Raw genomic sequence first — 71,023 nt, forward strand, 5'->3', positions numbered from 1 at the left:
TAGCTTGATGTAAGAATATATGAGAAATGTGAAACTAAAACTTCAACCCAGAAACAAAATTTTACCAAGTTATACAATTATTAAAATATAATTTTGTAAAACTGTAAAACGTGGTTAAACTAGGTTCAAAGTATTACAAAGTTGTACTTCGACAATAATACAACTTAACAAAACTTTGAATTAGTTTTATCAATTCGTACAATTATTGGTAAAACTGTATAACTAATTTATAGTTTTATCAAGTGGTACCTAGACAAATGTATAACTTAAGCTAAAACTAGTTATACTGTACTTCTACGTATAACTTGGTAAAAGTCACGTTCCACCATTTGATCGAATTAAAGAGTCGGTGTTTGTTGTTCGGAAAAGATATTCTGTAAAATTTGCATTTATAGAGCAGCCAATTTCGCCACGTAACACAGTCTCATTCATTCTCACGACTCTCTGTCTCTGGTGAACTGCGATGATCAAATCTCTAACTTTGGAAATTGCGAAATAATAATCTGAGTGTGACCCTTTTATCCATGGCAATCTCTCTTCTTCCCAGACCCTTCATATCGCTCCGTACAAGCCAAAGCTTCAACCTTTCACCGAGGGTTTTCTCCCTTAGGCTATCATGCTCCTCTTCTTCTGATGGGTCTGCCGGAAACCAGCAGGTTTCTTCGAATCCAGAGAAGAGATCCTTCTCTGCTGCCACCGGTGATATGTTCATCGGAGTCGCGTCGAGGCTTTTGAAAAGGTCGAATCAACGGACGCCTCCGAGTGATGAGGGAGATAGAATAGGAACAGTAATTGAAGATGAGGTTGATCCAGAGATGATATGGGAACAAAGGGTTAAAGACGTGGAGGCTGAGAAAGAGAGGAGGGTCATTACAAGCCCCGGTTTTAGCTTCTCTGCCGCTGGTCTTTTGTTCCCTTATCATCTTGGTGTTGCTCAGCTTCTCATCGAGAAGGGTTACATCAAGGTGCTTCTTGAATTCTCTCTGTCTGAATTCAAGAAAAGGTTGTTGATGGTAACTTATGTTGTTTGATTCAGGACACTACTCCTTTGGCAGGAGCTTCTGCTGGTGCTGTAGTCTGTGCTGTGATAACCTCAGGATCCTCTATGTGGGAAGCCCTTGAAGCTACCAAGGTTCTTGCTGATGATTGTCGACGCAATGGCACTGCTTTTCGTCTTGGGGTAATTAGTTTTCTTCTCGTTCTCTGTTTCAGACAGATGACTTTATGTTTGTTCTGTCATTTCTTTTATAGCATGATTTTGTATGCAATATAAGAGTGAAACGCAAGGTGATGATATTGTTGATCCAAGTCAAATGTGATTTTAGGCTGTGCTCAGAGAGTCTATGGAGAAATTACTACCGGATGATATTCATATTAGGTCCAATGGCAGAGTTCGTGGTAAAAGAAGCAGCTTTTCCCTTCAATCCTCTTTCGATTTGACTTCTCTGATCATCATTCTACTGGCATTTTAGTTGCTGTCACACAGGTGCTCTGGAAACCTAGAGGTTTACTGGTGGATCAATTCGACTCCAAAAGTGACCTTATAAATGCAGTTCATACATCTTCATTTATTCCAGGGTAAATACCTTGAGGTTTACTGGTGCTTGCTTTTGAATTTTACACCAACTTTCAACTTACATTATGTAAGAACAAATGCAGATACCTTGCACCAAGGCCTGTAACGATGTTCCGTAATCGAGTTTGTGTTGATGGAGGTTTGACATTGTTTATGCCACCAACTGCTGCTGCTAAAACAGTAAGACGCTTCTTGTTTTGTTTCTCTATTCTTTATCTTGAGTAGTTGTTGCTTCTGTTGTTGTCTGTTGATTCCATTTCTTTGAGATCAACTAAAAGCGTGGATGGCCTTGTCACTATTTTGGAAGCCCTTTCATATGTTAAACTATCATAAGACAATTCTGAAAAATAGAGTAAATGAGTGAAACAAGACCGACCATTGCTTTGTGATTTTCGCTTTAGGTCACATGTTATAGCAGCTGTTCCTTGGAGCTCAATGAACTTTCTGTTTCAAATCTTTCTCACAGGTTCGAGTTTGTGCGTTTTCCGCTAGTAGCTTCAAACTAAAGGGTATTGGGATCAGCCCAGACTGCAACCCTCTAAACAGGGCAACCGCAAGACAGGTTAAATGATCAGTTCCTTCTAGTGGATATCATTGTCCTTTGAGAGTAAGTGTGTTAATCTTTCGTTTTTTTTTTCTTTCTGATACATAGCTATTGAAATGGGCACTGGAGCCAGCAGAAGACGAGGTGTTGGATAGGCTGTTTGAGCTAGGATATGCCGATGCAGCTACGTGGTCTGAGATGAATCCAGTGGATGAACTGGTCTATGATGATACTCCTGCAGCTCAAGCGATTCAAGCTAGTTAGAAATTACAAGAATTCAGTAGTTAATTTATTTTAACTAAAAATAGTCTGTTTATTGCGCTATAATAATAGATTAATACTTTTCCCACAAGGAGACTTTTGTAATCAAAACAAAATCCAGTGGTAGATAAGAGTTCAACGCCTCTTTTATTCATCAAAAAACTACAAACTTTCATGTGTTTGATTTATAGCAACAACCAACAAACAAACATTAGTCACTCCACAAAGCTTTGGTACTTGGAGATTTGTCGCCACAACATTGTTTGTAAAAGTGAAAGAGAGCAATCGGTTCCTGGTAGGGATTTGGAAAAGCATGAAGAGGGAGGATGGGATGCAATCATTGGCCGAGGTAATAGTTTTGTTTTGTTTTGATTTGAGCTGCAGGAGTATCAACAACATACTCGACCATCGATCGACAATGAAGACTCAACATCAATCGATAGACATCCCGAATTTGAAAAAAGAGCCTATGTCTGTGATGGAAGTAGGAAATTCCACAAAGATGATCATGGACATGTCCGAGATGTAGATGGACACATCATCCGTGTATCCAAAGATGATATCAGAAATCTTCTGAAAAGGGTTTCAATGGACGAGTCCAGCTACCTATGTCTTCTTGAACATGCTAGGTCATTCACACTGACCAAGCTGGTACCAGAAATCTACACCAAAGATGAGATAAATGAAATGCTTTATGGAATATGTGGAGCCCAAGAAAAAAATGAAGATGACTTTCAGATGAAGCTTGATGGTGTCTACTACCCACTGAATGATAGCATCAATTGGTTGACTACATGCATGGAGGAGATGAGGCAAGACATAGCCAGAATGCAGACACAGCGTGCGGCCGAAACAACTACACCAGCATCGATTGACAGAGACCTTACAACATCGATCGACGCTGACCCGTCACAATCAAATCTGATGAAGTCTCAACCAGATTCTTACACCAGAGCAGAGATTGATCAGATGGTAGAAGAGATCTACAGAACTCTGGGAGCAGCAGAAGAGAGGCTTGATAAGAGATGTGATGGCATCTATTTCCCATGGGACATCACCATCAGTTCTTTGACTTCTCAGACAGAAGCAATGCAGAGGGAGATAGTGGAGATTCAGAGATACATCGCTCGTCGACCAGAGGCATCGACATCGATCGACGGACGCATCAACATATCGACCGACAGTCCCAGAAGGACATCGATCACGAAGTTACAAACCGACGAGGGCTAGTACCAAAGGTGAAATCAGATGTCTGATATAAACAACCATGGAGAGGATATCTCAATTGACACATATGCCACACTTGTGATACATCAGTTCAAACTTGAATGTCTTGGAGACAGAATGCAAAAGATAGAGCATACAACTGCAACAATGAAAGACAAATGGTGCAGAGGAGACAAGGCAATAAGAGACTTCACTGGTACATGGTTCAACAAGAGCAGATAAAAGATGGAAACTTGCTTTCCAGCAAGTACCAGCTTTCCACATTACTAGCCAAATCACCTCCAAAGTCAAGCTAAATGATTATAACAAACCGCTGAGTGTGAAGCAACCCACTATTAGGTAATTTTTAATTGGTTTTTATTAGTTTAGTACTTATGTTAGTTTTAAAAAAAATTGCAGGTCATAAAAAAAAACAAAAAAAGAGATCCCGATTGCCCATAATATCGACCGACGAGACTCTGCGGACATCGATCAACAGATCATCACCTGTCACGACCGATGACAACATCTTTACATCGATCGACATCTATTCCGGTCTGGTGTATCGTTCTTACTTGTTAAATTGTGTTCTTATGCTTTAGTTTTCACCATAAGTCCGACTGAATTTACACTGGGGATATTGTAGTTTAAGTCTGGGGGGAGGTTTATAGATATTAGTTTATTTCATGAATCTTATTAAAATATTTTCAAAAATAAGTTTTTATTGAGTCAAGAAGGGGACAATGAACTTATTGTTTTTTCTTATTATCTAACCACACCATTCTAGACTTACTAGTTGGAGATAACAATAAAGATACCAAAGTGGATCAACCTGTCAACTATATTACACTTGCTGAGAATGTTTGAAGGAACCAAAGCTGACCTCCAACCTAATTGAGCTCAACTCTGCTTGTCTTGGGGCTTCGTATACATGAGATTTGATTCTTCAAGCAAGTCTAGAAAGTAAAGCCTTGTGTAGATTTATCACCCTCTCTCTCTATTTCGAAATATAGATAAAAATATACATATGTAATAATTATAGATGATAATTTAAGAAAAGAATTCGAACATGACTTGGTGGCTACAACCATTAAGGCTTGATTCATAAGAATGATATAGGTAAAGGATTATAACAGGACTTGGTGGTTACAACCATTAAGGCTTGATTCACAAATAATCCTAGGATATAGGTCAAAAAGAAGTAAACAAGATTTGGTGGCTAAAACCATTAAAGTTTGATTCATCGAAGCATGTCCAATCTTGGTCAATGTTCTTACAATAAAGCAGACTTTGACTGAGAGAGAAATTAGTAGAGACAGAGGAAAGGAACTTTTATTTACATGCAGATCCAAATACTTGTTCTTGTATCATGTGATCGATACCCCCCAAGGTAAAACCTACACTTTTATTTATGCAAGAATTGAGGTTGGTAGAGGGGATTGTCAGACATGATTTGCTAAGTTATTGACAAATATAATTTGGTTGCTAGACTAGGATATGGTATAGTGTGCTTCAAAGACTAGGATTTCCTAAGATGATGATTATAAGTTTTAAATCTGTGAGTCCCTGTTATTTTCAAACATCTTTCAGAGATAATGCATGTATGTTTTTCTTGAGTACAAACAAAAGGATAAGTCTGGGGGAGTTGATAGGCCATGGATTTTACCCACTTTTAGCCATGTTTTATAAGTGTTTTAATAACTAATTATTATGTTGTAGAGTCTATTTAGTTTATTTATAGGATCATGAGTGATTTGAAAGAAAGTGATGATTTTGGAGCATTTTGGAGATAATTGGAGAAAACATCCGAGCTGACCATTAAGCAAGACCAATGGCAGACATTCAGAGACAATAATCGATCGATGCACATCTTGTAACATCGATCGACGGCGAAGTGCGCAGAAGCCCGTTTGGTTCCAGCCGACTTAGAGTCCAAGACTTCACCAATTTACAAGATTATCCCTTATGAATTTAAACCTAATATTTATAGCTTGCAAACATGTTAGAGGCAAATGATGCGTTTTGTTTTCTTATTTTCACAGTAAACGTTTTCTAAGATTTTAGTAGAGTTGGAGAGAAGATCCAAAGAGATTTGTGATTGAAACTCCATTAATATCTATTTATTTATCTATGTAGTTTTTATACCTAATTGATGTTATAAATTATTTAGCCATGTCTGAGTAATTCTATTGTTTGGTTTAGGGTTTAAATAGGTTACGAAGGATTAGCCCCAACTATAGATTGCTAAGTTGTGTATTCATCATTAGAATTGTCATTAATTCATGTTTCTAGTTTAGCTAGCTAGAACTTGCCTAGGAGTTGTTGACTCAAGTCATCACTTGCATTTCACCCTGAATCCGTCCTAATTGAGCTAGGATTTCTAGAGTAAGGTGAAAGCTGATCTAGGAAGCCTAGTGAGCCTAATTCAACCCGCGCGTAAAGCTTGACTAAGAACGTGTCGATCGATATTCCTATATAATAATCGATCGACGGTACAACAAGTGTATCGATCGATATTCCTCTAGAATCATCGATCGACACTTATATCTGGTCACTAGACAAACCTAGAAAGCGAACGCCGATTGGTTTGTTTATAAGTGTTTGAGCTTTATAATATCATGCATACAACTTGTTAGGAATCTGTAGGATTATAATCCTGATTACCTGAATAGAAACCCTAAAGCTAGCTATTTCATCTAAAACATCAAAAATCCAATCAAATCAATCGAGCAACTGCCTTGCTCACAAACCTGCTTTTTACATTTAATCATAATCAACCTAGCTTAATCACTCTGATTATATTTATTAGGTTCCCTAGCTTCTCGTGGATTTGATCCTTAAGTACTACAACTGAACCTCTTATTTGAGAGAGTAATTCACTCTCTAGGGTAATTTGAGTGGAGATCAAATTCATCGATCTTGTTTTTAAAAAACACATAAGTTATATTCATGTTGAAGGCTCGGTTAAACTTATCTACCATATACTCTCTAACACTGACACTTGGATTTTTAAGAGTATAATTATCTTTCGAAAGTGCTTCGTCGAACAATTGAATTAAAGATTAGTTAATGAATATAATTTAAAATATATAACTATTAAAATTTTGTATATAGATTGTATATGTGTATGTGGTTGTGGGATCCATTATTTTGGGAAAAACCCCTCCTAAAGTCTCTTAAGGAGGGGTTCTTCCCAAAATAATGGACCCCACAACTACATATACATATACAATATATACATATATGGCAAGTTTAAACCATCTCCAATGGGGAGAAACCCCATTGGAGTTCTTAATATATGTATTATGTGTATATATATGTATGTATATATTATATATGTGTAAATAATTGTGGAATCCACAATTATTGTGAAACTCCATAAATAAGGATTCTTAAAACCCTCTTTTAAGAACTCTTACCTATGGGGTTCCACAAAAATTGTGGACCCTACAATTACTTATACATATATAATGTATACATACATATATATATATATACATAACACATATATTAAGAACCCCAATGGAAAGAACCCCCATTGAAAGTGCTCTAATGGGTAGAACCTCATTGGATGTGCTTTAAGAAGGGAGGTGAGTTTAAAGGTTGAACCTAAGTTTTGTTCAATATGAATATGTTTGTTTCCGTGTTACTCAATGGAAACTTTCCTTTTTTTCTTTTTTTTTCTGAATAAAATTGTGTGCCTATATATACTCTTAATTATAGAACTCACATGAGTAGTTTCTGTAGAACCGAAGTAGAATGTTGCTGAAAACTGAAAAGACATAACTCATCTAGAGCGGAATTGCTACCCCACGATCTGGTAGAGCTCATCCTCGTGCCCGCAGAGCCTCTGCTGAGATTCTGATCTGTATCCAAGAAGTGGAAATTCACAATCGACTCCCAACGTTTCAAGGAACGACACTTGATCCGCCGCAAGCAATTACGTGGTCCCGATGTCCTTATCTTGAATCTCTGCTATGAAGACCATGAGGACCTAGATTATGATCGAACATTTGTGTTTGGGTCATCAATAGATTGGACTTTCAAGTTCCCTATTACGTGTAGCATGTTCTGCTATAGTAGTTGTGACGGTCTAATATGCGTCTTATGTATGTTCGAACTGAGTGTTGTTGCCAATCCCGCCATTGGATGGCATCGGATTCTTCCTCTTTCCAACTACAACACCTCATCATTCAGGGGGACGAGAATGGATTTATGGAATGCACAATCCCTGATAGACTATGGATTTGACCCATTTTTATCCATAGTTTATAGGTGTTTTTATTAATAATTATTATATTATAAAGTCTATTTATTATATTTATAAGATCATGAGTGTTTTGGAGATAAGTGATGATTTTGGAGAATTTTGGAGATATTTGGAGCAAACACCCGAGATGACCATCGAGCTCGACCATCGGTCGATATTGGAGATGAATAATCGGTCGATACTCACATCTGTGTATCGATCGACAGCGAAGCGTGCAGAAAGCCCGTTTGGTCACAGCCGACTTGAAGCCCAAGTCTTCACCATTTTACAAAATTACCCCTCACGAGTTTTACCCTAATTATATAAGCTTTGCCGCCATGTTAGAGGCAAAGTGTGCTTTTCTAGTTTTATTATTTTCACAGCATTATTTTTAGGATTTTGATAGATTAGAGAGAAGATCCAAAGTTATAATTTATGATTGGAACTCCATTAATATCTATTTAATATTCTAATGAAGTTATCATACTTAATTGATGTTATGAATGGCTTAGCCATGTCTGAGTAGTTCCATTGTTAGATTTTAGAGTTTAAATAGGTTATGATTGATTAGCCCCAACTATAGATTGTTGAGTTGTGATAATCATTATTAGGATTGTTCATTAATGCTTGTGTCTAGATTAGCTACCTAGAACTTGCCATAGGATTGATTGATAAAAGCGAGAGATTCATTCTCATCTTGAAAACATTCTAATTGAACTATGTTTCTTGCTATGAGCAAGGCGAGAGCTGGTCTAGTGAGCTTAGTAAGCAATTAGTCAACCCGCACATAAAGCTTGACTAGAGCGCGTGGATCTATACCATACTTGAATAATCGATCGACGGAGCAAATGGTGTATCGATCGATATCCCTATAGGATTATCGATCGACACTTTCTATTGATCAAAATAACGAGAGTTGAGATCACTAGATCTAGTTAATAGACAAGTCAAAACATGCGAGAGCTGATTGACTTGTTGATCAAGTAGTTGAGCTTTACATTATCATGCATGCAACTAATTAGACATCTGTAGGATTATAATCCCAATTTTCCTGTAAAAAGCTTAAGTCTAACTATTTCCTTTTTAAGCACCAAAACCTCAACCAATCATATTGAACAAACACTTGTTCAATATTAAACTGCAATTTACATTTAAATCTCTAAAACCATCTTGCTTAACAAATCATATTAGATTTCTTAGGTTTTCTAGCTCCCTGTGAATTCGATCCCTAAGTACTACAACTCGACCTCTTATTTGAGAGAGTATAAATCAATCCTTAGGGTAATTTGAGTGGTATCAATCCCTAGGCTTGGATTTGGTAAAGATAAACTAAGAGGCACTTACAAGCCGGTTTGGTTGTATAATTAATCCGGGTTTGTACCAAAGTTTGTTCCTCACTGCGAAGTTTTTGATTTTAGCACCAACACTTGGAGGTACGTTATCCCTGCTTCTCCTTATCCGATCAATTGTTACCATAAACCCGTCCATTTAGATGGGTCTCTTTATTGGTTCACCGCGTGTGAAGAACCCATGGTACTATCTTTTGATCTTCACACCGTGACATTCCAACTCATCTGTAAAGCTCCCATTGCCCACCCTTGTGATCCTCACCTGCTCACCATGTGCATCCTCGATAACCGTTTGTGCGTGTCTGAGAGAAAGAGAAAAGAGAACACCCAAGTAATATGGTCGTTTGATTCTTCAGGCAAGACATGGAAGACAATGTGTTCACTTGACCTCAACCCAATTTCTTCTTGGTGGAGTACTGACTTCACGCTTTTACCAATAGCAAATCTGGACAAGGGTCGGATTTTGCTTCAAAGCGGTGCTTGCATTGACCCACTGGTGATACATGATCCCCATACCCAATCGTATGAGTTACTCTTCCAACCTAACAGACTCACTGGTTCTGTTTATTATTTCGAGAGTTTATTCTCTACTTTATGTAACTAGTCAGCTCTCTTTGTACCATTGTTATTTGATCAGTCTATCTTTATTTTTAAACGATGGTTTTCTTCTCCTCATCTTATTTCTTTCTTGCATCTTTTTGCTATTACATCTCTTGTAGCTAGTTGGTGCACATAGTATTTTGAAACAATTACACCCAAGGTCACTTTTTGACTTTTTATAACACTATAAGACACTTATAACTACTAGAGCAGTTTTTCACTCTTTTCCATGAGAAACCACATATGTGGAGCATACAAAATTCCAAAACTAACCTTTTTTTTTTTTCAAATAGTAAACCATAGTTCTATTATAACAAAATCTAAAAGACTTCGTTAATTGAAAAAATATAGTAGGTCTCACTCTCTCTTCTTCATCCAGATTTGCTTTTTCATATTTCTTTTCCAACATAATTCACTTCAAATGATTATCTATGTTGTTCGATCTATTTTTTGAGATGTACCAAGATGCTGGTCTGATGATGGTGATGATGGTTAAATGGTGACATAGACGACAGTGGGAGAACATAGATGACGGCGGAGACGTTGGCAGTAGGTGACATCGACGACGACGTAGATGACATAGCAAAATTGTTGGTTTTTCAATTGTTAGAAGGTTTGTTAATGATGGTCATGGACTCGTGGGACAAAGGTTTGTTCAGTTCTCTAATTACATCCACCCATTTCCTCATATGTACTCCCATCGTCAACACCATAACCGTCACAACACCGCCGTAACCGACGCGAGCTCTCCTTCACCCCTTTCTTGATACTTATGCATGAATCATCATCTCCGTATGGTGGAGAATTTGGACACTCCGACACCATGAATAAAAGCTTTGACGCTTTTGTAAGTTCTTTTTTTTTTCTTATGTTGAGGGATTGAGTGAAAGCATGCTTGAAAATATTATTTTAGTCATGACATTGATGTACACATGGATATCGTAAGCTGTGGATATTACCAACCGGTGTACATGTGGATACGTACACGTGGATAATGAGGTCTATGTGTACACATGGACATTAATGTTGGCCATACATATGTTGCAATATGCAAATACAAGAACAAGATCTAAAAAAAGAAATATCAAATGCCGATAAAAACATTCCCAAACACATTTTTTACACAGTCATAGCACAAAATAGTAGCATAGACAAATTTCTGAAATAATGCAATCAATACATTTGTCTAAAACAAGTTTTTTCTCTCTGATTGCACTAACCTAATAGAGAAGGAGGAAAGTTAGTTGCTTAATCCTATTTAGAATGGAAAGGTTTGTAAAGCATATGTACGGTCAGTAGGAGGGTTTGTGAAACATATGTACATTTGTTTAGTGTACATATGAGTGTTTAATTGTGGTTGTACATATTTTTGTAGTTTTTCTTTGTATCAGCTTGGCTTGTACACTCATTTTCTATATATATATACAAAATAAAAGTAAAGAGAAGATGAAACCAGACATATTGATCAATCTTCTAACTTCAGTACAATAGAATGATCAAGCCTTCTCGTTACAATGGTTGCTCTAGACTTCTCATTAGGATGATCAAGCATTCTCATTATGGTCAAAGATAATCATATACTAGTTAACCAAAAGAAATCACATCATTCAGGTTATTAAACAAGATTTATATGTACAATAAAATTACTATCCATATGTACACTATTTATTTACTGTCAGAGTGTACATATTTATAACCTGAAACAAGTTTTTTTCTCTGATTGCACTAACCTAATAGAGAAAGAGGAATATTAGTTGCTTAAATCCTATTTAGAATGGAAATGTTTATAAAGCATATATACGGTCAGTGGGAGGGTTTGTGAAACATATGTACATTTGTTTAGTGTACATATGTACATGTGTTTAATTGTGATTGTACATATTTTTGTAGTTTTGCTTTGTATCAGCTTGGCTTATACGCTCATTTTCTATATATATATATATACAAAATAAAAGTAAAGAGAAGAGGAAACCAGACATATTGATCAAGCTTCTAACTTCAGTACATTAGGATGATCAAGCCTTCTTGTTACAATGATTGATCTAGCCTTCTCGTTAGGATGATAAAGCCTTCTCATTATAGTCAAAGATAATCATATACTAGTTAACCAAAAGAAATCACATCGTTCAGGTTATTAGACACGATTTGTATGTACAGTAAGATTACTATCCATATGTACACTATTTATTTGCTGTCAGGGTGTACACAGTTATAATATCCACAAACTAAAGCGTCACGAAAAGTAAAATTGAGACAAAATAGTGTTCATCGACCGGTCCAAAGATCCCATTGCCTTCTCTTCTGCAGACACACCTATCTCTTTGCTCAAATCAGATTTACGTGGCTTTGTAACTGCCAACAATCAGCTGAACCATCAAAGCTATCATCTCCTCTGTTTCTGAGATGAATCTTCACCATGTTAATGCAACAGATGAATCTGCCACTGGGATTCTTCTTCTCCACCGTCTCCAGCATCATATTCACATCCAACCTTCCTCTCAAGTTACCATGTATAACAAAACCATGATCAGATTTCAACAAAAGTGAAACATGAGTCATTATTAACTCATGTTTAGTTTTTCAATTTGAGTTTGACGAGAATTCTTTCAAATTAACAACAAAAAAGCTGTAGAAATTACAGATGAGAACCTCACATAGCAAGATAACACCAGCCAGACTTATAGTTCTCAAAGAAACTATAGATCTATGTTGTTAACTTGTTGTTATCTCTTAGCAAAACCTCTTCCATAACTAAGGAATTTCTTCTTGTCTTGTGTCAATTGGTTCCATATTACTTTAGACAACACATCTGGGAAACATCAAACCTAAGACTCCATAAAACTCAACCTTTTGTATAGATTATTAAAGCCTCAAGATTCTCGCCGGAAAAAAGTTGGACGTTTAATTTGACATATCTGAAAAATTGAGAGAGAGGGAGAGAGAGAGAGAGAGAGAGAGAGAGAGAGAGAGAGAGAGAGAGAGAGAGAGAGAGAGAGATTTTACCAATTTAAAATTCAACATATTTTAAAACCCACCAAAAAAATAACAAGTGAGGAAACAGAAAAAAAAATAAAGCCAAAGTTCAGTTTGCTACCGTTGGGAGGTTATTGGTGTAATTAACCACCGAAAGTACCTCGGTAGCTATAAGTGTTCTAGAGTGACAATAAAAACTTAAAAGTGACCTGCAATGTTAATAACTCTAGTATTTTACCCAACGAAACAATTACACTCATGGTCACTTTCCAACTTTTAATATCATAATAGGTCACTGCAAAGAGCCTCAGGCGGCGATTCCTTGTCTACCACTTCCATCGGCGTCGTCTCTGCCAAAAAAACAATATAGAAAATTAGGGCTAGTGTCAGATTCTAATACACGCAAAATTTAAATCCTCATGTATACCCAACTCTCCATGTACATACATACAACCTAGTCATTATGTACACTCAACCCCCCTTTGTACATACATACCCTCACACAACATTGTACAACTATACATTCATATTAACATGTACAACATCGCAAGTGGCGTTCATACATACCTTTCATCTACTGCTCCCTCCTCTTGTTGCTGAATCTTTGTTAATCAAACCAAAAAAGCACCATAAACATCTTAGAAATCTCGGCAATCTAACCCATAAATAGTAAATCCCAGAATCAGAAAACTTAATTGAAACCCTAACCCCACAACCGGAAAGTAGTAAAGCGAGAAAAGTGTCTAACCTTTTCCTTTCCCCTTTGATTCTCGTTTTTTCTCGACGACATCGTCTTCTCCGTCAGTTTAAACATTCTTCGTCGCTGATTTCGTTCGCCGCCTTCTCCAGTGCAATTAGATCTACTTTTACCCACGATGAAAAAAAGGATAAAGTCTAAACTTTTTGTTGGACCCAAGGTAAAAAAAAACTAATTTTAACTCTCCTACGTGTCCACCACCTAAACTCATGGATTTTTAAATTTCAAATCTTATAACTAGCCCAACTAGAAATTATTTGTCCAGTTACCTAATTACTCATACTTGGTTTACCTTTACAAAGGTCAAATTGGTCTTCAACCATACTAAACTACCTCAGTAGCACATTGTGATCTACAATGTAATAAAAAGATGGAAAGTGACCTGCAATGAAAATAAACTCTTACCCAACCATATATGCTGTTGTACCGCAGATAGGTGACGTTTGATATGAAACACATCATCCACCTTTACATACCGCAGTGCCCTCATATTTATATGGCTTTCTATACATAGCTTTTTGATGCAACTTGCATATATATTCATATGGTAGAAAAGTATCGTATTCGGGTCGGTTTGGTTTGATAGGTTCGGTTTGGTTAATTCCATTACTATTTGCTGTTTAAAGTCCAAAATTGAAATGAAAACAGGTTTACGTGAATTTCAACGCACCCTATCAGGTTTTACTGAAATGAAAACATTGTCTATCAGGTTCTAATTCGATTTGATTCTCAATTTTATACAAAACTAAACCTAAAATTGTTTAGATTACAAAATCTAGAAAATATAATAAATAATAAATCATATTTTGAATACATTTTTATAAAAAATGAATATAAGTCGATTATATTTTATTATCTTACAATTATTACCAAATGAAAATAAATTATTATTTTTATTCTAAAGTATTTTTATAAATTATAATAATCATCTAAATTTATAATAGGTTATACAAGTTTTTTTTAAAAATGTTAAAGCAGTGACTAGTTTCAATTCTTTTCTTTCTACCGAGTCAATTCATGTTCGTTGGATTTAAACAAATTTACAAAAACAAAAAGAATAAAAATAACCGCTGGAAACATAATCCACTTTATATGAGACGCATACTGTTAATAACAAGCTTATTTATAAGGAAATTAAAAGTGCTTCTTTTTAAGTGATGTAGTCTACAGTTGTGTCAATATAATCGGGCTCAAGTACAAGGACAAAAACCAAAGTGTACTCATACAATACCTGAGAGGTAAAGGAACCTTGGTCAAGCTCATCTGGAACAAGAACCGATCACATGCAAGACCGATGCTTCCTGGGATAAGTTTTGGAAGAAGGCGGGGTTAGCTTACTATTAAGATCAAAGATTGGATCTCTGGAGTAACATAGTATATTGATGAATCAACTCGAGAACTACAACTGTATTGATACTCTTTCACCTGAGTATCACTCTACTCTCATCACCTGAGTAGATCCTAGCTCATATGCTAAGTTTTACAATTGTAATCTTCGATAACCATAACCGTATAACAGAAACAATACTAGTATTTATACTTCTTTCTTATACAAGCACGTGTCATCTGCTTATTTGTTTTAAAAGACTTCAAGCTTATTCCCTCGTTTCTTCCACTCCACTCTTTACTTCATTCTTCTTAAACCTCCTTCTCTCGTAAGTTCTTGATTGGTAACGTCCTTCTCTCATAAGGTCTCGATAGGTAGAGCATTAGCAATAGCAGTATGCTATAGAAGCAGTATACTGCAGGAATTGTATGTTTTTTCTAAACTGTTTAATATGATAATTGGTAAAATAGTATTAATATGCTATTTAAAATTATTATAAAAATTAGTATATAATATATATTTTTTTTTTTAATGAATATATTTCTAATATATATATATATATATATATATATATATATATATATATATATATATATTAACATATAAAACTAAAAGATATATCATTAATTTATTTTATTTAATAATTTTAAAATTATGTTTATATCAAAAATTATTATTTTAAAATAATTTTTATAATTAAATATCTATTTTTTAAAATAATATTTAACATTTAAAATAAATCAAACTATTATATTTTAAATGTGAAATACTATTTTAAAATAAAATAAATTATTGTAAATTAATTTTAGAAATCAAAATTTTATTTTCTGGATATAAAAATAATTTTATGATATTATTAAATAAAATAAATGAATTAATTATATATTTTTCTTAATTTTATAAATTATAAATGCAAATGCTCTTCTAAAATCTTTATATGAGAACATTGGCGAGAGAGCATTGGTCAGAGAGCATTTGAAGAACATTAACATTTAGTAAATACTTTATTAGATAATGTAGAGCATAATGTTAATGCTGATGTTCTACCAATCAAAACATGCGCTTGTATCTATCACTTACATGCTATCTATAGTTGGGAAAAAGATCGAAATTTAGTGAAGTAAGGAAAAAAGCAAATCCAAAGTAAAAGTCTGTATTGTAAGATGAATAACTTACATGCTAAGAGGCCGCCTCCAAGAAGAAGAACACCATAACCAGCAGCTACGGCTGGAGCTAGCTCCACCTTACAGCAGAGACCACCGGAGGAACATGTAACGTTAGAGCAAAAGGCGACACTGCTTCGCCGAATATTTCGTCAGAGAAGAGAAAGGATCAAAGTGATTAACATAACAAGAATCCCGGTCTTCTAAACCGATTGAATCATGATCTGTAAATTGAATTGGTTTAGTATCCTCACTGGTAGGTAGAGTCATAATTAGTTTATCCAAAAGGCGACAAAAACAATAACGGACGAACACGTCACATGATCACAAGAGAGGAGGAACTCGTGTTTTTTTATTTATTTAAAAATAACTTGAATGATTGATGACTACAAGGAACATGCAAGTCTCGCTGTCGCTTTTCAAGCTATAATTGTCTCTCTCTCTCAAAAGTCAAAACATCTTCCAACACTGAAGAAAGACAGAACTGCGCTTGTAGAAAGCTGTGAGTTTTGGGCTCTGTTGTACTTGTTTTTTTTTGTTGTAATAATGGAGAAGATAGTGAGATGCGTCCGGTGGGGTTATGAGGATAATGCCTCTTCCGATGATTAATGCATGAACGCAATTGACTCCTATTTTCAACAGGTTCCTCTTCCATTTTCTCTCTCTTTCTTTTTGTGCTTTCATGCTGTGCTTTTCTCTGTTTTTTTTTCTAATTTCTCATGAAGTTTTGATCTTGGACTCTTTGTAACTGTACTCATTAATTCTTGTTTGGTCGTGTTCAGGTTCTTAGTTATGGGAGGAACATGAAAGTGATTCTTGAAGCACCACTACACGACAAAGATTGTGTTTTGGGGAACATTTTAGCTGCTCATTACCTTTCCTCATGTGATCCTTCCAAAGTTAATCTCTACGTTAAATCTGCGTCTAGTAAACTTGTGAGTCTTCTTTTTATATTCACTACTTTTAGTTTCGAGGAAGATTCTTAGAGCACCATTAACCTAACAAACTCATAATGTGGTATTGGGGTGCTTAAATTGTTTTTTTCTAATTAAAAAAGAAATTAAAAAATGGATCAATCGCGGGTCACCATGTATAAGTGAGACTGGTGTTTAAATAGGCTGCAGAAGAGCTGGTGTTTAAAATTTTGTAAGTCCTATCCTGGGACCCACCTACTATTATATTATTTTTTTGTTAAACACCCCAATAAGCACTTGGGTTAATGGTGCTCTTAGTATAATTCGTTTTTTCTTCTTCTTCTTCAGGAACGCTCTACACCTTATGAGAAAGCCGTTTTCGAGACTGTTACTTACTTGATTTCAGAGGACAAGGATGACGACTTGGCTTTTGAAATGCACATCGAGGTTCAGTTCTCACTTCCATTGTTATTTTCATGAACCCGGCACCAATAAATCGGTCTTAAGTTATATATATGGTCTGCAGCTACTTAAAAGATTCCCAAAGGACTTGGTCTATCTGAAGAGAGCTCAGGTTTTAAGTTTCCAGATGGCTAAGCCTGTTCCCTTTTTGAATCTTGTTCAGCAGGTACTTTATCTCTCTTCAAGTTGATGGTCACTTAATATGATTTACACTTAGCCTAAGGCTATTATTTTATCTGCTTCACGCTGTAGGTTCTACCTGAGAATCAAGATGAAAGTTATATACACGGTATGCTTGCGTTCCCATTGTTAGAACTTGGTCGAATGGAAGAAGCCGCAGCTGCTTCCAGAAAAGGCTATGGGATAAACAAAGAAGACGCCTTGGCACATCACTGCGTGAGTTGTTTCAAACAAGTTGACATCTCATTCAGCATTTTAGGGTTTTCTTTTTCTTGTAAAGATTTAACTTTGTTTGTTGCAGTTTTGTCATGTTCTTCAACATAAATGTCATTTTAAAGAAGCAGTGGAGTTCATGGAAGAACTGGCAGAATATTGACTTTCTTGCACATCATTCTTGTAGAGCTTTTCCTACTTGAATATTATAAAGCTCAACTCTTATCATTTAGATAGAACCCTGATAATAATAATATATATAAAATTATAAGGTGTACACACAATTGGTGGCATGTTGCCCTCTGTTACTTGGAAGGAGGGTCACCAATGAGTAAAGTGAAGGAGATTTATGATAATCACATCTGGAAAGAACTGGAGAAAGAGGACGCCATTCCTCCAGAGGTAAATTCTCTCTTTGGTTAGAAAATTTTTATGCTTTCATTTCCTTTCATCCAATATTCAACTGTATGCAACTCTTTAGGTTTATCTCAATGCTCTGGGTTTGTTCTTGCGTTTGGATGTAAGAGATGTTCTTGATGGTTTTAAAGACCGTCTGGAACTCCTTGCTGCTCGTTTAACTGATCAGGTAAGCCATGCACTAGTAGGATGACATGTGTTCTTTTTCTCCATAGGGTTTTTATTGATATGTCGAAATGATTAGTTTTTTTCTCGGCCACATGTGTGGTTTAACATTTCAGGCAAACTGGTATTTGGACTGGCAGCTAGATATTGATAGAGTATTGATATCTCTAACTCCTTTATCAAACCAGAATACAAGATAGAACAATGAATACAAGATAGCTTTGCAGATTCCGATCACAATCACCTTCTCATGGCGAAGATGACTGATCACGACGATCTCATGGCGACCGTGCCGAGACTCATGGCGTCTACGAACAACAACATACAAAGCATGAAGAACAAGTGAAGAAGACGAACTATATTTATATCGTCTTTCTCCGTTAATCTTTCCAACTGCAAACCTTCTGAACCAAACCAAGGCTCCCCTGGCTCTTCCTCATTAAACACGTCAGCGTCCTCCCTGCCACGTCAGACTCGAGCTAATAGAAGTCTATCAATACATTCCCCACGAAATCAAGCTTGCCCACAAGCTTGTATGAAAAGAAACCACCAATTTATAAACTGACGTGCAGCCTCCACTGAGACGAAAGCATTGCAAGTATATATGCCTTGAACAATCCATTTTCACTTCTTATTCGTCTCTGCCCCTCTAGATTGCCAACCTTCTCAGAAGAATAAGTGAATCACCCTTACTTCTCCAGCGATGCCAAACAAAAGAAGAGCTTCTCCAATGGCAAAGCACAACATGTAATGGCAGACCTAGCACTTGCTTCAATCTAGCTTTGTATTTGAACATCCCAGTTTTGTAACTCTTCTTCTTCCATTTCTGCCTTTCTTGTATCAGAGTGTGCAGCATGCATCTCTTGAAAAGCATCAATAACACAGCTCTTCTCTCTTTACACAATTGATGATTCACCACTTGTATCTCCAACTGTGTGCTTGGTTCTGTCATTTCTTCATGCTTACCAACCTTTATATCAAGAACATCAGTCCCATTTACTGTTGAAAACCACCAAATCAGTACATTTAGCCTCCTGAACCAAGTCAGTATTCTCTCATATACACCCGCCCTTGAAACCAAGCTTGCCCTCAAGCTTGAACAGAAGAAAATGATAAGGAATCTCTGCCATTCTGGTCTTGTATCTGCCACTGACTTAAACCTCCATTTATGAATCACGTGGAACTCTCCCTCACCAACCAAAAAATGTTGCAACACTTGTAAAATCTGCGGCATCTGGAACAAAAACATCTGCCCTGTCCTCTTGCTCATCAGACATGCATGGTATAGTACGTGGCATGGAAGAATTATGCTACTAATCCAAACACTGCCATTCTCTACTCTGAACCTCTCAAATGTGTGGATAACCGAGATAAGAGTAATAGCTAAGTTCTCACACTGAGACATTCCTGCAACTGCCTTGTTCTCACCCTGAGTTATTATTTTGCACAATGATCTCCATATTTCAGCCAGGACAGGAACGCATGGAAACCGAGAGTACCAAAACTTCAAACACTGTCCATCCTTGCGCTGCCGCAACCAGTCTCTCATATGCAGAATCCAACACGTATAATATAGGACATGATTGTATTGTTTACACAGCCCCACGTTCTCAGCTTTATATTTGAAGTGCCATGACTTGGAACTCCTCCTCTTTGGCTCCAAAGTTTGTTGTTCTGAAGTCAACAAGGTAATTACATCCAAACTTTTCATTTGGACATGACACAGTTGTGCCTGCAACAACTCACTCAACTTCTGAAGGCCCTTGACAGTTCCTGCAGATTCCTTCCTTGAATGCAAGGCCTCCTTTAGCTTCCTATCAACCAGAGAAGAACTTGGAGCTTTCTCAAGAAACAAATCAGGTTGCTCCACACAAGCACTGTCTGATATCTCACGTTTAACATCAGCTTGTTGCTCCATACCCGGAAGTGACGCAGGCTTAAGCTCTACTTCTGCCTCTTGAGCAGCTTCTGAACTTGAAACATGCCCATCACTAGAACTCACAGACACACTATCCAAAGTCGTTAATGCCATCGTCTTCACCAAATCTGGCCCCTTTAGAGACATCTCTGCAACTAATCTCTCCTCCTGAGCTGTAATACATAGTGACTTTGACACCTGCTCTGCTTCTTTCTCTGTACTTAGTTCGTCCTCATGACCAGTCTCAACAAAAACATCGTTCTCGAGTATTGTTTCAGATTGTACAGAAACTTCTGCAGCAGGGACAGTATGTATCACCATATCTCTTTCATGAACCGTCTCGGAATCTAAAGCTGGCTGAATCAAATCTGACAGAGAACAGTTCCTCACTACTCCAGTCTCATGAACAATGGCATTGTGTGAGGTTGATTCATCCGTGAAAGTTATGTCACCATTATCACCTGAACACAGTCGGGAATGTCGTCGCTTGTCTGCTTCCCACTCCAAGAAAGCTTTTTGGCCTCTATCATAACTAGCTTTCATTCTGATCTTCTCTGGATCATCATCAGCGCCAAATTGCCACAACAACGTTTCTTTCATATGTTTCCAGCTTCTAATAGGCCTCAAAGAATCGATACCACTAATGTACCTCTCAGCTTCATCCACAATGAATCCATAAGCCATGTGTAACTTCTCGAAGTCAGTGAGTCCCTTCCGAGCAAAGTAATGCTCCATCCACGAAATCCACTGCCTCAAGTCGACATCCGGAAACACTGGAACCGTAACGATTCCCATGACTGCGCTTGAATCCTCTCCGATCGTTGCGATCTGCTTCTCCACAGAATCCAATCGCTCTGCCGTCGCCTTATCGTCTCGCGTCACCAACGGATCTCTCTGCATCGTCTTGTTCGCATCATCTCTGGAAACTCCGCGATTTCCGTAACTTCCGTAATCTTCGCATCGTTCGTGAAACTCAATAGCGCCTCCGACGAATCCAGCAACAAAACCATCGCTTCCCTTGATTCTTGCCGCCGATTCACCGAACTTCATCATCACCGTAACACCACCGCGTTAGCTTCGATCACAGTTTTACCGCACCAATGATAGAGTATTGATATCTCTAACTCCTTTATCAAACCAGAATACAAGATAGAACAATGAATACAAGATAGCTTTGCAGATTCCGATCACAATCACCTTCTCATGGCGAAGATGACTGATCACGACGATCTCATGGCGACCGTGCCGAGACTCATGGCGTCTACGAACAACAACATACAAAGCATGAAGAACAAGTGAAGAAGACGAACTATATTTATATCGTCTTTCTCCGTTAATCTTTCCAACTGCAAACCTTCTGAACCAAACCAAGGCTCCCCTGGCTCTTCCTCATTAAACACGTCAGCGTCCTCCCTGCCACGTCAGACTCGAGCTAATAGAAGTCTATCAATACATTCCCCACGAAATCAAGCTTGCCCACAAGCTTGTATGAAAAGAAACCACCAATTTATAAACTGACGTGCAGCCTCCACTGAGACGAAAGCATTGCAAGTATATATGCCTTGAACAATCCATTTTCACTTCTTATTCGTCTCTGCCCCTCTAGATTGCCAACCTTCTCAGAAGAATAAGTGAATCACCCTTACTTCTCCAGCGATGCCAAACAAAAGAAGAGCTTCTCCAATGGCAAAGCACAACATGTAATGGCAGACCTAGCACTTGCTTCAATCTAGCTTTGTATTTGAACATCCCAGTTTTGTAACTCTTCTTCTTCCATTTCTGCCTTTCTTGTATCAGAGTGTGCAGCATGCATCTCTTGAAAAGCATCAATAACACAGCTCTTCTCTCTTTACACAATTGATGATTCACCACTTGTATCTCCAACTGTGTGCTTGGTTCTGTCATTTCTTCATGCTTACCAACCTTTATATCAAGAACATCAGTCCCATTTACTGTTGAAAACCACCAAATCAGTACATTTAGCCTCCTGAACCAAGTCAGTATTCTCTCATATAAAGGTGCGGTGAACCAAACCAAGGCTCCCCTGGCTCTTCCTCATTAAACACGTCAGCGTCCTCCCTGCCACGTCAGACTCGAGCTAATAGAAGTCTATCAGATATACTGATAGTTTGGGCGCTGGCGAAGGTTGGAGAGACTTCAATGGCTCATGAATTACTTGAGGGTCTGAAGTTCCGGTTAGTAAGAATTTATAATCTTCTACAGTTTCTATAACTGAAACTGGGTGTGTTGTGAAACTATGTTGTTCTTGCAGACTATCAAAGATGAACAAGACGAAACAACAAGTGATGCAGAAAGCGATTCAGGTTTGTTCTCCGTTCTTGACCGTCTTCTCTGTTCTAACAGTCAATATCAGTCTTCATTTTCTTTTTTATTAGCTGGGAGAAGCTGTGTACGAATACGCGAAGGGTAACTACAAACAGGCTCTATGTTTACTTGGTTCAGATTTTAATGCCATTGACTATAAGGTAAATAAAGCTCAAGCTACTAACTCAAAAACTCTCTGGATCAAACACAATGGATTCCTTTCTACACTGTTTGGTCGTTAATAACAGATCATTGCGGCATCAGATGAACAGATAGATGTTTTCAATGAAGTATGGTGCCAGCCGCTGCTAAAGACAGGCCAATCGTCCACTGGTACTTGTTGTAGAGTATTAAAATTTTCATTAAATATACATCTTGTTTACTATACCAATGAATGCTCTTGGCTCTGATGTGTGCAGCCAAAGAAGTTATCAGAAAGAGGATAAAGGTCAGAGAAGGTTCTCCTTTCACGTGGCGTTTGCAGGTAAACACAATATGAATTCTACAAGTAGGATCTCACTGAGTTTTGTTCATGTGTCAATGAGTTTTAGTGATGAGAAAACCATGTCATACTTTTGGTGCCAGGAGAAGAGCTATGCCATGGAAGGTGATGCAGAGGCTCTGAATGCAGGACAGAGAGCTAAAATGCTGGAATCCTCTTATTTCTAAGGAGGGTCTTTTTCAACCATGTTAAAATTCATTCTAAAGAATTTAGATTATATATAATATTCAAAATTTGAAATCCCTTGTATTTAAAAGATAAGTATTATAACATTGAAATATGCATGTGACATCACTACAATGATTTATAGAATCCTTAAAGAAATAAATTAGTCCACCTAAATATATAATAAGTTTTATTAAACTAACCATAAATTAATTATTAATTTTCTTCATTCTTTTCTTAAATAAAAATTACAGAATTCATAAATTAATTATTAATTTTCTTCATTCTTTTCTTAAATAAAAATTACAGAATTGCTTAATGTGTGGCTAAAGTATATATGACAGTTAACGATTTTGAATAATAAAGATTTGATAAAAATTATTGTATCATCTGTCATTTTTCATTTATTAAAATAAATTAAACAACCACATTAACCATATAATAAAAATTTAGACTTTTATGTTTATGTTATATTTTGAAATTTTAAAAACGATTATAAATTACTAATATATATATTTAAAAAAAATTATGATCCATAATTTAAAATTTTTATTCTGATAAGATACAAATGATTACAAAATTATATAAGCAGGATGTCTTATTTAATAAATATTAAGATATATATATATATATCATTTAAATTAAACAATGTACCAGATAAAAAATAGATAAATATTTTAATTTTGAGATTTGCTTTGAACAATTTTTCTTTTTGACAAAAGCTTTGAAAAAATATTGACAACTTAATATTTATTTTAACTTTACATTGAGTTTTTTTGCAAAATTATAAATTCCTAAACTATTAATCATTTCACAATGAAAATTTTGTTATCAGTGATTTAAAGGTTTTGTTATAAAAAGATACAATGATCAAAAAAAATGAGCAGAAAAAATTATTTAATAGATAACAATATTAAAAATATATTATATATTTATGTTAATATTATTTAAATTTAATTTTATACCATATAAAATAGAAAAAGTGTTATTTATTTATGTGTTTGCACCAATTTAATTGTATATGTAATAGTTACTAAATTTTTAATTATTCAATATACATTTTTATTACATACAATGTGAAAATAAAATATATATAATGTTCATCCCACACAAGGAACGGATCTTAACCTAGTGTTGTATTAATTTGAAAACTAAGTCTTTAAGGTCAACTCATATAACAGAAACTTCAATGATGTATTTAATTTTCTCTCTATTAGAAGTATTCAAAATTTCAATAAAAAGAATTTGGCCAATTAAAGAAAAAACTTGATTCCCAAACTCATTCATTTTTTCATGCAACTTAGATTTTTTTTCTAAGTAAAAGTTTTTTGACATGTTCGCTAATTAGAAAATGCTTTTTGAAACTATTTAAAAAATTATTTTAAAATTATTAATATTTAGAAATGTAATTGTTAATATTTATATTCAAAATGATAATATTTATAAAAATAATTATATATTTAAAAATGTAAATTATATAAATGTAATGAATTATAATTTGGATTTAAGGTGCAATAGATATTTGGTAAGAATTATTTTGTTTTCTAGTTTTTTATCACATGAATTTTGAAAATCACATGGATACATATGATTGTTTGAAAGTTAAGTCTTATGTGTAAAAAAGAATAAAATTCATCTCCCAATAACACTAGATTTAATTAGAATTAAAAAATCAGTAATTACTAAAAAAAATTGAATAACATGGGATTTGAGTGAATTTTGAATTTTTTTAAAGCAATAACAATAGATTCTATTAAAAATTTTGAAATCTAAAAACTAATAGCAATTGAATCTCAAATTAGTTCATGAGAATTCAGTTACCAATAACACTAAGTCTTGCATTACTTTTTTATTGCTCCTATTATGCGACACGGACGGCTGTGCTGCAGACAAAACCCCAAATACTAATGAGCCTCTCAGACTAACAGTTGGACGGTGTGTAAAGATCATTGTGGCTTGTTGATAGGTAAGATCCATGACCTTAATTGTTATCTGCCCTAGAATGCTAATGCCCAAATTTGATTTTTTTTTTCCTTTTGTCACTGTTTTTTATTCCTTTTTCACATTTTTGTACATCTGAGATTTACAAGAACTCAACTTTTCCTGTTAAGAAAAAGAGTACATTGTGTACAACATTTTAGCTTAGCACACCATAAAACTTCGTATCTGTTAAGAAAAAGATTGCATTGTTTCTGTTTTCATGATACTCTTCTGTGAAAAAATAGTCATTTTATTTCTCCCTATCTACTATATTGTCAATCTTGATAGCCACATAATATTTGTGGGTTTACTTTGTTTTATGCCTTATTAAAAGAGATATATATATCCACTAGCAGAGTGGTCCATTGGTTGGATATCGATAGATTTTTAAGATGTGGCCTGTGTGTAGTAAAACTGCGGGTTTAATCAGGGTGTGAGTTGACTTGTCCTAAACTCTCTGACACACTGGCTAGTGAGCCCAGGTTTGCTACTTCTTTGTCGTAAACCCTGAAATTGACATTATGATGAGAGTGCAGTTGCATCATTGTGTCTATTTAAGGGGTCAAATAGTTAATGCAGTGATCACAAAGTTAGTATTTTTATAGACTTGGTTTGAGTAAAAAACAAGTTTTATTTTGGCTTCTTGACTTTGTTATGGACCTTAGGTGTGTATGGGCTGCCACTCAAACGTTAGAAGAAATGTTTTTTGCAGGATTCTGGATTAAGTGGGTGTGGATGTCTCATTTTTAATTAGTTTCTGAGTCGTCAACATTGATGTTGACTTGTTTTATTGGGTAAGTCATTGTATGACACAAGTTGGGAAAGTAATGAGTTTGACAAGTTGCGTCCTAACGAGATCAGATTTGGAGTTAGTTTCTATTGGTAGAGACTAGAGAGCGAGACGTTCTTTTGGAATTACCAAATTACTAGATTAAAGATATAAAATATGATTAGTTTAAAGATCAAACGCAAGGAGATGAAGGATACGGTTAGTTAGTTAGAGAGATTCAGAAATCACAGAACTCATTCCGCGAGCATGTTGTTACCACCTCTTTTGATTGTGTATTATTGTCTTTCGTTTTAATTTTGAGTTTTTAAATTAAAAGAATACTAATAATTACGTAGAGTTAAAAAAGAACACATCACATGTAATAAGTAATAATGTAATAAGTGCTAAGAGGGGTTAAGGAGAGGGCATGTGAAAGTGGGAAAGGAGAAGAGAATACAGCTGTGTACGCCGCTCGCTCTCTCTCTTTTTCTTTCCCCATCAAGAAAGTTCTCCACTTCCACCGCCCACCTTCTCTCTTCATACCTTCTTCTTCTTCTTCATCTCTCTTTTTATTATTTATTTATTATCTGCTATATTATTATTAGCATCTTCTGAATTATGTATTACCCAATTGTTCTCCTTAACATTCACGAACTTTTCCTGTAAAGTTTTTTCCTTTTTTAGATAGCTTAAGAACCTGCGGTGTATATGTGCACAGCGTCATTTGGTGATGAAAATGAAATGTTGTAACAAACAGTTATAAGTTGAGGCTATTTATTAGGAGTGTATAATGTCGACAGTGGCAGTGTCTGCATCGACGTTTCACCTTGCAGCTAAATTTAGATATGATGCTATTTAATTCCTTTACTCATTAAAACTTCATCCTTCCTATATTTCTTCACCTCAACTTTAGTGTCTCAAATGTACTTGTCTCCAGTATTTTAATAATATTATATTTTAGAGGTTTGATTTGCATTACATTTGATTTAAACAAATTTTAAAATATTGTATCATAAAATTTGTCAAACTATTGGTTCTGTCAGTTTTCTAGATTTACTCAAATCAAATAAATCTAAAATTATATATATATCCCAAAGAAATAATATATACACTGCATATTTACTAATTATTTGATCAGCTGCAATAGATTTGGAGTTGGTAACACAGTCATGCATTATATAATTTATTTAAATTATAATAAAATATATTCATTGGAAGGTTAAAATTAACTATTACTTGGTCAGTCCTTTTGTTACATTACTATTTTGTCTGATTTTTTATTACATCACTATTGTTTGGTCTGTTTCTATAACTTTATTACACAACAAAAATCAAAATTATAAAGGAGAGAGAGACTGTTGAACTGGAGAGGAAATGGAGTGGGGGAAAGATGTCAAGGCTGGTCCAGCTCAAATCGGGCAAAACTATACGATTCCAACTTTGTCCTTCCCCTCCCAAAAATCTGATTGTCACATACCCTACCAATTAGACAATGCCACGTGGGAACTTTAGACATGGTGGTGGGTAGGGGTGTGCACTTTACCCGATATCCAAAACCGCATCCGAATCCAATCCGAAAAATCCGAATCGAAATCTGAACCAAAGTATCAAAATATTCGAACGGGTATTGAATTATGAGAGATTGGATATCCGAACCCGAATGGATATCCAAAGATAACCGAACTTATGTATAATTAACCTTATATTTCTAGTTTACATCTCTCATTTTATATAAAATATTTATATTGATATTACACATACTTTAAGTTCATATGATACACATACAATTACACTTAAAATGCATGTCAAACTTTTTATTTTAAGAATTAACAAAAAGTTATATCCAAAATTTAAAAATAATAACCAAATTAATATTTTTTTAGTTTCAAAATGTTATGTCCAAATCTATTAACCATTCTATTAAAAATAAAAAAAATAGTTAAGTAAAAGTTATATTTTTAAATATAAGAAATTTGAGAAATGAAATTTTTTTTTTTTCAAAATCTAAATATCCGAACCCGATCCGAAATAACCGAATCCAAACTAAAAATACTCGAACCCGACCCGAAGTACATAAATATCCAATGGGTTCTACACTTCTGTACCGAAATATCCGAAAATCCGAAATACTCGATCCGAACCCGAACGGATACCCGAACGCCCACTCCTAATGGTGGGAGAGGACAACATGGGATGCACATGATTTTATATTATGCAGTTTTAACCTAAAATAAAATGAAAAACAGATCACTCGCAATGAGATGTTCGCGGATCCAAATTTAACTTTTAAAGCCTTCCTTCTGTAACAATAATAATACATATAAAATTATAAAATTTGATGAAATAAAATATGTGGACCCTTTTACAAAATTAAAAAGAAAAGAAAAGAAAAAGAGGGTGAAGAAAAGTGGGTTTAACAATTATTTGCTGCAAAGTTAGAAGAGGCTCTCAGCTTTATTAACTTCTCTTTGCTTTCATTCTCTCTATCTTTCATCATCATCCTCGTAATCCTCATCTCTCCTTTCTAACACCTAGTTGCACTAAAAAAAGGCTGCTTCTTTCTCTTCCCCCATCGTCAATGGTTTTATGAAGAACCCGTGAGCTTAAAGAGAGAGAAAGAGAGTGGGTAGATAGAATACAAGAGTGGTGGGTTGAAAGCAAGATTGGTGAATCTAGAGATGGAGCAAGGAGGTGGTGGTGGTGGTGGTAATGAAGTGGTGGAGGAAGCTTCACCGATCAGCTCAAGACCTCCGGCGAATATGGAAGAGCTTATGAGATTCTCAGCAGCGGCGGATGACGGTGGAGGATTGGGAGGAGGAAGCTCGTCTTCTTCATCGGGAAATAGATGGCCAAGAGAAGAAACACTTGCACTTCTTAGGATCCGATCTGAAATGGACTCTACTTTCCGTGACGCCACTCTCAAAGCTCCTCTTTGGGAACACGTTTCCAGGTTTCTCTCTCTCTCTCATCCATTATACTCCTTGAATTCTCAAATTTTCATCAATGGTGTTTCTTGAGATAACTAGAGATCCATTTGCATGTGTTTCCAACGCTTTTTTTCTTCTTTTTCTAATTCTGTTATTTATATAAATATTAATATATTCGGGATCAAGCATCTTCACCATCCCCGAGAACATTAAATAACTGTTTGTTTACACAGAAGTGGCTCTCATGAATTTCTGGGACGCTTTCGATTTTGTAAATCCCAAGATTTTTCTTTTTTTTTTTCTATAATAATTCCGATCGAACAGTACCCATGAATAATCATAATTAAAAAAAAAAAAAAAGAGAGAGACAGAAACTGAGTTTTGATGTTTGAATGACACACACTGACAGGAAGCTGTTGGAGCTGGGTTACAAACGCAATGCTAAGAAATGCAAAGAGAAGTTTGAAAACGTTCAGAAATATCACAAACGCACCAAAGAAACGCGCGGTGGTCGCCACGAAGGCAAAACATACAAGTTCTTCTCTCAGCTCGAAGCTCTCAACACTATCACTAGTGCTCCTCCCTCTTCTCTCGACGTCACTCCTCTCTCCGTCGCCAATCCAGTTCAGCAGCCTTCTTCTCAATTCCCCGTTTTCTCTCTAACCCAAACGCCACCACCGTCCCAACCGCTTCCACCGCACACAGTCTCCTTTACTCCCAATCCTCCTCCTCCTCCTTCAGTAGATCCCCCATTTCCCGGAGGTACCTTCTCTTCTCACAGCTCATCGACGGCTTCGGGAATGGGGTCTGATGATGATGACGACGACATGGACGTGGATCATGCGGGTCCCAGTAGCCACAAACGCAAACGTGAAAACCGAGGCGGCAAGATGATGGAACTATTCCAAGGTTTAGTGAGACAAGTGATGCAGAAACAAGCGGCGATGCAACGGAGCTTTCTCGAGGCGCTTGAGAAGAGAGAACAAGAACGTCTTGCTCGAGAAGAAGCTTGGAAACGCCAAGAGATGTCTCGGTTAGCTCGAGAGCACGAGATCATGACTCAAGAACGAGCGGCTTCCGCTTCCCGTGACGCTGCAATCATCTCGTTGATCCAGAAAATCACTGGCCATACCATTCAGTTACCTCCTTCTTTGTCATCACAACCGTCTCCGCCGCCACCTGCCGCTAAACGTCCTTCATCACAAGCTGTAGAACCACCTCATTCTCAACCAATAATGGCGATTCCACAACAACAAGTTCTTCCTCCTCCTCCTCATCAACCACCACCACAACAACAACAACAAGAGATGATTATGAGCTCGGATCAATCGTTACCGTCATCCTCGAGATGGCCAAAGGAGGAGATTCTTGCTCTTATAAACCTGAGGAGCGGAATGGAACCAAGGTACCAAGATAATGTCCCTAAAGGACTTTTATGGGAAGAGATCTCATCTTCAATGAAGAGAATGGGATACAACAGAAACGCAAAGAGATGCAAAGAGAAATGGGAAAACATAAACAAATACTACAAAAAAGTTAAAGAAAGCAACAAGAAACGTCCTCAAGATGCTAAGACATGTCCTTATTATCACCGCCTTGATCTTCTTTACCGCAGCAAAGTACTCGGTAGTGGTGCCGGTTCTAGCACTTCTGCTCTACCTCAAGACCAAATATCAACAGTACAAAAGCAGAGTCCCGTCCCTGCAATGAAGCCGTCACAAGAAGGAGATGTTAACGTCCATCAAGGAGAAGAACCAAGAGAGGAAACTCCACAAGGTGCGGAGAAGGTACAAACTTGGCTTATCATTTTCAAAATGTGAATTGGTTTTGTTTCTTAACAACTAAAAAATCTTGATTTGTTGGAATTGAAGCCAGAAGACCTTGTGATGAGAGAGCTGATGCAACAAAAACAACAACAACAAGAAGAAGATTCAATGATAGGTGAGTATGAAAAGATTGAGGCGTCTCACAAATATAACATGGAAGAAGAAGAGATGGATGAAGAACTAGACGAGGATGAGAAATCCGCGGCTTATGAGATTGCATTTCAGAGCCCTGCAAACAGAGGAGGTAATGGCCACTCTGAGCCACCTTTCTTGACAATGGTTCAGTAAATCAGAATCACTGTTCTACAAATTATACCCTTGTACCAAGAAAATGTACTTATGTGTGCATAGCTTCTAAACAACACCAAAAACCTCAAAAAACACACACACATCTGACCCAAGAAACTGAAAATCAAGGTCTCATCAATCTTGATTTTCCAGTGAATACAATTCTTTCTTTCACATTATTTCCCTTGTTCCTTTTCTTTCTCAGTCTCTTGTTTGTTTCTCTGTTCATTGTTTTCTTCTTCAGCACACCCCCCTCCCCCCCACCCACCCACATAAACAAAAACTCTAGCTAAAGGTCTTTTAGTTTATTTGGAGTTGTAATTCATCAGCAAGTCTCATACTTTTTCTCTTCTTAAAACATTTGTTGATTGGTTAATTGGGGAATAAAAGAGTCTTTTTATTCCTTGAGGAAGACTCAAGAAAAGAAACATACTGTAAATCTTTATTTCTTTATGAGGTTTTCAAGAACTTTACTTAAGTATTTCTGCTTCGAACTACTATACGAGAAAGATTGGCTTATTCATATTCACTTTGCTTCTGTTCATTTTTTACTGAGAAGAGACTCACTCAAAACTATAGTTTGAGCGAGAGGAGAATAGAAGAAAGAATCCGTGTTTTATGTTTTATCCTTTTTATGCGGCGCCCACAAAGACACAATCCGATAAGCCATTATTCATTTGTGTCACGATCAGTTAAATAGAGTCACTCAAAGTTTTGTTCGTTTGTTTCAACTTTCTTGTTTTTTAAAATTTATTTTCCTTATAATCAAAAGCATGTGCAGCTTTTGTACTTACAACGACAAGACTCGTCCCACTCTCATTGTTCATCTCCTGTCTTGTTTTTTTGCTTTTTAATACCTTCAAAAACTGTTTTAGAATATATTACATTTACTGCAAAACTATACTCGTCTGTAAAAGAAAAAACACAAATCACAGAAAAATATATAAGCTGGTTATTTGAACGGAGAGAATATACAAATATGGAATGAGACAGCAAGATCAAACCAAGAAAAGATTTAATAAAAAATGGAAGAACAGAGAAAAGATTCTGTATCTTTTTGATAGGGAGAGTAATAATGGAGGAAATGGGTACAGGTAAGAAAGAGTATCTACCACTTTCATTGCCAACTTGCTTTCACCTCTTTGTGTCTACTAACACAGCTGCCCCAACGTGCAATCATTTTATATATAAATGTATGTATTATGTATGTATGTATCTAATTATACATATATAACAATGTAATGCTAGTGTATAAAATACCCAACGAGCCTGTCCTACCCATGTGCTTTGTTGTTTTATTAATTAATTAAACTTCATATATATCTTATTTTTTAATTACGTATGTTTAGGGTAATACACTAATACGTACGAAAACAACTCAACATGTAATCAACAATGTCACATGTTGATCCCACCATAAACTCAAAAGTTTAATATCTGTTTTTAGGTCATGCACTCACATGTAGTTTCCTTTTTGATTAGGCTTCGCTTCTCCTTTCTTGCCTACAAAGTTACAAACCATAACGCTCTCCTTGTTCTGTAACTTTCTCTTCGGATGAAAAATCTAATTATATCTCCAACCTGTCGTCATCGGTAACTTAAGGGGTACTAGTTGAGCATTAAAAAAAGAGAGTTTTCAGATTTCAAAAGAAAAAGAGTTTCCAAGATTACGAGTTAGAGTACCGTCGACGTTAAGAATACTAAATAACAACTTAAACATACCCTTTGTTGATGAAAAATATAAAAATATCATTAATATACAATTCATGTCTCGCATATAACTTTTGGAATTTGGTTTGGGTATTTCGGATTATGTGTTTTCAATTTGCACGATAAGAAGTGTAAACCCATTCCAGTATTTCTAAATTTTGATTGTTTTCGGTTTAGATTTTTTGGTTTGAAGTCGGATTTGGGTGCACATTCTTTCAGTTTTTGAATCGATTCAGATTTTTATAAGAAAACTATTTGTATATTCAAAATTATCTATGATCAAATACCCAAAATAAATATGAAATCTATTTGAGTTATTTTGATTTTCAATACTCATTTGAGATACTAGGACATGGTCTTAGATTTTTGCCCCAGCCTCTCACTTCGTTCGTTGTTCGCTCTGTATCGTCGCGAAGAAACCCGATGGGCCCGACTTTCCCGAATGTCGTTCACCACCAAGTTTTTGAGTATTTTCAAAAATCTTGGTCGGGTTCGTTTATATTATCTGATACCCAAATTATCACTTACAAGATTCATTTGACTATTTTTATAGATCAAATCGGTTTAGATTTAAATTATCGAATCAAACTCAGTTCGGATATAAAGTTTTATTATAAACGTCTATTGTGAAACTTAACCAGGAAGCTACCGTTTTCAAACAAGTGTAAAGTTCAAAACAGAAACACAAAGATACATATCTTTCAGCCACCATCTTTTGAGAATGTGATAATTAGAAACCCAACAAATTGAAACAGTGTGAAGGTGTGTGAGAGATAGATCCAGACTAGGAGTTAACCGATAATTCTAAGAATGGTGAAACTAGCCTAGAAAGAGATTACTGAGGAAGAAGAATCACCTCGAAGGTACTAGATCCTTGATGAGATAGAGCAGAGAGTTTTAGAGGTTTATGAGATGAAATATTTCTGATTGATTATTCTTCTGCCATTGCAGGGATTACATATAGTAAAAGACAAAGGTATCTTAACGGTTTAAAACACGTGACCGGTGCTGACTGGAAAGCAAAAGCATAAAGCAGGAAATGAGATAAGCATAAAGAAGGATATTCCTTGGCGATAAGGTTGTCATGGGTGACTCATCCTATGACAATACTCCCTCCTTCAGATCAATCTTGTCCTTAAGGATTGAACAAAGGATACTTGGCAGCGAAGTCTTTGTAGAATTCCCAAGTGGCGGTAGCAGGTGTTTCTCCTTTCCAATGAACCAGAACTTTCGTTGCAGCAGCATTATGGCGTTTAACCGTTTTTGTTTCCAAAATGGCCTCAGGTTCTTTGGAGATGCCGATATCAAGCCAGTATTGGGGAATGTCAGGAGTTGTAGTCGGTGGGTTGGGGCAGAGCTTCAGCTGGCTGACATGAAAGGTGTCGTGTATAGCTGCTTCTGGGGGAAGAGACAGCTTGTAAGCGACAGGGCCAATGCGATCAACAACACGGAAAGGACCGTAGAAGCGGGGTGATAGCTTGTGTGGAATCCTTCGGTTCTTGAGTGTGTGTTGTCTGTATGGCTGCAGCTTCAGGTAGACAAAGTCCCCGATCTTGAACTCACGCTGAGAACGGTGAGCATCTGCGTACTACTTCATTCTGTTTTGAGCTCGTAAAAGGTGAAACTTGAGCATGGTGATCACTTCTTCTCGTTTTTGCAGACTGCGATCCACAACAGAGGACGAGCTTTCTCCGGGAAGATAGGGGAGATGTAGTGGAGGTGGTTGACCATAGATTATCTCAAAAGGTGTTGCGCGAATGGCAGAGTGGAATGTAGTGTTGTACCACCATTCAGCGAGACCCAGCCATTTGCTCCAAGATGTTGGTGTCTCTGCGGCCATACAACGCAAGTAGGTTTCCAGAGTTTTGTTAGTCACCTCTGTTTGCCCGTCCGTCTGAGGGTGGTAAGCAGTTGAATGCTTGAGGTCAACGCCGTGAACCCTGAAGATTTCCTTCCAGACTTCGCTTAGGAAGGTTGGGTCTCTGTCGCTAACCACATCTTTGGGCATGCCGTGAAGCTTGAAGATGTTGTCCAAGTAGGCTTGAGCCACACTAAGAGCAGTGTAAGGGTGGGAGAGCGCGATGAAGTGAGCGTTTTTGCTCAGACGGTCTATAACGACCAGGATGCAGCTTTTGCCATGAGACGGGGGAAGGCCTTCTATGAAGTATAAACTTATAGATTCCCAAACACCGTCGGGTATTGGGAGTGGTTGAAGTAGGCCTGGTTTAGCTGCAAGGTCATACTTGTTCTTCTGACAAACTGAGCAGTTGCGGACGTAGGTTTGAACTTCCAAGTTCATTTTAGGCCAGTAGAAGAGAGACTTGATGCGATGTAGTGTCGCATCTCTACATGAGTGACCCCCAACAGCGGAGTCGTGAAGCCATTTCAGTATATGGAGCCTGACGTCAATATCTTTCCCCACTACTAGCTTTCCTTTACGTCGTAGTTCCCCATTGGTGAACGTAAACTGAGGATGAGAAGCCTTGTTAGCTTGCAAATCGGTGATGATCTTCCGCAGCTGAGGATCAGTTTCCCACAGCAGCTTTAAGGAGTCGTAGAACCCAGAGTGAGCTTGAGATAGGACCATGCTGAGTAATTCAGAGCCTGGGACCCTAGACAGTGCGTCTGCGACAACATTTTCCTTTCCTTGCTTGTAGCGTATCTCGAAGTTGTAGCCCATCAACTTGGAGATCCACATATGTTGGAATGGTGTAGTTATTTTCTGCTCCATGAGGTATTTAAGGCTTCGCTGATCAGTGTGTATGATGAAGGGTCGATGAGCGAGATAAGCATGCCAAGTTTGAACTGCATGCACTACTGCCATCAATTCTTTTTCATACACTGAGAGGTTCTGATGGCGCGGTCCGAGGGCGCGGCTGATGAAGCATATAGGGTGTTTCCCTTGCATGAGGACTGCACCAATTCCATTGTTTGATGCGTCAGTTTCAACAATGAAAGGTTCATCAAAGTTGGCGAGGGCCAAGACAGGGGTAGAACAAAGAGACTCTTTGAGACAGTTGAGGGCGTCTGTTGCTTCAAGAGACCATGAAAACCCATCTTTCTTTAGAAGATGGCTGAGGGGACGGGAGATGGAGCTGTATCCCCTGATGAAGCGTCTGTAGTAATTAGCCAATCCCAAGAAACTCCGAAGTTGCTTCTGTGTCGTAGGGATTGGCCAGTTGCGTATTGCCTCTATTTTCTTAGGGTCTGTGCTTACACCCTCCGCAGAGATAAAATGGCCCAAGTATTCTATCAGTGTAGCACCGAACGTACACTTTGAGAGCTTGAGGTAAAGCTGTTGTTGGCGTAGTATGTCGAAGACTTCATTGAGATGGCGTAAGTGGTCCTCCCAAGTCTTGCTGTAGACGAGTATATCGTCGAAGAAGACCAGCACAGACTTCCGTGAGACGTGCTGGAAAACGTGATTCATCAGACTTTGGAAGGTACAGGGCGCGTTGGTGAGGCCAAACGGCATCACTAGATATTTGTAGTGGCCATTGTGTGTTTTGAAAGCCGTCTTGTAAACGTCATCTTCGGACATACGGAGTTGGTGGAAGCCGGCGCGTAGATCCAGTTTGGAGAAGTACTTAGCGCCACCAAGCTCGTCGAGGAGATCTTCAAGCAAAGGTATGGGGTATTTATCCTTTATAGTTTGCTTGTTCAGACGCCTATAGTCGACGCAAAGTCGCCATGTACCATCTTTCTTCTTGACTAGTACTATTGGGGAGGCGTAGGGGCTAGAGCTGTGTTGGATAATCCCTTGTGTGATCATCTCCTTGATCATCGTGTCTATTGTGTCTTTCTGCAGAGATGAGTAGCGATAAGGTCGCAGATTGACAGGGTTTGATCCAGCAAGCAGGGGAATCTGATGATCAAAGCCTTTACGAAATGGTGGGAGGGACTTTGGCTCCTGAAAAAATATCCGAGAAGGAGCTAAGCATCTGTTGAAGATCCGGATCATCAGTGTTTGTAGTGGCTGATGCGGAGATGTGTGAGAACAGCATCGTGGGATCTAAGGCAGGTTGATCATCGTGACTGTCATATATCTCACGTAGTTGTATCAAAGCTATTTGAGGCTCCTGTAACAGCAACTTATTTAAGCTGGAGCCTTTGATGAGCTTGCCTCCAGACTTCACTACTCCCCGAAGGACATGTTTAGTGCCAAAGAGTGTAAACTCCATTCTGAGGTTGAGGAAGTCCCAAAGTATAGGACCCAAGGTGCAGAGCCATTGGACGCCTAAGACGAAGTCACAGCAATCCAAAGGCACTGTTCGTATCTCAGTGGTGAAGGAAGAGCCTTGGACTTTCCAAGTAAAGGCAGAGCACTTGTAGTTGGTGAGTAGAGTGTCACCGGTAGCTGCTTTGACGCACATTGGTTTTGTATTCTCTAGCTGACACCCGAGCTGACTTGCAATGTTTATATCAAGGAAGTTGTGGGTGCTTCCTGGGTCTACAAGTATATGAAGCTTGTGTTGGCCATAGTGACCAATCAACCTCATGCAGTTGTAGGAAGTGGAGCCTTTTATGGCGTTGATGGAGAGCACCGGGGTTTCCTTAGGTTTTTCCGTTTTATCTGCAACAGCTAACGCTTGAGTTTGCGGCTCAACGTCGGAGGAGCTGTCATCCGAGGCGTAGTCAGCATCATCACACTCCATAACGTAGATTTGGGAGTGTTTGTACTTGAGTTGATGACCTGGGGTGAAAGGTTCATCACAAAACATACATAAACCTTTTGAGCGTCTGTCTTGCATCTCCTGGTAGGAATATTTTCTTGGTTGGTTATCAGGGTTGTGGCGGGGATAAAGGTTGGTTTGTGGGTGTTTGGGGTTTCGGTGAGGGCAAGGGGTGGGGTGTTTTTAGGGTGGGAACGTTGGTAAGGATTGAAGGGAGCTCTGCTTTTTTGTGGTGGAATGTGGGATAGGGAAGATTCATGGAGAGAGGCTATCTTAGCGGCGCTTGCGATAGATGTAACTTCAAACTGTCTTGTGTGTAGGGAGAGGTGGGGGTTCATGTTGGCTAGGAAGATGCTAAGAGCGTGAGCTTCAGGTAACACCAGCCTCATTCGAGCAGTTTCAAACTTGTCAAGGTAAGTGATGATTGAATCAGATCCTTGTTTCAGCGCTACAAGTTCAGCAAGAGGATCATCAAACAGTTCACTAAAGCGAGCAGAAATCTCGATAATATAGTCTGTCCAAGAAGGGAACAAGCCATACCGAGTGCTCATGTAGTTGTGGTGCCACTTAGTAGCTTTGCCGGTGAGGTGCATCGCAGCTAAACGGACCTTGAGCTCTTGAGGGGTACCGTCGATGTCGAAGAACTGCTCACACTTAGAAAGTCAGTCGCGCAGCTCCGTACCGTCAAAAGAAGGGAAAGTAATCTTCGAGAGACGTGAGGTGAGGCGACCGTGGTTGCTCTGGTGGGGGTAATCAGTCAGATCTCCGCGCCGTTGGTAACCGTTCAGATCTGGGGGGTCGGGAGGGCGGAAAGGGGTTTGGTGGGGAGGTGTTGGTGGGTGGGAGGGTCCGGGATCCATCGGGGCTTTTCCAGGTGCTTGGAGGGAGGTACCGTTGTTGCCGTTGAACATCATCGCCTCAAGCCTGTCGAAACGAGCGTTGAGAGAGTCGTTCTGAGATTTAACCTCAGCAGCCAGGGCTTCGTGGAGTGACCGGAGCTCATCGACATTTTCAGTCAAGGAGCATTCTTGAAGTCGAGTTTCCACCATTGTTGTCACGCCGAGGATCGAGATGCTCTGATACCAATGAAACAGTGTGAAGGTGTGTGAGAGATAGATCCAGACTAGGAGTTAACCGATAAGCAGAGAGTTTTAGAGGTTTATGAGATGAAATATTTCTGATTGATTATTCTTCTGCCATTGCAGGGATTACATATAGTAAAAGACAAAGGTATCTTAACGGTCTAAAACACGTGACCGGTACTGACTGGAAAGCAAAAGCATAAAGCAAGAAATGAGATAAGCATAAAGAAGGATATTCCTTTGCGATAAGGTTGTCATGGGTGACTCATCCTATGACACAAATGTTATGTTAATGTTATACAAAACTCAATCCAATCCAATCCATTAACAAAGAAAGGGCTTTTTTCAGAATCTTAGGTCACGTGTGCCCCAAGTATACAAAAATTTATAAGTAAAATAAATAATGGGGAGAAAGATCCAAAGTTGGACACTATGAAGCTGTAGTTAAATATAAGTTTGATAGTTTAATCGAGCTCAGCTCTGCTTTTACTTCGCTTAATCTTAGCCTTGAACCTTGACTTCACCATCAACGTTTCTACCGTGTTTATGAAGTTTCCAATTGCCATCACAACCAGAAGTATGCCACAAATCAATACCTGTCAAAGGATTCACATTGTCATGAGAAAACCATTGTGATAAAACACTTCCACGAGTATTCCTAAGATTATGTACTTGATTGGAACTGAGAAATAAACCCAGCTCAATATATTTTAAATTATTGACATTCAACTATTCTAATGTTTTCTTTGTCACGCTGACCAGTGGGGATAATGCACAAAAGCTGCGAAAAGAGAGTCTAAATACCTGCCATTCGCCGACTACCCCAGTTAGTGCTGTCCTGAGCAACTGCAGTCCAACATATGCTTCAAAGCCCTAAGCTTGCCAAAGTATAGCACATATATATTACAAACAATACCATAAACGACCTTACAGATCTAGTATTTATCTGAAGTTTCTTTTGGAGTGTCTTGAGTGAGAAAAGGTCGTCCATTGTTTAGACCATGGAAGCCATGAATACGAATAATAGCTAGAAGCATCTAATCACACAAGCTTTTGCATAATCTTTTGTGAAATTTATTGCGGTAAGATGAGTAAAATTGTTACCTGTAGAGTGAACAAAATAGGACACAACAGCAATAATTGCCCGTCTACTCCAGCCGTTTCTCCCCATACAACGTCCATCCTCTTAGCCTGAAAGTGACCAACAATGACTTTTATACAGCTATGGATATGATTTAGACCAGAGAAAAAAATGTAAATAGTTATGGTACCTTTCCTAGTGCAATGCGAGTGTATAATCTTTGGCGCTGATATCTGTTTTGCAGAAGCATCGCAACGCCTTGCATCATAGCCCACTGGAGGAAAAGACGGACTCCTTTCTGAAAGGCATTTAGATTCAGAATGGTCCATACCATTTTACTATGCAGATATGAAAATGACCATAACCTGCTTCTGAACGCAATTTGGTTGACCTTTGATCTCCCATGTGAGACTGACAAGGGCCATAGCCATGGCACAGTAATGATGATAAAGCCACCTGCAAGCACATCAGCCCAGAGGTATAAAAGTCATAGCTACCTCTTCAATCACACAACAATAACCATTCCAAAATGAGAAATGAAACTAAGATAAAATTGAAAGTTGGAACGCTGACATAGCAAAGACAAGTAAGAAGGGATGGGATTAGAGTACCAAGAACGGATATCGCTCCCATTGGCTCTCAAAATGTTCTCACGCATAGCCAAACCAGCATAAAGGAACAGAAGCCAAGCCTGATGAAAAGAAAAGGGAGTTCATAAAAGCAACTCAAAATCCAACGGTAGAATGAATGAATATAACCTGGTAGAGCTGAACAGGGAAAGCAGGCAGACATCCCTCCCAGACATAAGATCTCAGGGTCAAAAGTATTGCAGGGAAAACAAGGAAAAGAAGAGCTGTTCTATCCTGTTTCAAAACAGAAACATCTCAGATTACTACACTGAAGACATAATAATAATATCAATGGGGGGTGGGGAAATACTAACTCTGTAGCTGTTGTATTCTTCTTTGACTTTAAGCTGTATATCTTTCCTTGAGGCTCGAACATTGAGTGGCCCTAAGAACATCCTCACAAAGCGTCCTATACACAAGGATGGGGGGGGGTCAAAATCAAAACTTAATCAGGGATTGGATTCAATAAAGAAACCTTGAGGTTTGGAGGGGAGAAAAGAGCAAGTGTCTCCATCTGCAAGCATGCATCTTGCCCGTTGCAGATCCTCCTCTAGCTGCACCCAAACCGAAAGCCAAAGATGGAATCTTTATTTATAAGAAAGATTCGAAAAACAAGAGAGAGAGATCAAAAGAATGCCTTGTCGAGAAGCTTGGGATCATGATGTTTGTCGGAGAGGAGGGTGGAGTGTAGGCGGGTGATTGAAGCGTCAACGAGGGAGGATCTCTTGCGGAGGGAGAGCTCTTCGTGGGAAGAAGAAGAGACGAAGGAGGTCGCAGAGTCGTTAAGCTCCTTAACCTGCTCCACGATCCGTCTCACTTCTTCTTCAACCTCCATGGCGTCGATTCCGAAGCACACGAAGACAAAAAGGAATGAGATGGAGAAGAAAGAAAAAGGAGGTTGGGGTTTGTTTCGGTGTTTCTTAAATTAAATTCACAGAAGGTCTCTTTTATTCGTAATAAATTCGGATCTAATCGCACGCTTCTTTCCATTTCCTCTTTCTAAACTTTGATTACTAAGAAAATAATAATGAATAAAAAACATGCTATTACTATTTCATGTCGGCATGACGATGGCATCGTATCTTATCTTAGAGAATGCATAGATTTTCAATTTTCAGTTAATGGTTATGTGTGTATCAATCAAAGATATTAAAAGCGAACATCCAATTGTTGACACACAAAAAATGAAGCGAACATCTAATTTATACATTTATTAATATTTTTTTTCAACGCCAGATAATTATATTATTACAATTATTAAAATATCTAAAACAATCTAAACTTTGATATGATGATCCAATCTCATGCACGCTCTTAGAAGACTAGCTATTTATTGTTCTTATCAATCTCCATTACCACTTGGAGAAAGCTCCCATGCTTATGCAGGATAACTCTTTTACATTCCATAACACCCATGCATAGAGATAGCAATTTGCTAACCTGGGCTACGGACTTGACCCGTAAAGAATTTCTGCGGGGTAGATTTGAGCCGGCAATTTGTAGGCTCACAAAGAAGGAGACCTAGCGAGTAAGTGTCCTGCAATATTAGGCTTTCGGTAGGATGGGCTTCCCTTAGACCTGCGGGACAAGTAAAGAATTCACTTGGACCCGCATGATAATGATGCAAACCTGTTTTATCAAATTTATATTGTAGTTGCATCCATTGATTGGCATCACCTTGAGCTTTCGCAGTTATTACATCGTTTAGGAAAATGTTTTTTTAAATATCAATTTGTTCATATTATCAAAATTAACCTAGAAATCTATGGTAATAATGTAACATCCATTTTCACATTAAAGAGGAGAATTAGATCATAGTTAGTGAATGACCTAGAGAAACGAGGCACACTTATCAAGGTTTCATGATGGTTCCTTGGGACTCCATCATCGTCCATTTGCCTCCTATTTAAGCGGGTCTTCTCCTCTTTCTTGGAACTTCAAGTGCCTTGAAGAACCGTTACTCACTTTCTGCCAGATCTTTGTCTTACTGGCGAGATCCCCTGTAATAACCCTCACGAGGAGATATAATTTTGGTCAAGAAAATTCTTTAAGATCAGTTTGAAGATTGATCGATCAGAATTTAAATAAAAATCGACACGGTGAATTAATCTCGACGGGGTTGTCTTTTGGTCGAAAAACCATCTCTTGATGGTTCTGGTCGAGTGTTAATTATTATCGTTGATTTTTATTCATGCTGGGTGAGTTTATTCAGAGCAGGACGAGATTCGAATGATGAAAAATATTTAGTCGAAACAGTCCGGATAATATCGACAAAACTCTTAAAATTATTTCTGAACAATCACATGCTTTGCACCTTCTAGCCTACTTGCTTCCTCAGTAATTAGGTCACATGACCTACACCTACTTGCTTGCCTGCTTGCTCATTAGAAGTCACATGCTGGTCACAAGCTACTTGCTTCAGCTGCTTGTAGCTTTCTTCATGGGAAGGAAAAGTTCAGCTGCTTGTGCTGCTTGGTGTGCTGAAGCATGTCACCAGCTGTCTAACCTCATCTTTGTCTTTTGTGGGAGCAAACCCTCATCTGAAGCAACTCCTTATGATATAAAATACCCTCTTCTCTCCTCTGGACGTTCATAACCTGCAAGAAAAACCAGAGAAAAATTCAGAGAGAAAGAGAGAAAGAAGAGATAAAAATCTGTGAGAAAAGATTCATGAAAAATTCAGAAAAATATTCAGAGAAGAGGAGTGAGCATGGACAACTCTTTCTCACCATCCTGTGACTTTAATCAGTGAGTTTTGGAGTGTTTAAGAGCTGAAGATTTGGTGTCCTGAAGTTGAGAATCACCTATGTTCTTCAGCCTTTGATTTTGATCGGTAAGATGGTTGTGGATCAGTTTCTGTGAGAAGTTTTGTTGGTTTGCCTACACTGGAGATAAATTCTGAATAAATCCAACCATGTATTCTTGTGGTGTTGATCAGGTTAATTCGTGGTTAGCTTGAAGAGAGACAACCAGTCAAGTTTAATTAGTTGAGTAAAACCGGTAAGCTTCAGCTTCTTGATTCAGCCATGTTTTGATGAGAACCAATTGATGTATGTTGGTTAACCTGTCAGGATCAGTTGTCTAAGGTCTTGTTCTCTTCAGTCTTGGTTGGTTTATGATTTAATCAGTCTCATAGAACCAGTAGACGAACTGTTAAGAATTATGGGAATTAAACAGAACTGATTTGATCTTGTTTAGAACTGAATTGAGCTGAGTATGTTCTGATCTGATCTGAGCGGAGCTGTCTATGGTCTGAAATTTTCTTGAACTGATGTCGTCTGAGTATAACCGAGTTAAGCTGTTGGGAACTGATTAGAACCGGAGTTAGCTGAGCATGAACTAAGCTGATATGAACCGAGTTAAATTGTTAAAGCTTGAATCGAGCTGAACATGGTATCAATCTGTCTTGAACCGAACTGATATGAGAAACTGAACTGAAATGTTATGAACTGAGTTGAGTTTCTTCTTGAACCAGACTACTGAACCTTATGTTCCAACTGTTATGTTTTGAATTCAGATGGCCAAGGAGAGTATTCGGATCAGCCGGATCCTTGTGATGGTTCTGAACCGAGAGTGATCCAAAAGTGAAGTGTGATTAGCTTGAGCTCGAGTCTAGTCTTCCTTAACCAATCTCATGGATTTAAAGGTGAGTCTAGATAGATGATGAATGAATTATGAATGAGTATGCATGATTGCATATTGAATATGGTTGATTAATTAAGAATTAATCATGAATTAATTAAGGAATAATCATTGATTAATTAAGGATTAATCATGGATTAATTAAGGAGTAATTATGGTTTGATTGATTAAGTATTATTCCTTAATCTATATTTATATATGAAGTATTTATCTAGTTTAAATACTTAAGAATAAGCAAGAATAATTCTTTGAGGTTATCCCGAGCCTTAGTACTTGTTCTCAAGTACTAATCTATAAGTATTCTATTAATAAGTGTGAATCATGTGAAGTCTTATTGTATACTCACTCTCCCGAAAGTCCCGCATTGCCGTGAATTGGTCCTGCGATATGGATCAAGGTCATGAAGACACGATGATGGGGTCGCACCCTGGAGGCCGTGTAACTGCATGCAGCGTTGGATGTTCTATCTTGGAATATCTGATGGAGATGATGGTTATATTTATTCCCCGTTAAGCTCGGTTAGCCTTGGTGGTTTTCCGGGTTTAGCATATATATATATATTAAGAGTATGAGTGATTGGCGGGTATCGTGGAGGTGATGTTTAAGATAGATTCACATGGATGGATTGAGAGGCCTTATATTAATTATGGAATATAATTCCACTGCATTCAAATGGTGTTGATTGCTCGGGATACTATTGATATGTGTTTGGGTGTGGGATTAGACTCACTGAGTAAACTAGTTACTCATGACTCATTTGATATGCAGGTAACCAGTAGGTGGGAGACCTTTACTCTAGGACGGGAAGGAACGGCATTAGCCAGCGGTAGTTTTATTATCCTTGCAAAGTCATTTTGATATATCTTATGAATAAGATTTGTAGACCGAAAACCTCGAGGTTAATTTATAACAAATTTTGTAAGATGATTTTGAATGATATATAAATAATGTTTTTTTTTTAAAAGTACGGGTTCCATATGATATTAGTCCTTGTCCGGACGAACTAACTATCAGATATTGCTTTCTCAGGTTGAAAAGCCTAGAGTGGTATCCGATAGGAGCGTTGGTGTTCTTTGATTGTTGGTCTAAGGCGATCGGAAGTATTCTGAGAACCTCAGATCGACCATCGAGGAACATCGACCGTGTCATTTCCGGTCATCTATGATCGGGGGTGTCACAAAGGTGGTATCAGAGCATGGTTATACGATGCTAGAATGGGACTTGTTTCAAATGTTTTTCGAGTCAAAATGAGTCGCAAGGATAACTAGGATATGCTGGCTTGTTCCTTCATTTTAGGATAGATAGTCATGGGTAGTTACCTAACAGTGATATTTCATAGTAGAAGCACCGAGACAAGCTTGAATGGATGGAGCGTACTTACCGAGGTTATTATCATCATGATCAAGTTTGCTACCCTCATGGTGGGGTTCACTACCTTCCTGCTAGAAGTCAATAACCTCATGCCTTCCTGCCGTTTTTCTGAGTTTTAGTGGGGATGCTAATACTTTAGAGAGATTTATGGGATATAATTGATACATCGAATACATCTCCGGACTCGTGTGTTATCGATGTCAAGGTGGGTGTTGTTTGTGATCCGGTTCAGAGCGATTCGAACTACACTTGATCACATAGATGCACTTATTATTCCGGTTTCTCAAGTCTAACCAGCTCATGCTAAGACGTACAAGCACCACAGCCATACAAGCATGATTTCTTAAGCATTTGTTTCAAGCTTAGCGTTGGAGGAAGAGATGGTTTGACTGTATTACAAGATGATGGAAGCACCAGAAGCATTCTGTTTGCAACGGAATATCATGAAGCTTATGATGCAAAGAAGAAGAAGTTGGGACCATAAGATACTGAAGAAGGACTAAACCGTTAGAAGTATACTTTGGCTTGAGGCAGATTTGGGATCCAACACTCAGAGCAGAATATTCACGTGGCCGTTGTTCAGAGAATTACAAGAAGGATTTGGCAGCAAGCTATTTGGAGATGAACGCTATGAGTTGTTGGTCGAGAGTCAAGAGTTACTTCAGAGAGTTGAGTTCGAGTTGGACAGATTTCATGAGTTCAGGAAGTAGTATTTTCTACACAAGCATCGAGATACGTGGTCGAGTGAATTGGATTCATCGATTATGGTTTGGAGAATAAGCAAAAGATCATACGAAAAATCTTTGGGAACTTAGCCAAGAATTTTGGAGTAGATAAAAGACCATGGAGTTTCAAAGCTTCGAGGAGATGTTAGAGTATGACGTGAATGTTAAAGAAGCTATTATTGCTGAAGAGGTTAACCAAGTCATGCAGACCGTTTATTTTCCAACCGCTGCAGATCAAAGGTCAGTTTCAAGAAGTGAGTTAAGTAAGTCGTTGGGGATGATTTTGGGTGTACATTTCATCAGATCAAGATCGAGGACCTTGAGCCGTTATGGTTGTGACTAGCAAAGACAAATGGTCGTGATTGTCAAAGTTTGGGAAATCCTGGAACGTTTGCATCATTCGCGCTTTGGTGGTTCTTGTGAAGAGTTAGGAATTTAGGTTACCCTTCCTCATGAAGTTACCCGATCTACGTTACCTATACCTAAGATAACACTTGTTGAACTAGTCCGATTTTCCTTACCGTTAGTCCACATCCAAGTGTTAGGCTATTTGGGTAGAGCCTACACTTTATAGTTGCCTGGACCGTCAAAACCTCTGAAAAAGTCTAATCACAGGTTTGCTTCTTATCCCATTGCGTGTTGTGTGCATTTTAAAAATTTATGAATGATTAAATAAATAAATGAAGGAGTGATCAAGGTGTCGTATGAGACCTTGCCTATGGACGGAATTTTCCGCCCATATTGTGTTTGATGCGGGAACAACACATAGATGTAGTTCTCGGGTAGTGTCATTGTTTTAGGAAGGATTCACTTTAGTGAATTCAAGTACACTGTTCTTATTCGTGGAAGTACTGGCTGCCATTTAGAGTTATGGTATGCCTTCGTATCCCATCCCCATTCCTTAGTACTTCCATTAGAGCGGTTTGTTTCTATCTAGAGTGAGATTGGCTATCTAGTTATCGAGCTCAATTAGGATGTTGTTGAGGAAGGAAGTCTTTGAGAGAAGACCAGTTACCGTTGGCCTGCAATGGTATTCTAGTAAGTGTTGGAGCCTCGCTCATATCAGTCTGGAGAGTTGGGAACCTTTTGGGAAATGGTGAAGTGGCGTATTCCATTATCATCATAATTGGGCGGAGAGAAAATAACAAGAAGCAGAGTATCGAGGACAGTTAGATAACTAGGGAACATGAAGCTATGTTTAAGAAAGTGGAAAATTTGTTGACATCCAAAAGTAACCCATCAAGTATTCTGGTTGAACCTTGATTCCCTGCAATTGCCTAGGCATCTATCCAAGTGGTTCTAGCCCAATTCAAGTAGCAGTCAGAAGATTTGTTTGGAGAAAGGTTTTGTTCGACTTAGTTATTTTTTTGTGGAGTGTACCCATGTCAGTGGTAAAGAAGAAGAACCAGATTTTGCGGTTATGTTCGAGTATAAAATCAAGGACGTGACCATCAGGGTCAAGTATCAAGTTCTAGAATTGAAGAATGGTTAAGATCGGTTGCAAGGCGTAGTTTTATTCCAAAGACGTTTGATGGACGCTTCACGTTGTAGTAAATATTTCTGCACGGAAATTGGAAGTTAGATCCCTTAGTCAGTAAATGGAACAAGGAGTTGTTGCATATTTACAAAAGATCGCTACTACTACATAATGGTCGTACTCAATTTCAGTTATCGAGATTCGAAGTTCTGTGGATTGGCCGGTTACCATCAGAAGTTTGTTCAAGAGTTAGAAACAATATCCACCAATGAGTTGATCGACTGAGAATGGTGTTACCTTGGAATGGAGTAAAAGTATTGATGAAGTATGAAATTAGTTAGAGGAAGTATCTACGTCTATGCATATCTTAGACTTACATGAGCCTAACCAGCCATATACTACTACATGGATGTATTATGTGTTGGTCTAGGTGAATGCTAATGCAAGACGATATGGTAATCATTTATGCATCAAGGGAGCTAAGGAAGCATAAGGAAAACTATTTGATGCACAAGTTGGGGTTGATGGCAGTTCTGTTGCACATCAAATTTAGTGATCATTTCAATATGGGGAAAGGATGCAAGTTTTCACTAATCAAAGAAGCCTAAGGAAGATTGAAGAGTGCAAGGAAAAAGGTATAACCATAAGGCATATGGGGATGCTCAAGTTGTTAAGAGATCAGAAGATATATTAACAGAGAAAGTGTGAAGTCATCATACAAGAGTACTTCGTTGGTAAATCAAGTTTGGTATAGGCGGACTTGTTGATTCCTCAGTTACTAAACAGAAGAAGGAAATCAGAAAGTAATAGAACAAGACTTGGATATGCGAAATTTCAGTGAGATTGAGTCGTTCAGAAGTTTTTGAAGAGTATCTCAGATAGATAAGAAGGGTATGGAATACTGTAAGGGAAATCATTTCTGGAATAAGTGTGTTTGTGTGTATTTGAGAGTGGCACCCTTGGTCTGAATCATGTTAGCGTGATTGATCGTGCATGTTCTTGTTTGATTGTTGCACGGTTAATCAAGTTAACATTGACCAGACTGGAGATGTTACTTTCACGTATGGCACATCACCTCACGTTCCAAATTTCATGTTGCTGTTATGGGAGAAAGCCAGATAAAAAAAGGTTGAGAAGTGATAGTCTATAGATACAAGATTGTTAGAAAAAGTATGCAGACCGCAGTTGACAAGAGTTGTGCAGAGTAAAGAATTTGGTTATCTTGAAAGTGGCTGCTCATAAAAGAAAGGATCGGTTGGGAGAATCAAGGGATCAACCATGAGTTGTTTTGATATGGGCAGATTAAGATAAGGTCAGAGCTAATATCCAGAACTCCTTTCAGAGACTGTTCAGTAAAGAGTGTACAGTTACGTTTTCAGAATTCGGGGACGAATTTTTTTGAGGGGGGAAGAATGTAATAACCCTCACGAGGAGATATAATTTTGGTCAAGAAAATTCTTTAAGATCAGTTTGAAGATTGATCGATCAGAATTTAAATAAAAATCGACACGGTGAATTAATCTCGACGGGGTTGTCTTTTGGTCGAAAAACCATCTCTTGATGGTTCTGGTCGAGTGTTAATTATTATCGTTGATTTTTATTCATGCTGGGTGAGTTTATTCAGAGCAGGACGAGATTCGAATGATGAAAAATATTTAGTCGAAACAGTCCGGAAAATATCGACAAAACTCTTAAAATTATTTCTGAACAGTCACATGCTTTGCACCTTCTAGCCTACTTGCTTCCTCAGTAATTAGGTCACATGACCTACACCTACTTGCTTGCCTGCTTGCTCATTAGAAGTCACATGCTGGTCACAAGCTACTTGCTTCAGCTGCTTGTAGCTTTCTTCATGGGAAGGAAAAGTTCAGCTGCTTGTGCTGCTTGGTGTGCTGAAGCATGTCACCAGCTGTCTAACCTCATCTTTGTCTTTTGTGGGAGCAAACCCTCATCTGAAGCAACTCCTTATGATATAAAATACCCTCTTCTCTCCTCTGGACGTTCATAACCTGCAAGAAAAACCAGAGAAAAATTCAGAGAGAAAGAGAGAAAGAAGAGATAAAAATCTGTGAGAAAAGATTCATGAAAAATTCAGAAAAATATTCAGAGAAGAGGAGTGAGCATGGACAACTCTTTCTCACCATCCTGTGACTTTAATCAGTGAGTTTTGGAGTGTTTAAGAGCTGAAGATTTGGTGTCCTGAAGTTGAGAATCACCTATGTTCTTCAGCCTTTGATTTTGATCGGTAAGATGGTTGTGGATCAGTTTCTGTGAGAAGTTTTGTTGGTTTGCCTACACTGGAGATAAATTCTGAATAAATCCAACCATGTATTCTTGTGGTGTTGATCAGGTTAATTCGTGGTTAGCTTGAAGAGAGACAACCAGTCAAGTTTAATTAGTTGAGTAAAACCGGTAAGCTTCAGCTTCTTGATTCAGCCATGTTTTGATGAGAACCAATTGATGTATGTTGGTTAACCTGTCAGGATCAGTTGTCTAAGGTCTTGTTCTCTTCAGTCTTGGTTGGTTTATGATTTAATCAGTCTCATAGAACCAGTAGACGAACTGTTAAGAATTATGGAAATTAAACAGAACTGATTTGATCTTGTTTAGAACTGAATTGAGCTGAGTATGTTCTGATCTGATCTGAGCGGAGCTGTCTATGGTCTGAAATTTTCTTGAACTGATGTCGTCTGAGTATAACCGAGTTAAGCTGTTGGGAACTGATTAGAACCGGAGTTAGCTGAGCATGAACTAAGCTGATATGAACCGAGTTAAATTGTTAAAGCTTGAACCGAGCTGAACATGGTATCAATCTGTCTTGAACCGAACTGATATGAGAAAACTGAACTGAAATGTTATGAACTGAGTTGAGTTTCTTCTTGAACCAGACTACTGAACCTTATGTTCCAACTGTTATGTTTTGAATTCAGATGGCCAAGGAGAGTATTCGGATCAGCCGGATCCTTGTGATGGTTCTGAACCGAGAGTGATCCAAAAGTGAAGTGTGATTAGCTTGAGCTCGAGTCTAGTCTTCCTTAACCAATCTCATGGATTTAAAGGTGAGTCTAGATAGATGATGAATGAATTATTAATGAGTATGCATGATTGCATATTGAATATGGTTGATTAATTAAGAATTAATCATGAATTAATTAAGGAATAATCATTGATTAATTAAGGATTAATCATGGATTAATTAAGGAGTAATTATGGTTTGATTGATTAAGTATTATTCCTTAATCTATATTTATATATGAAGTATTTATCTAGTTTAAATACTTAAGAATAAGCAAGAATAATTCTTTGAGGTTATCCCGAGCCTTAGTACTTGTTCTCAAGTACTAATCTATAAGTATTCTATTAATAAGTGTGAATCATGTGAAGTCTTATTGTATACTCACTCTCCCGAAAGTCCCGCATTGCCGTGAATTGGTCCTGCGATATGGATCAAGGTCATGAAGACACGATGATGGGGTCGCACCCTGGAGGCCGTGTAACTGCATGCAGCGTTGGATGTTCTATCTTGGAATATCTGATGGAGATGATGGTTATATTTATTCCCCGTTAAGCTCGGTTAGCCTTGGTGGTTTTCCGGGTTTAGCATATATATATATATATTAAGAGTATGAGTGATTGGCGGGTATCGTGGAGGTGATGTTTAAGATAGATTCACATGGATGGATTGAGAGGCCTTATATTAATTATGGAATATAATTTCACTGCATTCAAATGGTGTCGATTGCTCGGGATACTATTGATATGTGTTTGGGTGTGGGATTAGACTCACTGAGTAAACTAGTTACTCATGACTCATTTGATATGCAGGTAACCAGTAGGTGGGAGACCTTTACTCTAGGACGGGAAGGAACGGCATTAGCCATCGGTAGTTTTATTATCCTTGCAAAGTCATTTTGATATATCTTATGAATAAGATTTGTAGACCGAAAACTTCGAGGTTAATTTATAACAAATTTTGTAAGATGATTTTGAATGATATATAAATAATGTTTTTTTTTTAAAAGTACGGGTTCCATATGATATTAGTCCTTGTCCGGAGGAACTAACTATCAGGTATTGCTTTCTCAGGTTGAAAAGCCTAGAGTGGTATCCGATAGGAGCGTTGGTGTTCTTTGATTGTTGGTCTAAGGCGATCGGAAGTATTCTGAGAACCTCAGATCGACCATCGAGGAACATCGACCGTGTCATTTCCGGTCATCTATGATCGGGGGTGTCACATCCCCTCTCCCTAGTCTAGATTCTACATGGTTGATGAGTTCTTGATGACCGCAACTCCTTTCTCTGTGGTAAATGGAGTTGGCGATCGAGCGTCCGTCCCGTTCGGTCGCTACGTAGCGACCGAGCTCTTCCGAAACGTCGATACGACACCAGTCCATGCATTCTCGTCTATCCTTCGATGCTATCTCCCGAAGACCATAGTGAACTCAGTTCATGTTTTCCGCCATTCTAAATCATCGATCAAACTTTGCGGTAAAAACCGCGGAATGTCTGTTCTTTATCGAAAGAAGTCGCAATAAACGTTTCGAGTCGGAATACGGCCCAAAGGGACCTAAGACACGACTCGAGACCCATCTTACGATTTCTTAACCAAAAGCCCGTAAACCGTAGGACGGTTTACGCTTGGTTCGCAAGGGAAGATAAATGTTAAGTTTCCGCGGATAAATACAGAATTTTGAAGATAATTACGAAGATCAGAAAAAATAGAATATCTCTATTTTATGCTATGACGGCTTTAGGGCAGAAGAGTAAAAACGTAAACCGACCTTGGAGCGAGTATATAAGGAGTCCTAGGCGAGAGGCATGGAGAGGACAACTTTTTAGACTCGGAATTCTCTGCACTTAGAAACTTTAGGCTTTATTCTCGACAAGTTCAGTTTCTATGACTGACACTCAATTACTAGATGAACTCGCCCAGGCAGCTCGATCTCTTGTCCAGCTCTATCAATTGAACTACGTTCGGCTTGATCCTCGGAAGGGGTACGTACGTAGGCAGCCTTCAACAAGGTTCAGTCCCAAATCAATCAAAAACTTTTTATGTATCTATTTCGTCTTTTGTTATCGAGCTGCAACTCAACTAGGTTTGAGCTATTAGGTTGCTAGAACTAAGAAACTCGCTGACAGCCTTTGCGGCCAAAGCTTTTATGATCTCTTGCAATGATCGCAACGCTCTTACGCGGACTCGAAATAAGATCTACTGTTTTCTCTAAACTTGTTTGTTATATTTTCATGATTTCCGCATATATTTGGTCACTTGTCGTTGGCTCTCGCAAAGATCCGGGACCTCTGGGAAAGTAGGGTTTTCCTAGTTTCCCAATTTAAACGGAAATCGACAGTGCGAATTTCGGTTCCCACAAGCGCCACCAGATCTATCAAGTGTGCTAGCATCTTCTGTTTATCGCCATGTTCTGACTTTTCACCAAATCTCCTCCATTTCTTGGAGCCTCACGATCCGAGACCCGGCATATCAACCCTTCCCTCCTCAATTCATGTCTTCTTCTCTAAATTCGCTACTGGTCTCCCATCCCCCTAGTATGCTGGATTTCGTCTCTACTGTGTTTATATTTCTCTCTGATAAATATTTGTGGTGCAAACCTAGTGTATGTCACACTACTTATGCGGTATGTTTCCTGATCATTAGCTCTGGCGACCTGCTAGTGGAGTTCTGAAGCCACTTTGCCATCCAATCGTAACACTCCCAATTTCCTCATTCCCTCCTGACGATCTCAACTATGCCGGTGATGTTAACAATATAAGTAGGCCAAAAGGTTAATATAGTGGGTTTTGCCATTAGTTCTGCCCATAAATTTGTAGGCCAGCAAATTTCATGTAAAAAATGCTCAATCTTGGCGTCAGTCCCTACATCATTATTGGTGTTTCTGGGGCACTTGACCCAGTTTTTTTTGGGCGTTGGGTATGCTAATTTTAGCAAGTTTCTCTTATTAGGAGAAATCATTACACAACCCTTTAAACTTGTCCTTGTTGGATAAATTTAGTCAAATTTCCTCTCGGTAGACTCAAGAGGTATGCTTCTCCACTTCCTCTTTTTCAAAAGAGAAATATTTCACCAAAATTCTTCTTTGAAAGAGGTGACCTCTTTCATTATTCAGTCTAAATTATTTGTTTCTTAACGGCTTGTTATCTTAGGTGAAGGTCCACTTGAGGTCAGTAGATGCAATGATTCTCATTGAGGTGAGAATCGAAGTTGTAGATGGTGTTGTGACATCACAGGTTATAGTGATCTGTTATTTGAAAAACTTGAAGTGTGGTTTAAGTATTTTATAGATTTGATCGCCGGTGACAACTTTAAAATCTTGCATGGAATTTTATCAAATTTCCATAAGTTTGTGTCTATATCCTTGTTTATAGTTGATTTATTTGTCTGGGATTTAGTCTTTATGCTTACACATCGTGTTTTGTACGATTGTTTACCATTCTTGTAGTTGTTTAAATCTATTATTGAAGATTTTGTGTACAAAAAGGTTACTGAATAACCATAAAATGAGTAAAATTAAAGTAATAAGTTAGTGGGATAGACCAAGATACTGATAGATGAGTTGGATCAATGTAGATTTCGACGGAAATCTGAATAGTAAATTTGTTTTACTAATCCATACATCAATAAATAATCGTGATTTCTATTTTATCATGTAACAAATAGTTAACAGTTTAGTTTAATGTTAAATTGGTAGAACTATCAATATTTCATTAGCAAAATTAATTTTCTTAAGTATATTTTTGATGTAAAACGAAAAATACAATAAATTTGAAAATAAATTATACTGGATAATCATTTGATTTTCATGATGCTTTTAGCTTTCATGTAATTGTAATAGTAGGTCTTTCAAAAGTTCTGTTTGTTTTTTTGTTGAACATCTAGTGTGTGAGAAAAAATTTATGTTCCTAAATGTATTCAAAATCTTAACTCAAAAAATGTGGAAACGATGTACTCTCACATGGTTTTTGTTTTGGTCAACGTGAATATGTATTAAAATCAGAATGTAGACATATGAAGGCCTCGCATGACATTCAACTACAAGGCAATAAATTCTTGAACAACATATATTTACATAGGTCATATACCAAACACTTTGACCGCAAAGAACACCAACAACTAAAAACCAAGACCAAGACCAAGAGAATGGTCATATACCAAAAACCCTAATCGTAAAGACCACCAACGACTAAAGATCAAAACCAAGAAAATGGTCATATACCAAAACCCATACTGAAAACAACCAAATCCAACAACAGAATCACAAAGATTACATATAATCAAAAATCACAATCGTTAACTAGAAAGAGGCCATATATTTCTCACCGACAAACGGTTCGTGCAGCCAAACTAGGTGACCAGCTGCAACATAAGATTGCATGAAAGCCTCACATCTCACACTTTGTGCAATGCGAAAAACACCTATGTTTGCCAAAGGTCTCTCCACCACAAACTTCATCTCCTGCTTCTGAGGCAAAAGATGTCTTAAAGTTTTGTTCTTCCACCAATGGCGTTTGCTGGGTCGGTTTATTGCTTCCACCAGAGCTACATCTAAAAAATATAAAACCACCTTACTCATTCTATGCGCTTGCTTACTTTCAACATCCCAATGAAGAACTTTTAGTTTAGACATGTCCTCATTCCAAACCAGAGAGAAAGGTACTCTACTATGTATTAGAAAAAAACCTATCATTTCTTAAAATCTTAGCCACACCCACTTTGTTTTTCTTCTTCATCCCAATGAAACTGATTTTGCATTTTACCCATTCTTTGGGAGGGAAATTCTAACCTCTCTTCCTTTCTTTTTCTACCTTCCTATGTTCTTCCTACATATTCAACTCACAAGTTTGAGCAAAAAAATCATTATCTGCTTCCTCTGAGTTTTTTTTAGACTGTGAGCGGACTCAAAACAGACACACTTTCAAAAATAAATGTGTTCTTATCTTTCCAAATATTCCAAAGAATCCAAAGCGCTATTTGTTTTTGAGCCAAGCAATATCTTGATAGTTTTCATTTCTCAACATTGCATTGATATTAGAGAAAATAGAAAACTCAACAAAACCATTTACTTGTAGAGGAATTTAAAATGAGCCCACACTTGTCTTGCAAAATGACACTTGAAGAGTACATAGTTTATTGTTTATATATCTGCACCACAAATTGGGCATATCTCCTCTGATTTCATACCTTAGTTTTTTGAAGAAATCTTCCACGGGCAATGCATACAAACCTTCTAATCTTCAGCTCTGTTTTTAGCTTCCACACCTGTTCTTTTAATTAGTTAAGTGATGGTAAGGCTTCAGCTTTTGTTTGTATATCTCATTTGTCTCTTTGAGTTGCTAGCATATAAATTTGTTGGATTTTCATGATCTAAGCAACATCACCTGGTAAAACAAATCAACTCCTTAATCTTCTCCATGATCATGTTTCCACGTCAATAATATCAGTCACCATCAAATTGACATCAAAGTTATAGTTCTTCCTCCAAGGAGGTCTTCTAACCCTTTCATCGTCTTCCATCTAAAGATCAATCCATAGTTTCAAAGATGAATTATTCCCAATTCCAGGTTGAATCCCCTCCTTCATTAACTCTCTTCCATTCAAAACACTCCTACATGCAAATGCTGGTATTTCACCTATTATAGCTTGCAAGAAATCACCTTCAGGAAAATAGCAACTCTTCACAAGTCTAACAAAGAGAGAGTCAGGATGGTAAGGATTCTTCAAGCTTGCTTTGCTAGCACATGGTTGAAAAGCTCCAAATCTCTAAACCCCAAGCCTCCAAGATGTTTAGGTAGACATAATAACCCAATTCATTTTGGGAGACTGATATGAGGAGTTCCACTTAAATCGGGTAATTTATGAAGTTTAATTTTGGCATGTGTTTCTCGAAAACTTAAAGCAGAAAATTACATATATAGGCATTGCAAGTGCCACTGACTTGATCATAATTTCTTTCCTTTAAGATAGGACATTTGCAAACCAACCACATATCCTTCATTATTTTTTATGTACTTCAAAAGCTCCACATATGACCCACCGAGACATTCTCGTATTCGGTAAGTACTTGCTCCTCTTTCAGCATAGATACCAAAGATACCTTTGGTTTTTCTTTTAATCACTGAGTCAACTTTCTCACCATAAGTGATGAAAGATTTAAGCACATTAATGGTTTGACCAGGGAGATTTCCATATTCTTTTAAAATATTTCATAGGTACTTTGATTTTCACATAGGAAGAGACTGCCGCCAGCAAAGAGAAAGTTGGAAACCAAGTGCCCTTAGTCACCAAACCTGATTCATGTGATCTTTTCTTCATATTCAACTTTAGACATCAAGTGAAGCAATCCTTCTGTACAAATAATGAAAAAAAAGGGTGATGTGGGTCACCATGTCTCAATCCTTAGTGAGATACAATCATTCCATGCGGTCGATCATTAATCAAAACTGAATAAGTGAATGGAGACTGGAGACACACAGCTCATTACACTGTCAACCCATTTGACATCAAAACTAATTGTTAGTATCATCGATCTTAAATACGTCATAAGAGTATCATTAGTGGTGTAATCTCTCTCTTTAGTATCTAGTGAATTTAATATCTGTATTATTTTGGTATGTATTTAAATTTAAATAAAAATAAAAAGCGACTTATTTTTTGACAAGTAGCACTAAAGTCGCATGCATCGATTCTTCAAGAAAAGAAGTCTTACATTTATTCACTCTCTTTCTACCTTTTTCAATTATTTAATCTATATTTTTGCAGAGATCTGATGGTAGAAACCTACCACTGCTCGTGCTTTAACAATCTTCAGGCATTTTTTCTCACTTTGTATTGGTGACATAATATGAGTAACACATTCTTAAAATTAGTTTCTTCTTAGAAATGAAACAAATGAAAGAGCTGATAGCTTAGTAACAGGACTAGAAACTAAGAAAACTATGTTATCACTTAAATATAATGTTTTTTTACATTAAATTTTGTTATTTTGTTCAGCTTTATGAATCATACTAGATGATTTTTCCGTGCTCATGTATAAATAATTATAAAGTAAATACATTATAATATTTTATTTAATCTTAACTAAATATGTAATTTATATTATAATTAATATGTATGATTTATTTTAAATAATAGTATGTTATTTTAATTATACATGTGATTTTGGATATATAATATCTCTTTTGTTTGGTTGTTATTTGGATATATTGGATAATATATTTTTCAAGTCAACTATAACATTTTTGTTATATGAATTAAAATTTTGATTACTTTACTATTTGCATTTAATTTGATTATTGTACTAGATTGTAAATGTATTTCGTAAGATTATAATAATCTAATATAAGTTTTTTGAGAATAAAAAAATAAAAATAAACTGAAGTGTTGATCGATTTAAAGTTACATAAATGAATATACCAACGATATTCTTTTGAAACCTCATGCACACACACACACACACACATATATATATATATATTATAGCAAATAAATTAATGGAAGTAGTTGGTTAATATCTCTATAATGTTATTTGATAATTTCATATTTATTTATGGGCTTATTTGCCAGATAAAAAAAAAGAGTAATTAGATTTTTGTAAGAGGTTAGAGAGAGATATGAAGAGAAATAAGGAGAAAGAGGGTGCTTTTGGTTAGATAGTGTGTTTGTGTTTTTTTTAATGGTTATATGGTGCAAAATTTCCTTTATTTATTGATATGTTGAGTCGTTCTATAATTTATATGTATAGAAAATATTACTATAGATAACAACATATTATTCTTAGTTTAACTTTTTATTTTAGATAAATAATTGGATTGGTCCAACTAATACTTTTGTGGGTATATAGTGTATCTTATTATATAAAGTTTGGTTCTTCAAAATTGCTAATTAACATGATCGCGACACATTGCAATTATATATTTCAAATTATGATATGTGTTAATCTATCTCATAATTGAAAATATATATACTAAGATATTAACAAAACAAATTTTTTAAAAAAAATAATTATAAAAATTATTTAAAAGTAATTTTCCTTTTTTAAGATCCTTTTTTTTTTTTTTTTTTTGACAGCAAGAAATTTACAGACTCATGTTGACTCTGTAAACCATATTGGTAACTCTGCATCCATGTGAACGACAAAGGACAGTTGCTTGCGTGCATTTTTTAAGATCCTAATCAAAATATAATTGCCAAAGATTATTTGATAATATTGTGACATGTGTTTTTATGTATAACACAAAATATATAAATAATTTAATAGAATCTTTTATATTAAAAATAAAACAGCTGTATAAAAATATTAAAAGAAAAACTAATTATCAAATAATTAGTTTCCCTTTTAAAAGTCTAAATAAAATAAAAATGTAAAAATAATCTTATTTTTCTTATAATTAACTAACTTACTTTTTAATAATTTTGTGTTAAAAAATATAAACTAAAATTAACTTCAAATATTTCACCTGATATGATTGTGACATGTGTCATCTAAAAAAATTAAATTGAGTCAACAAAAACTGTCATTATGCGAAAATAACTTATTCTTTTTCTAAAATCCTAAATAAAAGAGATTTCTAAAAAAATATTTTATAATCTTAACCAATTAAGACTTCTTTTTTTTTTACTTCCTGACCAGAGAGAATTGTAAAATTTTATTTAATAGTAATTTTTACTTAAAAATTAATGATAAACATGATAGTAATAATTATTTAATTAACAATAAAAATTGTAAAAATATTAGTGATATTGAAAAAACGAATTTTGAAAATGGAAACTTAAAAAAAAATATTAAATGAAAATAATTATTCGATAAAAAATTTATTTTTCTAATTCCTAGAAAAAAATATAATTGTAAAAGATTATAGGATATTAATTTCCTTTTCTAAAATCCTAAAAACTGTAAAAGAATATTTGATAGTTGTTTTTGTTTTTTATAAAAAAATCCTAAGCAAAAGAAATCTGTATCATATTTTTAAGTCCTAACCAAAAGAGAATTGTAAAATTTTATTTGATAATATTGTAAGAGAGTATTTGCTGATGAACATGATACTATAAATTATTTAATTAACAAAAAAAAGTGTAAAATTAGTATTAATATGAATTGTAAGAATAGTAATTTTTAAACTTATATATTAATAACTAAAAATAATTTAAAAGGGAGATTAATAGTAATTTCGGAGACTCAGTCGGCTTTCGTGGCATGGAGATTAATATCGGATAATATTCTTCTCGCTCAGGAAATGTTTCATGGTTTAAGGACTAACAATGCATATCAGAATAAGTTCATGGCTATAAAAACAGATATGAGTAAGGCTTATGATAGAGTGGAATAAAGTTTTATTCAAGCTTTACTCCTTAAGATGGGATTTGACCCTATGTGGACCCAACTAATGATGGAATGCATATCTTCGGTTTAATATCGAATTCTTTTGAATGGTCACCCGCGAGGGCACATTACTCCACAGAGAGAATTGCGCCAGGGAGATCCTCTTTCTCCATATTTATTTATCATGTGCACGGAAGCTTTAATAGCAAATATTAAAAAAGCTGAAAAGGAAAAACAACTCACATGAATGAAGGTTGCAAGGGCTTGCCCGGCGGTATCTCACTTGTTATTTGCGGATGATAATCAATTATTTTTGTAAGGCCGAAAAGGAGGAATGCCAGACCATACTCAGGATTCTAAAAGAGTATGAGGCAGTGTCGGGGCAATTGATAAACTTCCAGAAATCTTCGAACAAATTTGGGCATAGGATTGAGGAAACCAATCGACAAGAGTTCAGAAATATTTTAGGGATCCAAAATATAGGAGGTATGGAAACATATTTGGGGTTACCAAAGAGCTTGGGTGGCTCGAAAACACAAGTGTTTGGGTTTGTTCAGGATCGTTTGAGTAACAGAGTAAATGGATGGACTTTCAAATTCTTTACGAAAGGAGGCAAGGAGGTGATCATCAAGACAGTGGCCACAGCTCTACCTAATCATGTTATTTCATGCTACTGTCTCCCTAAGACAGTAATGAAGAAACTAACAAGTGAGACGGCACAATTCTGGTGGAGCTCGGGAGGAAACACAAGAGGGCTTCATTAGAAATCATGGGATAAGGTATGTCACTCTAAAGAAGAGGGAGGATTGGGTTTCAAGGATCTCACGGATTTTAACACAACAATGTTGGAAAAACAATTGTGGCGTCCGATTGAGAAGGCTCATACTTTATTTTCACGAGTGTTCAAAGGTCGATATTTCTGGAATGTATCACCTCTGGAACCGATCCGTTCGTATTCACCGTCTTATGGATGGTGCAGTATCGTATCTGCTAGATCTCTGGTTAGCAAAAGACTAATCAAAAATGTGGGATCAGGATCATCTATCTCAGTATGGAACGATCCTTGGCTCCCAACCACACACCCGAGACCAGCAAACAACAATCAACTTACTAGTAACCTTAACCCGGACCTTACTGTGGATTTTTTTATTAATCCTACTTCACGGACATGGAATACTCAAGCTCCGATCCATGGTTGACGCACATGATGCGAAGATTATAGAGAGTATACCATTGAGTCAGACTCACATGGTTGACAGAGATGGATGGAATTTCACTAATAATGGCAGGTATACAGTGAAATCTGGTTACCAGGTAGAGCGGGTTTACCCGGATGGAGAGGAATCACTACCGTTATTCCAAATGTCACCCCTCTTAAAGCTTTTTTCTGGAAAATCAGATGCCCACCGAAGATAAAACACTTTTTGTGGCAGATAGTTTCGGGTTGTATTTCGGTAATGAAAAATTTGAGGACTAGAGGGATATTTGACTATCATTTCTTTTTACTTTTCATTCAATTTCTTATTTCAGGTTGTATTCAGTTTACACATTTAGGTATAGTATTTTTTCTAATCCTATGTACAAAGTTTATAACAATTTATCTATGCACCATGATTATAAAATACAAATATTAACTTGAACTTATATGTGAAAACGAGTTTTAATTATAAAATAAATCTCAAAAACATATGCAAAAAATAATCATAAAACTTTAATAAAATGATTTATTATTTTATGATTAAAACATCAAACAAAACCCGTTGCAACGCAACGGGCTCATATCTTGTTACATATATTCTTTCAAAATAAAGTACAACTATTTTTAGTCTCTTTCTGCTAACTCGAGTTAATTTTATTCATTATATTAGTTTGGTTCTTATCTTAGATGTGCAAGTATATATATTTTTTTAATATTTTGGTATATGCAAATTTTTAAAATAAAATTAGAAAATAAAGTGATGATCGGTATAAAGTTGCGTAAAAAAATATAACTGATAGATTTTAAAATGAAATATTACTTTTTTACTTTAACATCAAGATTCTGTTGTAAACTTTATTTTTTTATGAAAATCTATTTTTTCGTTTTCATATAAAATCTGCTGTCGTTTTAAAATTTTATAAATGTCATTTATAAAAGGTTATTTGAAAAATATTAGGAAAAAAAACCTAAATAAAAAGAGAAATAAAAGAAAATAGAATTTTAAGTGGTAGCCACTAAATATATTTTGATTCATTAATGGTACTGTTGTTATTAACCTTCATTAGAATTAACCTGAACTGGGACATGCAATGCAAGAAACTTATTTTTCAAATAATATTTTTTTTAAGAGGACCACGCAGGTCCACGCACATTTTTTTCTGAAAAACATATAAGATGATATTTTACTTGTAAGAAATAAAGCTAAGAAAAACCCTCTGAAAAGTTGTCTCTGTATTTTCTGAAATAATCATAGTAGTCTTAAAAATCGAAAAAAGGCAGAGATGAGAAAGAATCAGAGGATGAAGATGATCAAAGTACAGAGTCTAAAGGGAAACTGAAACTAGCTTAAGAAGAAGGACCGGTCCAGTAGGATTTTACAGCGAGAAGGATCTTCTCAGGGATAAAAGGACCTTTCTCGTGATCCATAATTCGACTTGTCCACTTCATTCCATTGGTTATGCTTTGTATCTTCGTTAATATTTCCACAGTGTCCCTAAACACCACTGTTCCTTCTGGTCTCAGTATTCTATCCATCTCAAGTAGTATCAACGTCACGTCACACCTTTCAACAACAACAACAACATTAGTATTTGCATTTGTGTTTATCTTTCTCTTTGTATTTGACGTTTAGGATTAACAAATAACTTTTGCATAAAATGCTTAATTTTGTTGATTTACTTTGAAAATATAAACTTAATTAGTGTCTAGTAATAGGCGTTTACCTGTTCTCGTAAATGCTGAACAATCCACCAGCGTGAATAAGATCATAAGTTCTTGGATACGTAGAGAATCCTTCGCACCAGTCTTGATACGTTCCTATAAATCCCCTCTCATAAATCACACCTAACGTTTGCTTCTCTGCGTCTACAGGAACCACATTCATAACCCAAGATGGATATTTCACAATTGCTGCAGCAAACCCACCGAGGTATGCATTCATGTCCATAATGTTCCTGAACCTTCCTCTTGAAAGCTCTGGCATTATCTGCTTGTAATATGCTACTCTATCCTTCCAAACCTCATTGTCTTCTCTGAATATTTCAGCACTGATCTCCGGTATAGTTCCCTGGATAATCCTAGGTGGGACCGCAAACGCCCGGTCCGGCCAATTCTCCAATGCACCTCCTGCAAATTCATCTGGACTTTTTGCTTCTGGCAATGGCGTTACACAAGATTCTAATTCTTTATACCTGTCAAAGGTACAACATGAATTATGTTAAAGTGTATCATACCGGAATGGGACATTTGCCTTTGGTTTCTAGTTGGAAACTCATGATTCAAATTTTTTAGCAATACATATATTGATTTTGAGCTTTTGGGAGGGGTTGAGACTGTGTACCAAGCGGAATCGGGTTGAACAGCTTTGGTGCATATGGGAGGAGATTTATGAACTCGTTTGAGTTTCTTACACTCAATGTGATTAATAGGCTTTTGCCAAATGGAAAAATCACCCTTCTCTGTAACTTTCTTCCAACAGAGGCTCCTTGCTGCATTTTCTATTGAATCTTGTTCTTGCTTCAAATCCTCTTGTGATCTTTCCCAGCCTTTCCAGTGTTGCTTCCAGTTGATCGGTGGGCCGGAGAGGATCCAATAACCGCCCGGTCTTAAAACCCGGTCCACTTCAGTTAAGTACAAACCATCTACATGCAACTAATTTGTTTTTTGTTAAGCTCCAATAATACTAAAAAAAAAACTAATGATAAAAAACAGCAAGAAAATTTTCTTACCGTTCTGAAACCAAGGAATCAAGCAACGAGAACAATGAGCAAGATCGAAAGCTCTGGCTGGATAAGGAAGCCTTATAGATCCCATAATCCCTATAATGGCAGGCACTCCACGTTCCAACGCAAACTGGACCTGAGCTTCATGAGTATCTCTTGGAGCAAAAGACATAGCCAGGATATCCCTCTTCAACAAGTAAGCACCAAAACTTGCAACCTATACAACCAATTAAGATCATATAAAATATTAATGCCTTGAGCGGTTTTATGTCGAAAGAAAGATGGATGCATCTAAAAAGGTAGTAGAAAGCAAAACGTACACCACATCCTGTATCAATAGCTGTTCTCACGGCTCCATCAGTAAGAGGGATGAGTCTAGAGATGTCATCAATGTAAGCATCAGCACCACGTGGAAACCCGGTGCCACCACCAGGGAATCTAAACCGTTCACCTTCGACTTGAATCCAATTCTGGATAGCTTTCTCAATACTTAACTCTTTGTGTGGGATGTTATCGTACCAAGCATAGTCTCTGCTCTGAGGCCATTTGAATGGAATCTTGTAGTTTGGTGGAGGAGGAATTAGACAATAGAGAAGCTCATCCTTTGAAGGACAATGTCTCTCTCTGTACTTCATCATGTTCCTATCGAATCTTCTTCCTCTCTCTCGATCTTCACATGGAGTGTACTCGCTGAGAGACATGTCACATGGCTCCAAATACTTTATGGTTTGGTTCTTTTGCTTGAGCTCGAGTTTGTGATGGCTTTCGAAATCTAACTCGACTGGTTCTGAAGATGAAGAGGAGGACAAGGAAGAGGAAGAGGAGAGATTACCATCATCATTATCAGCAGAAGAAGAAAGTTTTGTCTGAGTCTTGGTTTCATCACATCCCATTCTTTTGTAGACCGCGGAGGAAGAAGACGGGACTGTGTTGGTTTGCCAAGATCCAAGAACGTACGACAATATGCAGAATCCACTTACACAGAGAATCCAAATAAGTCTCTTTCTCTTTGCTTCTGCATGGTGATGACTAGTGTTCTCTTTCGTCATTTCTGTAGAGCTGAGCAAAAGACTTGCGACGTTTATCTGATTTTTTTAAAGCTAAAAGCTAAGCATCAACATAAAATGTTAAAACATGTACGAATGGTTATTGTGGAGCTCGAAACACCGAGGATAAGGGATCCACCATCAAGAAAAATACTGATAAAGCAACAACTCTGTCTGAATTTGTTTGTATAAAAAAGGACATTTGCTATCTATTATTTAGCAAAAGACAAGAACCTCACTTATTAGATGTGGTCCAAAGAGGAGGACAATATATTAGAATTTGAGATAAACTTGGAGGATGACTAGCCTCATTTTTCGTTCTGCCATGTATAGCATACACACCCTGCTTCTAAAAGTAATACTATTCAAAGATGTGTGTGAAATTTTTACGGGTAAAAAACTCAAGATAGGTAAAAAAAAACTCCAGATAAGAAAAACTACAAAAAAAATTCACGTGGTGGCACCCATAACTTTGGACAATAGGAAATAACCCTTGTTCTTATTCCATCTTGATAACATATGAAAAAATAATACATGGTATTCTAGACAAGCAAGCACAATGTCAGAATTTTCTTGCCCCACAAAACCAATGCTAGAATTGTCGTCTGAGCACAAGAATTCTTCGTGCGTGACATAGTCACATACAAATGAAGTTAATAAGTAAATATATTTATATACACTCAGAAACTTGTGAAAACATCGAGAGACAGTTCGTGGGTGTTTAATAAAAACGATACATTAGAGGCTAACTCGAGGGCAAGAGAACATGCCATGATTTAAATATTTTTTTTTGAATATATGTTAAATTTATTTAAAAAAAAAAATCCAACTTTTTTACAACAAGTGTGACATGTTTTGATTGTTTAAAGAACACTACAAAGTGTGAAACTCGTTAATCAACGTGTGGCTAACCAGAAAGTTAGTCCTCCAGCATACTTATGCTCTCCTAGTGATAGGACCGTATTATATAAACTACGGAGAACTGAATATTGTAAAGAATAAAATTTATAAAGTATACCAAAAATTAAGAAAAGAATGATTCAACTGCAGAGGCGAGATATTATCTCTTTCCTTAACTCAAAATACGTCCCGTAGTGCGACGGTTTGATAACGTAACGAGTCCCAAAATACAACTGTAAAAAATCTTCTGATTTGCGTCACTCTATCAGAAGCCTGACGAAACTAGTTTTGTGTATACTCTCAGACTCAAAAGAGAAATATCAAAGAGAAAAAAAAATATGAGGGATTGTAAGCTTTTGCTCGGTGTGTTCAAAGTTACACAAGTGTTTCCTTTTAAACTTGAAAATTTCAAGTATTAATTTAATGAGTACACAAACGTACCAATTGAATGTACGTTAAGTTTGCAAACTAATATTGTGGCTTTGACCAAATCAACAACCATTAATATTCTTTTCTTGGGTTTACATATTTAAATAAATATGTATAATATTATTATGCAAAATAATATTTAAAATATGTTAATTGACATAATGTCCAATCAACAAATTTAAGTTTATATTCAACCCAAATATCCAAAATGATCAATTTGCTAAATATTTTATATTTAGCCAAATTTAAAGCTTTATAAGCTTTACACATCATTCATTTTGGAGTTCTATTTCTCATTCAACACAACTCTGATTTTGACCAACAAATACACTAACTCATAGTGTTCATGGTGACGATTACATCGTGCCCAAATTCCGGTCTTTCCGACAGATATCTCCGTCGAAAAACCCATCGAAAAATGGTCCGCACCACTTTTGTCAAAAACGAGTTCCAACAATCCCCCACATGAATAGAAATGACTCTATACACATGACTCAAGAAAAAAAAAAGACTTTTGAGAGTATGAGCGAAAAATCCACTGCATGATGAGTTGGTAGCAATTTTTCAGCCTTGAACCAGTCATTGTTAATAGCTATCGGATTTACTCGAACAGGAGGTGGCCATGATGTCTTGAACCCCCCAGACTTTGGTGTAAACCGAGACAATAGCTATAACACAGCTTCATTCTCTCACAAAACTAATTTCTCTATTGTGTTCATTTTGGCCGTGAACGTTCTTGGTAATCATGAGTGAACTTGGAGAATATAGCCTTTCTTTCATTCTCCTAGAAACGGCCCCATTTCACACTCACAAGGTGATTTGCCATTAGCTTTGTTTAGAGGAGTATCATGTACTACTCTATTCATATCTCAAAACAATGGACACAAATCATTAAAAGCAAATGCTTATCCTATATTCCTTACATGTAGCACTGTTTAATCATCATAGGAACTGAGTATAGACCGAAGTCTTACAGTGCTTTGGGCTAGTTTGACTTAGTTGTCTCCTTGAATCTATTTCTTGGGATCTCCAGTCAATTAGGTAGAGTTACCGCCAAACTTTATTTTAATTCACAGGCTACCCATTCCTTTAGATGATATAACAACTTGATCTCATGACACACCTTTAATAAAAAGATCCTAGGTTGTCATCGTAGTCAACATAATCTCTTGAGATTAGTCGATATCAATTGTCTAATGATTTTTGTCATCTTTTATTCAAGATACAATTAATCATTATACACAAAATTCAATGTATGACACTAGTTTGTTTTTTTTTTAATAAAAAAAATTATATTGTGATAACTATCACTAAATTCATTTGGCCTCATGCCAACAACTTTATATGGTAAGCAAAGCTTCCCCCACATTTCTTGAGATAACTCAAAAATCTGCATATTTATTTACATTTAACATCTCTTAAGAGTTTAGAAAAATTAATCTACAACTCATTTAGATTTAAATGTTAAACTTTTTTTGATGTATTTCATTCTCAGAAATCATATTTTACAAACAACTATCTTCATAGTTCTCTTAAGTTGATTTATAAATCCGACTTGTATGTTTTGGATTTTTCCAAACACATATTTTTACTTTTTAGCAAATATACATATCATTACAAGATATTATTTTTTGCCATCAAAACCACCATTATATATGATTATTTTCAATCGTATTGACTTCTGTGACCATAGCACACATGTCGTTTTCAATCTGAATGCTCTGATTATTTTCAGCAGACATCTCAGTTTTCATAGCAAATGGAATCATAAATGGCAGACCATTCTCAAACTTAATTTGAGGCGTCGACTCATTTAATCCATTGCTGATCACACCACTTGATCTATCAAAGATCGATAAATTTGTGTTGTAAGACATACTTGAATTTTGAATCTGCTCACAAAATCCAACAAAAGATTAGTATATTTGAATACCAAACACAAATAATGATCTAATAAAAAAATCAGAAAATATAAAATCTGAATCTTTAACGGTGCGACTCTATGAAACGCAATGTCAAAGAATTAAACCGGATTAATTTCTAAAGCAAACGTCAGGACAGAGTATCAACTGGTCAAATGATAAAATAATCAATCTTACGTTACCACAAGTAACCAAATGAAATGAAAATATTAATAACCAAAGAAACGATTTGCTGGTTGGAAATTAAATTAAACCACGAACGTAAACCAAATAATTGAACCACTACAGAGATCAACCTTTGACAAATAAAGACAGCAGTAAATTTTTTTTTTCTTTTTCTTTTTACGCTTGACGTTAAACAAAAGAAAGCGACGAGGTTAAAGAAAACAATTTATATACTTTTAAAGACTTTTAACCAAATCTGATTGAAATCCTGTTTAGAAATATCAATACAGAAGCGTAAATTGCAGAAATATATAAAAATAATCCAATAGATCCTGCAAAATAAAAAACGTTAGAGCAAGAATATGACTTTAACGCTGACACCGAGGCAATCGGAGCCCAATCCGATTCCAACACCTTTTTAGAAAATATCAATCAACCTGTTCTTAAAAACAATTTATACAATAATCAGTCCGGTTAGTGCAAAGCAATAAACGGATATTTTGAGTTAAGAGTGATAGGACCGTATTATATAAACTACGGAGAACTGAATATTGTAAAGAACAAAATTTATAAAGTATACCAAAAATTAAGAAAAGAATGATTCAACGGCAGATGCGAGATATTATCTCTTTCCTTAACTCAAAATACGTCCCGTAGTGCGACGGTTTGATAACGTAATGAGTTCCAAGATACAACTGCAAAAAATCTTCTGATTTGCGTCACTCTATCAGAAGCCTGATGAAACTAGTTTTGTGTATACTCTCAGACTCAAAAGAGAAATATCAAAGAGAAAAAAAAAATATGAGGGATTGTAAGCTTTTGCTCAGTGTGTTCAAAGTTACACAAGTGTTTCCTTTTAAACTTGAAAATTTCAAGTACACGTTATGTAATTTAATGAGTCCACTAACGTACCAATTGAATGTCATAATGGAATTGATTTCCACGATTCATGTACGTTAAGTTTGCAAAATAATATTGTGGCTTTGACCAAATCAACAACCATTAATATTCTTTTCTTGGGTTTACATATTTATTTAAATATGTATAATATTATTATGCAAAATAATATTTAAAATATTTTAATTGACATAATGTCCAATCAACAAATTTAAGTTTACATTCAACCCAAATATCCAAAATGATCAATTTGCTAAATATTTTATATTTAGCTAAATTTAAAGCTTTATAAGCTTTACACATCATTCATTTTGGACTTTCATTTCTCATTCAACACAACTCTGATTTTGACCAACAAATACACTAACTCATAGTGTTCACGGTGACGATTACATCGTGCCCAAATTCCGGTCCTTCCGACAGACGTCTCCGTCGAAAAACCCATCGGAAAAATGGTCCGCACCACTTTTGTCAAAAACGAATTCCAACACCTAGTTGGCGTAAAAAAAGGCATCGGTTCCTTACTTGACGATCCAGAACTTTACCAATGTCTCTTGCTAATCTTGCGATTGCATCATGTCTTCTTTCATTCCTTTCTCTCACAGAGCATGCACTGTTGCCTGCAGCGTGTATTGCACTAGGAAGTTTCTGAGGAAACCCCCGCTGTCATCAAGTATCATGGACGTAAGTTCTGACCATTTGTTTGTATATGTAGACTGGAGAAAACCACGCATAAGGAGGGACCAAACTTCCAAAGAGTAGCTGCACCCGAAAAAGAGATAATCTCTTGTTTCTTGAGGTGCATGGCAAAGGACACAGGACGGGTAATTCCTCTGTTCCAAAAGCTCATTCTATCTCATGTAGCGAGCCTGTTCTGAATTGCAATCTAGTGAAAGAAATCATACTTTGGAGTGTGGTGTTTAAACCAAACTCCTTTCCACCAGGAGACTGTTGGCGCTTCCTGTCGTAGTAGTTCCCATGTGGTTTTAGTTCTAAAGACCGGCTTGTATTTGTCTTCTGTCTGTTTCCAGATGGATAAATCATCCTCGTTCACCTTTTTCCCTCGTTCATACTCAATAATATCTTCTAGCTCATTGAAAATTTCGACTCTGTAACGTCATCATCTTCTTGTAGCCATCACTACTGTTGAGGTAGAAGGAATTCCCATGTCTATATATACAACCTCAGGAGCCAAACAAATCATGAAGCCTTCCCATTGTTGACCAAGAATCATACCAGAATGAACTCTTGTTCCCATCTGCTATCTTCATTTTCTGAAATTCTTTAGCTTTATCCCAAAGTTGCAGGAGCTTATGCCACATCCATGAGCCTGTTGTTGACTCTTTTAATGACCAGAATGATCTCTCCTTCAGCATGTTGGTCTGAAGCCATTTCACCCATAGTGATGGATCATGATACAAGCTTGAGACAGCAGACTTGGTTTATTACATCCTTTTAAGATAAAAAAACCTAAGCCTCCTTCATTCTTCTCTTGGGTGATAACTGTCCAGGCGACCTTTGCTTTTGATGAGTTTAGCGCAGGACCCGACCATAGGAAAACAGAACAAATATTGTTTATTTCTTTGATGCATGCTCCTGGCAGAATGAAACCAGACATCCAGAAACTAACAATACTGACCAAAACAGAGCAAATAAGTTGATATACCTCCCAGCTAGAGATAAGAACCGATTTGTCCAATGATTAATACGGGAGTGAATCTTCTCTATCAAGATCCCATAATCTGTTTTCCCCATTCTTTCTGTGAGCAAAGGCAGCCCGAGATACCACAAATGCAAAGTTCTTGACGTGAAACTGAATCTTTGTTCAAGTTGTTGGTGTACATTATCTTGCATCCCTGCATAGAAGATGGTTGTCTTCTCCATACTAATCTTTAGTCCAGAGATTATTCCAAAATAATTAAAGACCTCAATGATACTATCTATTGATCCTATTCTTCCATC

General features: G+C 36.8%; 5 protein-coding genes and 2 long non-coding RNA genes across 12 annotated transcripts; 4 read left to right on the forward strand and 3 right to left on the reverse strand.

The window, feature by feature from the left end:
• The first annotated feature begins 360 nt into the window (after positions 1-360).
• LOC103833617 (patatin-like phospholipase domain-containing protein 4) lies at positions 361-2,560 on the forward strand. Its single transcript, XM_009109694.3, has 7 exons — positions 361-965; positions 1,037-1,180; positions 1,326-1,398; positions 1,473-1,578; positions 1,660-1,756; positions 2,043-2,138; positions 2,229-2,560. Exons 1-7 carry the CDS (start codon positions 525-527, stop codon positions 2,382-2,384), a joined length of 1,113 nt encoding a protein of 370 aa, XP_009107942.1. The 5' UTR covers positions 361-524; the 3' UTR covers positions 2,385-2,560.
• Positions 2,561-5,068: 2,508 nt separating this feature from the next.
• LOC117127201 lies at positions 5,069-16,210 on the reverse strand. The gene is made up of 2 exons (XR_004450022.1): positions 16,019-16,210; positions 5,069-15,257 (listed from the first exon to the last, which is right to left on the reverse strand). It is a non-coding gene; the product is annotated as an uncharacterized LOC117127201 (long non-coding RNA).
• A 218-nt stretch (positions 16,211-16,428) lies between these two features.
• Positions 16,429-23,421, forward strand: LOC103833621. Of its 4 annotated transcripts, XM_033276696.1 has the most exons (16): positions 16,429-16,647; positions 16,788-16,940; positions 17,063-17,151; positions 17,268-17,366; positions 17,446-17,547; positions 17,634-17,777; positions 17,863-17,957; positions 18,047-18,176; positions 18,256-18,360; positions 18,473-18,500; positions 22,391-22,469; positions 22,547-22,598; positions 22,671-22,760; positions 22,848-22,932; positions 23,019-23,083; positions 23,185-23,421. In XM_033276696.1, exons 8-16 carry the CDS (start codon positions 18,102-18,104, stop codon positions 23,266-23,268), a joined length of 663 nt encoding a protein of 220 aa, XP_033132587.1. In that variant the 5' UTR covers positions 16,429-16,647; positions 16,788-16,940; positions 17,063-17,151; positions 17,268-17,366; positions 17,446-17,547; positions 17,634-17,777; positions 17,863-17,957; positions 18,047-18,101; the 3' UTR covers positions 23,269-23,421. The 4 variants fall into 4 exon arrangements, with proteins under 4 accessions (XP_033132587.1, XP_033132586.1, XP_033132589.1 ...); XM_033276695.1 differs by having other exon boundaries at positions 17,634-17,957; XM_033276698.1 differs by lacking the exons at positions 17,063-17,151; positions 18,256-18,360; positions 18,473-18,500; ... (4 more) ...; positions 23,019-23,083; positions 23,185-23,421.
• Positions 23,422-28,372: 4,951 nt separating this feature from the next.
• Positions 28,373-31,585, forward strand: LOC103833623 (trihelix transcription factor GTL1). 2 transcript variants are annotated; one of them, XM_009109698.3, is made up of 3 exons: positions 28,373-28,965; positions 29,352-30,729; positions 30,818-31,585. In XM_009109698.3, the coding sequence occupies exons 1-3, from the start codon at positions 28,694-28,696 to the stop codon at positions 30,827-30,829; spliced, it is 1,662 nt and encodes a 553-aa protein (XP_009107946.1). In that variant the 5' UTR covers positions 28,373-28,693; the 3' UTR covers positions 30,830-31,585. The 2 variants fall into 2 exon arrangements, with proteins under 2 accessions (XP_009107946.1, XP_009107944.1); XM_009109696.3 differs by having other exon boundaries at positions 28,385-28,965; positions 30,814-31,581.
• Positions 31,586-38,760: 7,175 nt separating this feature from the next.
• LOC103833624 (transmembrane protein 120 homolog) lies at positions 38,761-41,346 on the reverse strand. 2 transcript variants are annotated; one of them, XM_009109699.3, is made up of 10 exons: positions 40,869-41,341; positions 40,707-40,785; positions 40,546-40,640; positions 40,361-40,465; positions 40,214-40,293; positions 39,968-40,058; positions 39,793-39,900; positions 39,626-39,712; positions 39,326-39,394; positions 38,761-39,117 (listed from the first exon to the last, which is right to left on the reverse strand). In XM_009109699.3, exons 1-10 carry the CDS (start codon positions 41,064-41,066, stop codon positions 38,986-38,988), a joined length of 1,044 nt encoding a protein of 347 aa, XP_009107947.1. In that variant the 5' UTR covers positions 41,067-41,341; the 3' UTR covers positions 38,761-38,985. The 2 variants fall into 2 exon arrangements, with proteins under 2 accessions (XP_009107947.1, XP_033133850.1); XM_033277959.1 differs by having other exon boundaries at positions 38,804-39,117; positions 39,326-39,399; positions 40,869-41,346.
• Positions 41,347-52,823: 11,477 nt separating this feature from the next.
• Positions 52,824-57,099, forward strand: LOC103833635. The gene is made up of 2 exons (XR_626241.3): positions 52,824-52,993; positions 53,103-57,099. It is a non-coding gene; the product is annotated as an uncharacterized LOC103833635 (long non-coding RNA).
• A 5,078-nt stretch (positions 57,100-62,177) lies between these two features.
• On the reverse strand, positions 62,178-64,979 carry LOC103833637 (probable methyltransferase PMT18). The gene is made up of 5 exons (XM_009109711.3): positions 64,023-64,979; positions 63,709-63,919; positions 63,321-63,621; positions 62,704-63,171; positions 62,178-62,543 (listed from the first exon to the last, which is right to left on the reverse strand). The coding sequence occupies exons 1-5, from the start codon at positions 64,749-64,751 to the stop codon at positions 62,327-62,329; spliced, it is 1,926 nt and encodes a 641-aa protein (XP_009107959.1). The 5' UTR covers positions 64,752-64,979; the 3' UTR covers positions 62,178-62,326.
• Between the last annotated feature and the right edge of the window lie 6,044 nt (positions 64,980-71,023).

This window comes from Brassica rapa, chromosome A08 (assembly GCF_000309985.2).
Source record: "Brassica rapa cultivar Chiifu-401-42 chromosome A08, CAAS_Brap_v3.01, whole genome shotgun sequence".
NCBI lineage: Eukaryota > Viridiplantae > Streptophyta > Magnoliopsida > Brassicales > Brassicaceae > Brassica > Brassica rapa.

Coding starts and splice junctions, on each gene's coding strand:
- LOC103833617 (XM_009109694.3), top strand. CDS start 525: ATGGCAATCTCTCTTCTTCCCAGACCCTTCATATCGCTCCGTACAAGC. Junction 1,181..1,325: donor GCACTGCTTTTCGTCTTGGG/GTAATTAGTTTT, acceptor ATGTGATTTTAG/GCTGTGCTCAGAGAGTCTAT. Junction 1,579..1,659: donor ACATCTTCATTTATTCCAGG/GTAAATACCTTG, acceptor GAACAAATGCAG/ATACCTTGCACCAAGGCCTG.
- LOC103833621 (XM_033276695.1), top strand. CDS start 18,102: ATGAGTAAAGTGAAGGAGATTTATGATAATCACATCTGGAAAGAACTG. Junction 18,177..18,255: donor AGGACGCCATTCCTCCAGAG/GTAAATTCTCTC, acceptor GCAACTCTTTAG/GTTTATCTCAATGCTCTGGG. Junction 18,501..22,390: donor GTATTTGGACTGGCAGCTAG/ATATTGATAGAG, acceptor GAAGTCTATCAG/ATATACTGATAGTTTGGGCG.
- LOC103833623 (XM_009109696.3), top strand. CDS start 28,694: ATGGAGCAAGGAGGTGGTGGTGGTGGTGGTAATGAAGTGGTGGAGGAA. Junction 28,966..29,351: donor CTTTGGGAACACGTTTCCAG/GTTTCTCTCTCT, acceptor ACACACTGACAG/GAAGCTGTTGGAGCTGGGTT. Junction 30,730..30,813: donor CTCCACAAGGTGCGGAGAAG/GTACAAACTTGG, acceptor TTGGAATTGAAG/CCAGAAGACCTTGTGATGAG.
- LOC103833624 (XM_009109699.3), bottom strand. CDS start 41,066: ATGGAGGTTGAAGAAGAAGTGAGACGGATCGTGGAGCAGGTTAAGGAG. Junction 40,294..40,360: donor TCCCTGTTCAGCTCTACCAG/GTTATATTCATT, acceptor TCTTTTCATCAG/GCTTGGCTTCTGTTCCTTTA. Junction 39,901..39,967: donor CAAATTGCGTTCAGAAGCAG/GTTATGGTCATT, acceptor AATGCCTTTCAG/AAAGGAGTCCGTCTTTTCCT.
- LOC103833637 (XM_009109711.3), bottom strand. CDS start 64,751: ATGACGAAAGAGAACACTAGTCATCACCATGCAGAAGCAAAGAGAAAG. Junction 63,920..64,022: donor CTATTGATACAGGATGTGGT/GTACGTTTTGCT, acceptor TTGGTTGTATAG/GTTGCAAGTTTTGGTGCTTA. Junction 62,544..62,703: donor TTCAGCATTTACGAGAACAG/GTAAACGCCTAT, acceptor TGTTGTTGAAAG/GTGTGACGTGACGTTGATAC.